This window comes from Macrobrachium rosenbergii, chromosome 55, assembly GCF_040412425.1.
Source record: "Macrobrachium rosenbergii isolate ZJJX-2024 chromosome 55, ASM4041242v1, whole genome shotgun sequence".
Taxonomy (NCBI): domain Eukaryota; kingdom Metazoa; phylum Arthropoda; class Malacostraca; order Decapoda; family Palaemonidae; genus Macrobrachium; species Macrobrachium rosenbergii.
This window is the reverse complement of record NC_089795.1, coordinates 12,894,762-12,966,850: the sequence shown is the minus strand read 5'-3', so window position 1 is coordinate 12,966,850 and position 72,089 is coordinate 12,894,762. Positions and strand designations below refer to the sequence as shown.

The following is a 72,089-nucleotide window of genomic DNA, read 5'->3' as shown; positions in this document are numbered from 1 at the left end:
TATAAAAAAAAAATCAGTATAAATATATAATATATATATATATATATTTTAATAAAATACAACAGTAGTTATTAAATTTTATGTAATATATAATAATAATTATTTTATTATTATATTAATTTATCTATGTGTATGATCGTTCACCATATCCAAATCCAAATACGTATTGTTCACCTAAAATATCAAAATATTCTTTTAATTTTACTAAACAATTTTCAACAGCTTTTCTTTCTTCATCATCATTATCATTAGTTGCTTCTATTATAGAATTTAATAAAGATTTCAATTCATTCAATGTATCAAGTTCAAAAAAGTTATTGAAGTTTATTTTATTATTTAAAAGTTTGTTTCTCATATTATTATATGATGTTTGTAAACAATCAAACTTTTCATCATTTGTAAAATTCAAATACGGAAAAGCTAAATTAATTTGAGAATAAGTTGATAATGCTTGTTTTAACCATAAAAAACATTTCTTTTCTTCATGAAATGTTGGAATTTCATCTTCATTATTATTATTTTCAACATAATTTTTATTTTCAGAAATAGTAGCATATAATATTTCGTTAAACTCTTTAAATGACGATGATGGTGTCGTTTCCATTTTTTTAATAATGAAATTTGTATATTATTTACGTGATATTTATAATTTAATTTTTATTATTTTTTTATATAAAAATAAATTTTCCTTTCTCATTATTTTATTATTATATTTATATATATATATATATATATATATTTATATATATTATTTTTTAAATATATTTCTTGAGTTTATAATATTTTGTATTTTATTATATATATAACCACACATATGTGAGAATGATGATGATGATGATGATGAGGGGTATATAAAGGCATCAACATTGAGCAGTAGCAATTCAGTGTGTGCAGAGTATTCACTCTGTTGACACCACTAGTTAGTACCAACGTATAGTGATAGTGATAAATTAATTCGTGTTTAGTATATATATATATATACTACTAATGATGAATTGGAAAAAATATAGCAGCAGTGATGATGAATAATAATCACATCAAAACAATATGGGTGATAATATTGGGAACAATAACAACAATAATAATTTTTATCACTGCCTTTATCCAAAGTTAAACTTGAATTTAATAATAGTGATGAAGCAATTTCACAAGTAAATCGAACGTTGCTTGATATGTTTTCACTACCACCACCATCATCATCCCAGTCATTGATGGATTCTACTAAAGAAGAAGAAGAACGACTCCATCGCATGAAAGAAGATACATTTTCACCACACCAATCATTGATGGATTCTACTAAAGAAGAAGAAGAACGACTCCATCGCATGAAAGAAGATACATTTTCACTACCACCACCATCCCAGGATTCTACTAAAGAAGAATTACGACTAGAAGATACATTTTCAGTAGCATCACATCTAGTTGTTAATGAAGATTACGATGATGATGATGACGACAATAGCAACAACGATCAAAAAAAGAAAAGGTAAAAAAAAATATTACCAACTCTTGTACAGCACGATGAATCTACTAAAGAAAAAGAAGAATTGGTAGAAGATACAGCATTTATCGACGATCAAGAAGAAGAAGGTAAAAAAATATTACCAACTTTTGTACAGCATCCAACAATGGATGATGATGATGATGATAAATGGAGTCATCATCATTATCAAATAACAGACTCACCATTATCACCACCACCAGAAGAATTATTAAATCGAGAAATTTCTTCATATTGGAATAATAATAATAATCTAATAAACTATAATCAACCCATGTTGAATAATGTAGAAAAAATGAAAATTACTAATGGTGCTTTACAAACAGAAAAAGAATTGGTAGAAGATACAGTTTCATCATTCATCGACGATCAAGAAGTGAATAATACTATTGCTAATGATGATGATAGTGCATTACAAATAGTAGAAGAAGAAGAAGAATCTGGGGTAAATCAAGAAGAAGGATTTGTACCACCACCACCACCACCGGAAATTAATAATGATGATAATGACTTGACATTTGTGTTACAAATAGTAAAAGAACCCGAGTTGAATAATGATGAAAACCAACAACAAGAAGATTTTGTTCCACCACTACCAACTTATCCTCCACCACCATTACCTCCTTTACCACCATCATCTCCCCCCCTTGGAGGAGAAGAGAACAATAATAAAAAGAAGTTGTTGTTGCCTTTAACGCCAGTGTTGTTGCTACCACCAAAATGGAAATTGCAACGGTTGGCAGTATTTCCATCTTTATCCATTCCAGACAAAGACGAAGAAACTTCTACTAGAAAAAGAAAAAGGGAAGAAGAAGAAGAAAAAAGGAAGAAGAAGAAAAAACAAAATGTAGAACAAAATGTTATCTTGGAATTAGGTATTCAAAAAGCAGAATGTCAGACCATAAATGATATAATAGATAAACTCAAAGAGTATGATGATGATTTTTTAAATTTTAGAATTACGGTGGATAATATTAATGCTTTCTTTGAGAAAAGAATAGATATTAAAAAGAGTCAAAATTCACATCGTGAAGAATGTTCATCAAGAATAAGAAGTATGAATGTTCATCATTATCATAATGGAGTAGATATTAACGTGTTGATAATGCATAATGTTTTATTTTATAATTCTCAACATAACTTTTATATTTATATACATCCATTATTATATTACAACAACATTATGAAAATTGGATTATGTAGCAGAAATAATATCGTAGTAGATGGTTACTTGTCTAAAAATGGGTTAAATCTCCTTATGCTTTCCATATCAAATCTTGTAAAAGAAAAAACAAAAGAATATCATGTTATACATAATAATAGTTTTTATAATGTTTTAAGGAATAAAAATGAAGGATATATTAAATTATAAAAATTAAGATTAATTTTATATAATAAATATATATATATTTTTTATTAATTATTAGGTTAACATCCTTGTTTAGGAATTAATAAATATATATATATATATATATACATATATATAACATGAATATATATATATATAGGAATTATAAAATATTATAGAGACATATATAAAGGAATTATAATAAATATAACAAGAAAAAATATATGTAATAATAAATATATATAATAAAATGTAAAAAATCTTTTTTTAAAATAAAAAATATAATAAAAAAAATATGAAAATTTGTTTAATTTATATTTTACCTTTAATATTTTCCATGTTATATTTTATATATATAAATTTATGTTATATATATAAAAGATATAAATTATTAAAATATATAAAATTATTAAATATCGATAATGCTTGGGAAAAGGATTATAAAGAATTAAATAGTTGGTTGTACAATATTAAAAAAAATTTAACGATTCAGGAGATTAATAATAATAATAATCCGTGTAAAACTACCAACACGGCTTTTTACGTTTCACCCAAAGATAGAGATTCTCCTTTAATATGTAGAAAAATAAGTCGTCAATACTGCGGTGAAGATGATGATAATAATAATATGGTTCTAGTACATATTCCTAATGAATCATCATCAAATTTTTTCGCTAGTAATGGTATGCAATTATTACCGAGAATCTTATTGCATTTATAAACCTCTATCTACGCAACAATATAAAAATGTAATGAAACGTGGGGTTTTGGAAATATTCTTCTAAAAATCAAAAATGGATATGTCATTCAAAGGTACCGGTGTATATAACGCTGAATTGGATGTGTTTGATCCTTGTCAACGCGAAGATCCTAATGGTAAATTTTTAATAGATGGTAAAATTATATCACCGGATGATATACCTATAAAATTTAATCCTGAAGATTTCTATTTTACCAATTTTCAATTAAAATGTGAATGTCAATGCGACAAGAATCGTGGATACATATTTAATCCCATCCTAAGCCGTACGAGTTGTTACAAGGATCCTTGTTTATTAGATTTACCCCCCTTCGCTGCTGCCGGGGGTTTAGATTTAAAATTAGGAACTTGCGATTGCGGTGATGATGATTATTTTACAAATTTGTTAAACAATCCTAAAAATCCTTGTACCGCTTGTCCATTTGATACTCCTTTATTCGATTCAAAAAATAATGAATTGGTAATTTACGTAAAATGTTATAATGATGATAATTTATCATTAGAAAATAATAATAATAAAAAAAGATTCGGTATCGTACCTTGTTTAAACGATGATGATAAACTACGGGGGTGCACTAAAGCTATAATTAAAGTTAAACATCTCGATAAAGAAGAAGACATGATAACGTTTGAAGAAAGAGTAGGATGGTAAAAAAAATATTATTATATATTATAAAATGTCTTTAACATTCGAAGCTATTAAAATACCATCCGTAGTATATACTCTATCATCATCATCGTACGCGATATAAACAGATTTAGTACAATGCGTCAATTTAATAGTCGCGTATCCGTATAAAGAAACTTCGTTAATTAAATTATTACGAGAAATTATAGCCGTATTGATAAACGCGTTTCTATCCATTCCTTCTAAAAACACGTTTTGGCTTCGTGAGATATTTCTCCCACAATTTGCCATAAATGATCTAAAGAAAATCTGGACGCGTTTGAATCTATAATTTCTTTAATTCCATTGTGAATAGAAATTTTGTTGTATACATTACGAATAAAATGTAAATAATTCTTCCTTTCCGTTGTTGTTGAATAATAATGTTTTAAAAATCTGCAAAATCTCCAAATGTAACGGTTGACACCGTTTTTAAATACGCCCAGGTATAATGACAAATATCTCTCAGTTTACAAAAAAATCATAAGCTGTTATTGATCCTTTTTTCATAGCCAATTTAAAAATGGCTCGGTGTATTTGGTCCGCTTTTAAACCGTATAACGAATAAAGCGTTTGACGTTCGTCGTGATCAAAACATACCCTAAGTTTATTTTGCGTAATTATATTATATTTGGGATGTACTAAATAAAACAATTCAGCTTGAGTAATTAAAGTAGTTGCTGGAATTATATGTAGACAATCCCGTCAAAAATCAGCGTTATTACCAGAAATGATTGAAGTTGATATAGCCATACAAGGATATTGCCAAGTGTTTTTAACGATATGAAAACTCATACTTCTTAAATCGAGCGTGGGATATCGATGACAAAGAACGTATTTGGGGGCTCCTAATTGAACGTATATAGCGTAAGGTAAAATACATTCGTGCGGTTTTAAATGAGATCTAGGTACTATAACTACTCTGGCTGATAAAACGTGTCTACGATTACAACAAATGGTTCTAAAAATACTAGCTTTACCACCCCTTTCTCGAGAAATGATTGAGCCGTGTTTAGTTTTGACGGAAGCGATATCAATGGTAGATGAAAGTAATTTTTTGAAAAAAGATAAAGGTTTATTTATTCCTACAAAAAAGGCAAAGGGGGGGATTATTTTCTCTTCTTTATTATTAATAACAACTTTTATTGAATAATATAAAGCTTTATAATCTCCAACTTGTTTTTTTGATGTCGGTTGTAAAGAATTAAAAAGATATTGAATTTTTTTAGAGGAAGAATTATTATTATTATTATTATTTAAAAAAAATTGGAATGTCGTAAATTTATATATTTTAAATATTCTAAAAATAAATTTTCGTGAAGATTTTGACATTTTTTATTTTCAAATCCTTTTATTTCTTTAATTGTAATTTTATTTTTATGCTAGTTTGAAAAACGTTTTGGCATTGAAAACACGTTACGTGTGAGGGACGACAATTTTTATTTTTTTTTTCGCAACAGACTACGCAATTTGAAAAATAACACTTGGAACATATTCCCATCATAAATTTTTGAACATTTTTAAAACAAGTTTTTGTTAAAGTGCCTAGTCTAGTTAACTTTAAATATTTAAAATTTTTATTGATATTTTTTTTATTTATTATTCCTTTTTGTATCATTATTATATTTTCAACTATATCATAATATGTCGTGGATGAAATTATTTTAATTTTTTTTTTATAATAATTATTATTACCTCTACCACCACCACCGTCGTCATTTGGTATTGATGATGTTGTTATAGATTTTCCTAAATAAATACTATTAATAGCTGATGTAACATTTTTTTGGTTTTCAGAAGGAAAAATCCATTTTTTTTTAATAATTGGCGTTGCTACCGTTACTTTTTCTTTTCCTTGAAATGAATTACAGCAAGGTGATAATGGTGGTGGTGGTGATGATGATGGTACGTGATAAGAAGGTGATATCGGTGGTAAACAATCATCATCATTATTCTTTTTCTTGAAAGAAGAAGAAGGAGGAGGAGGAGGAGACAAGGGGGGACAACCCGATGTTAATAATAATAATTTATCATTTTTCATTTCTTTTTTTATTTATATATATATATATATATTTATATCTTATATATATATTATATATATATATATATATATATATATATATTTATTATATTATAATATAAAATATTAAAATAAAAAAATTAAAATTTTATTATAATATAAATATATAAAAATTTATTTAAAATATTTATAAAAATAAATAAATTAAATTTTTATTTATATATATATATATATATATATAATAAATATATATAAATTTTATTTGATAAAAACAAATGATGGATTCAATAAGAACTCTAATAAAAATACATTAAAATGTAGAAATTTTATCTACATTACTATAGAAGGCAATATAGGTGTAGGAAAAACAACTTTATTAAATAAAATAAGGGATAAAATAAACATTTTGAATAAAAACAAAACTTGCTTTATAATATCAGAACCAGTAGAAATATGGGAAAAAACAGACATGTTAAATTTATATTATTCCGAACCATACAAATACGCTTTGCCATTTCAAATAATAGCCTATTGTACTACATTATTGCCCATTAAAAATCTTTTAAAATTGTCTTTAAGTTCTTCTTCTTCTCCTTCTCCTCCCCCCCCAATAATCATTTTTGGTGAACGATCACCTCTTTCCTGTATAGAATGTTTTACCCCCTTATTGATAGAACAAGGTAAAATTAATGTTCAAAATGAAAATTATATAAAATTTAAAGAAATTTGTAATCAAACATTACCTTATCTTTATCCAGACATTATATTTTATTTAGACGGGCTAGATGTTACAACGCTTTTAGAAAGAATAAAAATCGAAATCGACCGAGGAACAATATATTACTCGAGAATATTTAGAAAAATTGGGAGAAAAATATAATCAAATGATTAAAAATTCTCCACCCACACTTGTTATAGAAAGAGGAAAACATTTTAATAATAATAATGATAACGATGATATAGAAAATATTTTAAATGAATTACTCAATATTTTCTAAAAAAAAAATTTAAAAAAAAAATTTAAAATAAAAATTATTTTAATTATAAATAAATACTTTGTTTATATATATATATATATATATATGTATATTTTATAAAAAATAAATATATAATAATATATATATTATTATTATATATATATATATAAATAAATATATATATATACAAAATGAATACAAACAAAAAAATGTAAACAAATTTCAATTGGTAAAAAGACGATATTATAATAATAAAGAAAGAGAAGGAATTAATTAAAAAGAACGAAAAAACTGATAATAATAATAATAAAGATGATGAGAAACCAAAAAAATATTTTAAACAAAACACCAATAATAATAATAACCAAGAAGAATTATTATTATTAAAAAAGAAAGGAGAAGGGGGTAATAGGGTTGTATCTTGTTTTAAAAGTTGTGGGAGAGAGTGTCTATCATGTATTTTGTTTTGTTTTATTAATATTTTTAATTAATAAAGGTGGTATTTATATATATATATATATATACAGAAAAATTAATTTTCTTTAGACTTTTTATTTTAAAAAAATTTATATATATAAATTTATTTTTGTTAAACATATTTTAATAATAAATAAATGGTAAATATATTTTTTTATTATATATATATATATATATATATATTTTCTTCCGTAAAAAATACAGGATGATAAAATGAAATAATAGAATAAAAAATTATTTAATAATTATGAATATGAAAAAAATTAAATTTTTCAAATGTAATCTGTTAAATGTTATTATATTTTTAGAAATAAAAATAACTACAATTCTATCTAACAAACATTTCATTTACATTTGAAACTGAATTGTTAACATACATAATATTTATCATATGTATATATATATATATATCAACGTATAAAGTATTATACTTTTTTTGGAATTTTAATTACAATTCCATCCTCCTTTAACATTTTATTTACAAGATCCCAGTTTTTGCTGAAATGACCATTCTTTACACAATGGTTTAGAAATGAATTAACATCTTTAGTGATAAAGATATCAACACTACAATCAAGACCATACTCTACACCACTTTTTTCTGCAGCAAATTCAATATAATAAAAATCATCATAACCTTTATTATTATCCTTTAAATTTATTCGGATAACTAACCACAAATTAAAAATTTTATCTTCCATAGCATCTTTATCATCTTCTATGTATTTATCCATGTCAAATAATCTATCAATCATCTCTATGGTGATTTTAAACTTTTCGGGCAATTTTTCTTGTGATGTTGTTTGCCAAAAGTATTTTACATCAAGACATTCTAGTAATTCATCGCATGAATATAAATCATCATTGTTTTTTATAGTTGGGACAGCGCTTTTAAACCAAGAGTTTTTTGACTGGGGCATTACAATTCCATCTTCCTTTAACATTTCATTTACATGATCCCGGTTTTCGATGAAGTGACCATTCTTTACACAATAGTTTATAAATGAATTAACATCTTTAGTGATAAAGATATCAACATTCCAAACAAAACCATATTTTACACCACCCTTTTCTGCAGCAAATTTAATATAATAAAAATCATCATTACCTTTATTATTATCCTTTAAATTTATTCGGATAACCAACCTCAAAATTAAAAGTTTATCTTCCATAACATCTTTATCATTTTCTATGTATTTATCCATGTCAAATAATCTATCAATCATCTCTATGGTGATTTTAAACTTTTCAGGCAATTTTTCTTGTGATGTTGTTTTCCAAAAGTATTTCACATTATTAGAACTGAGACATTCTTGTAATTCATTGCATGAATATAAATCATTATTGTTTTTTATAGCTGGGACGGCACTTTTAAACCAGGAATTTTTTGACTGATTCATCTTTGAAGGTTCCGTTTGAAATAGAACCATAATCAAAAAAGTATATCTTTTAAAGGTTTATTTTTATTTTTTTTATATATATATATATAACCTTTCAGTCATGAAAGTTTTATAAATTTATCTAAATATGGGAATGTGTATATATATATATATATAATAAAATTTAAAAAATATATCTATATAAAAATCTATTAATAAATTTATCATATATATATATATAAATCCAATGGATTATTATATATTGAATGATATAAATTTTTAAAATGGATTATTAGAATAATAAAAATATCCATCATTAAAATAAAATAAAATGTATAAAAACCAAAATCATTGGATATAACATTTTTATACATACTTAATTTTAAATTGTATTGATGAGTTAATTTATAACCCGCTATTGTTAAGGAAGATATTACGGAATGTTTTGTACCAACAAATCTTGCATTATAAAATAAAAAAAAATAACAAAAAAATATAAATTTTTATGATTGTTTTCTATATTCACATTTATTATTATATAAAAAAATTTTGAATAAATTTTCATAGACATGTTTCATGAAAAAAAATGGATTTATATATAAAGTAATAAGATACTGTGAAAAAATAACAGAAGACTTTATTACATGATATTTATTTTTTATAAATAATTCATTATAAAAATATAGCCTATCTATATTTTCAATGCTTAACTTAAAAAATTATCGATGGATATATATATAGTAAAAATATATTTTTTTATCTAATCATCATCATCATCATCATAAATGACATCATCATCAAATGTGATATTGACTAAAAAACCATCCTCTTTTAGAGATTTTTGTATCAAGTTCCATTTATCACGTTTTTTTTTACTCGTTATACAAAGTTTCATAAATTCAACAACGTTTTTACTGACAAAAATATTGCCATTCCAGTTTTTTCCGTCCCAATAGTCACCCCATGCACATAATTCAAAGTAGATGCGAGATTCTCGATGATTTACGCGAGCAATCATACAAATTTTATTTTGAAATCGCTTGGTGGTAGTATAGTCAATATAATAAATTCTATCTATTTCATTCAAATCAATTTTGAAATATTCTAATGTACATATATCCCTTCTTCGTCCCATCATTAATATTCTTTTTAACCAATCTATTTTTTCTTCTGGAAATGTATTTAAAACTAATCTTGTTTGATCACTATAGAAAAGGTTATTTAGTATTCTTCCTATAGAGTTATACATATACAAATATGTATGTAAATCTGTATTCACTTCTGGAACGATACTTTTAAAGTCTCGATTCTGTAAAAATGACATTTTTTCTTATGTATTATTTTTCACAACTACTGGTTCGATTAATATTATTAATATTATTTTAAAATATATATATATATATAAATATTAAATAAAAAATATATATATATTCATAAAAAAAATTATTGTTATTGTTTTTAATTATTTTTTTAAATCACCAAATCAAGACAATTTTTTTAAATGTCCCTTTCCAGTATATATATATATATCACATGTTCTTCAGCTTTAACCAAATCAACAACCCTTTAAATAATGTTCTATTTAAAATAGAAAAGAAAAATATAAAATCCTCCAAAAAAAATATATTTATAAAAGTAATTTTTTAATATATAATCATCATTATAAGTAAATTGTTCTTTTTTACACGATTTAATAGTGCTCTTTAGTTTTAATCAAATCAATCAACAATGTCACATTTAATGAAAAATGAATACAAAAATTTAAAACACCTTTTTGATAATGAAGATGTAATATTTAATGCTATTAGACCAATTTTATCAAAAACAAGAGAAATTGATAATATATATTTAATAAAAAATAGAATTGAATTGTGTAATGGATTTATAATAAATGAAAATAATAATAAAAAGATACAAGAAGAACCTTTCCATGTTATTTGTAAGTGTTGTGGAAAAGAGTATTATTTTAAATTAATAATTATTCAACAAAAACTAGAAACAAATGGAAATTTAAAGATGAAATTTTTTATCATTCTTTATGATAATAAAGATGTAAAGAAAACTGTAGTAGTGAAGCGTAAACAAAGAACAAAATATAAATCTCAAATTATTATTAACTATAATAATAAAAGTTGTGGTAAAACAGACGAAAAGAATTCTTTTTTTTATAAAGGCTACTATATAAAATGTAATCATTATGCTTATAAAAATTACATAAAAACGAGGGCAATGAAAAAAATTCCGACTACAATAAGATATACATAAAAAAAAGATGATGATGAACAAAAATGTACCAACTCATTTAAATTATATATTTATAATTAAAAATATTAATGAAATTAAAAATATATTTCATCTGGTTTACAGAAGTTCAGAAAAAATGTGCGTTGATTCATTTTATTTTATTATATATATGTATATTTTAACAATTTATACTAATTTTAAAACTTAATGATATATCATTGTTAATCTGGTAACCACTTTTAAATAATAATATATAACAATCAATTTCAAACCAATCTTTTAAATTTAAAATTTCAATTCCAATTAAAGCGGGAAATGTTGAGTTTTTAGAAAAATGGTCATAAGGATAAAATCTTACATTATCATCATTATTATTACACTTTAATTTTAAGTTATTAAATATTTGTTTGTGGGGGTTATCTTGAAGAACAGATTGGGACATATCATTATCAAGTTTTAAAAGTATACAAGGACTATTAGAGAATAATCCCCATTTTTTTATAGCAATATTGAGGCCATGTATTGTTAAATTTTTCATCACAATTAGTTTTATTTTTATTACAATAGTCAATAAATGGTTGTATTTCTTTATTTTGTGCTTTTATATATTCTTCAATTTTAGCGGGATGATGTACATCTAAACATAATTTATTCTTCTTATCTAATGGTATAACCGTTTTTAGATATTTTTTTTCATCATCATTAAAAGAAGAAGTAGTAGTAGTAGTAGTATCGTCATATTCTTCTTTTTTAAAAGTAGTAATAATAATAGTATCATTATTATTATTGTAATTTTCTTCTTCTGAAATATTATTATATTCTTTTGATGAAATTATAGTAATAGTTTTATTTTCATCATCATCATGATTAATAGTAGTAGTTTCATTTTCTGTAAAATTCTTTAAAAATTCAGTTGTGGTAATAATTTCTTTTTTTTCTGTCTTTTCAAATACAAAAGGATAAAAAATAGTTGTAATGACGACGACAATAATAATAATAATAATACCTAGCAAAACAGTGCATATTCGTATTCTAGAAAATTTTTGTTGGTGTTGTTGTTGTTCTTCTTTTTTTACTCTGCAATCGCAATAATATAACCATTTGTCGTTATTTATTATTATTTTAATATATATATATGTTAAAATAATATATAATAAAATATTAAATAAAAAAATTATTATTTTATTTTATATATTACATTAAATACCTTTTCCCCGAGTTAACATATATATATATAGGTTCAAAAAAGAAGAAAAATAATGATAAAACGTTAATAGTTTTTTCTATGTTGCATCACATGGTGGTTATTTATTCTCGTCTTGTTACAACAAGGGTTACAGTTGTTTCAAAGCCTCGTTGGAGGTAAGAGCAATTGACTGACTCTCTATAGATATAATGGTAGTCCCTCATCAAATAGGTGACCCGGTGAGATCATTCGTTCGTATTCCTGGAAGTGGTCATGTTATAACCATGCCTTCTTCATGTCTAGATCTCGGCAAGATATCCCCCATAGTAGCAGCATTTGTTCCTAATTCTGCAACACTGCCTCCAGTCTTGGCTCTGCGACAGCAGAGGAAAATAATAATACTAATAAAAAATAGAAATGATGATGATGATGTCATCAAGAAGAAGAAGAATAATAGGCAAGAACACTTCTCAGAAGCTTTGATTCAAAAAACTAAAAAACGAGGCAATGAAGAAGAAGAAGAACAACAACACAAAGAAAAAAAGTTGCGTCAAGGTGAATCATTAAATGTTGAAACACCTACAATAACACAGCTTCTTCGGGAATTGTCTACTCTACGGGCAGAGAATGCCCTCCTTGAGAAAAGGTTGTCCCTCTTCCATCAGCTTTTTCGGGACAAGAAAAAATTAGCGTCAGTTATCCAACGTCTTGATTTAAAATGATTTTTTATTAAAATTTTTTTATAATAATAAACATTTTTTTAATTGTCAACTTTAAACCAAACCTGTATGTAATACGAATTTGATTATGTATATATATATTTTTATTGAAACAATAAATAAACAATTATATTATATCAGTCAGATTTTTAATGATAATTTACCCTTTATAAATAAATGGTGTGTGTATTTATTAATTATATATTATTATTAATATAAAAAATATATAATAATAATATAATAAAAAAATATAATATATATATAATTAATAAAAATAATAAATAAATTATTTTTAATTGATTCAAGTTTATATAAAAAATAAAATCAAAAAGATGAATAAAATTTCCTCATAAATATAAATGTTATTTTATTTTTTTTTTAATTACAACAAATGATAAAAAATATATATTTTTTCAAATTTTTAAAACGAAGAAGAAACCCTCTTAATTCTATCTTTTAAAGTTTCGTTGGAATTATCATCATCGTCATCATCATTATTATTTTTACTAAACCAAGACCACATTTTTTGTGCCGTTGAATTATTTGTAACAATTTTGATTATTTTCTCGTGTCTTTTATTTATCATGTTTTTAAACTCTTCTCTCTCATCATCATTAGCATTTACATTCAAGTTATCAAAATGACCACTATTAGAATGATACATATATATAAACAATACGTTGGAATATTTCTTTACATCATCACTACTTATTTGACGGCCACGGCCAAGTTTTAATAAATTTTTATAACCAATGTATATACAAATAAAATCATTTATTGTTTGGCACAATGAAAGAGCTTTAATCGGACTTGGTAAATGTCCATACTTATAAAAAGGATTATGGAAATTAAAAAACACTTTAAACAAATTGGCCCTACTTTGTTTCAATTTTATCAATACTTCTTCATCATCATCATCATTGAGATTTTTTAAAATGATTTTATCATTTATTTCTCTCAATATTGGCTCAATAAATATTTTTAATATTGCACCCCTTTTAATAAAATTATCGTAAGCAATAGATTGAACAAATGTCCATGTTTTTTGCATATCAACATTATTAAATGTTGTTGTTGATGATGATGATGATGTTAAAAATGTTTTAAGTCTTTTAATACCTTTTATTAGTGAATTATTATCATCATTATTATTATTATTATTTTTATTATCAAAAAAAATTTAACATGCGTTGTATAAACGATATATTATTTTCATTAATAAATGAAAAGTATGTTTTATTTTTACATCTTTTACTCTTTTCCTTTGACAAATATTCTTGACGGTTTTTATATAATTGGACATTTTATTTTCAATAAAAAATATTTCATCATTTGTCAGTTTATTAAAAGAAGAAATTTGTCGTTCTTGTGGACAAATTAGCAAAGAAATGATATTTCCTTCTTTTTCTTCTTTCACTAGTTCATTATTGTCAACATTAAAATTCTTAATATTTGGTTTACTATATGTTGTCAATTCTTCATCAGCTTTTGTCATAAATTGAATGAATTCTTCATTATTAGTATTACCACAGCTTATGGTGAGCGTAACTAAAGGACGTACTACTTCAAAATTATATTTTTCTTTTCTCCAACCTTGAAAAGTTGAATTTTTTTTCTAATATTATCATCATCCGCTGATACTTGAGGTAATGTAGCTGTAATAATGTTATTAATTTTAGAACTTACAAATTTGATAACGTTAGATTTTACTTTTAATTCGTCTAGTTTTACCCAAGGCCAAAAATCCAAAATTTGTTCGACAAAGTATACATCTTCAATAAAATTAAATTTAGGAATTCTATTAAAATTTTTATATAGAAAAGTTTGATAAAGGGGTTAGGGGTTTATCTACTCCACTCGCCATTATAGAAAAAATTAAGCCCATCAATCCTCGTACTTTTTAACTATTCCGTCATTTTCATTCGATTTTAAATGGTTAATATTACCAGTTAAACGTTGTATAGCGTTACACAAGAGTCGTAAACCATCCTTCCAACGATGGGTGAACTGGCTTCGATAATAATACCTCGTTCTTTCATCAAATGAGAAACGGTATTTCTCAACATTATTCTCGCGTAATCTATATCTCCGTTGGGTATCACCGTAGTCCAATTATGTTTAGTAACCGATTCAACGCTACTCATTATTTTTATCATATTGTCTAAAATGGGAATAATAATCATCGGTGAATTATTATATTTAAACGCGAGTGTATAACCCTCCTTTCCTCCTTCATTATAAGAAGATTCCAAATATGTGGCCGCCAAGTCTCCCGGAGTTTCAAAAAATCTATCATCTCTAGATAAAAAATTGATATCATCTCTTTCTTCATCCTTTAACGCTAGTTGAAGTTGATTAAAATTAATTTTATATATTAACGCTCCTTCTTGTTCGCATCCCTTCGTTAAAACCGAATCCAATTCTTTAGAACTTAACCATTTTACGTTTAATACATTACTTTGAACTTTAACCATTTTACTAACATCTCTTTTACGCGTTCCGTCATTTATGATTTAGTAGATACGCATCGTTGTAAAACGTCCAAAATGATCTCATTGTATTTTTATGATGATTAGATCTGTCAAGTTCTTTTTAACATTTAAAATATATGTATTAAAGGCAATAAAATCATTCGTAATTTCTTTGGGTAAACATTTTTTCAATTCATTTTGCAACCACTGTTTATTAAAAGCACTGTTATCAATCACATTATTATTTATATAATTTTCATCATTTACACGTATCAATTCTTTTTCTAATAAAAATTTAAAAACACTTCCTTTTGTGTGTATATTTTTAATTTATTGGCCAACATTTTTATCATTTCATTAAAAACTGCTCCGGTTATTACTACTTCTAGTTGAGCAAAAATCACATTTAAAGCTAATATTAACCTTTTCTCATCTTGTTCTTTTTTTATATATTTTTCAGTTTGCATATTTTTCTACCGCCGTTAAAATAAAATTAAAATTTTCACTATTTTCTTTGGTTAAGGTAAAAACTTCTTTTCCATTTATATCATAAATAGATTGTTTATCCGTATTTTGGGGAAATGCCGGGACAGTTAATGATGATGATGATGACCAACCATATTTATTAATAATATCTTCGAGTTTAACTTCGTCTCCATATTTCAAATTATCGTCACCGCATAATCCACGGATATAAAAATATTTATTTGTAGAAGGCATATACATAAAAATGGTAGATAGGGGTCCTTGATGTATTAAAGCCAAAGAAATGTTTAAATCATTAAGATTCACATCATTATTATTTACAACAATAAAACAAGCATTTATTTTACTATATATAATAGGAGCATTGGCAATATTATAATCATTAGAAACTATCATTATGGCCTTTTTGGAATATTTTATATCGTTGGAATATTCCATAGATATTTCAGAGTTTTTCATGGGTTTAGAAAGTTTTATTAATGCATGTTCAGAAATGACTGATCCTCCTCCTATTGGAAGTGATAACGCAAAAATGTTTATCTTCATCATCATCATCATCTTCATCATCGACATTATATTTTTTTATATTATGATGAAATGTATATATGTTGTTACGGGTGGTTAAATTTGATATCTTTTCCACCATATTTTTGTTATTAAACTTTCCTTTTCTCTCTTTAAAAGAGGTTCTTGAATGATTAATACAACATTATCATCATTATTCTTCTTATGATGATAATAATGATGATGTAATTTTAGTCTTTTAAAGTTTTGTAAATATTCTCCTTGATTATTATTATTATTTATTATCTTCATAGTAGAAGAATGTTTTTCTTTTATTTGATCATTAAATTTTTAAAATCTTTTTTTGGTAACGCTTCATCATCAAACCCACGTCAAATCTTTCTTCCGAAAAGAAAAAGTTGTTTTAAAAATGACCATTTTACTGTATTGCTTTCGGGGCTATATTCAAATTTAGCCATGAATGCAATACTAGAATTGCCCACAAAATCTTTAATTAATGGGAAATGGTAAATCCATACATTAAAACTACCGTCATTATTTTTATCCGTAATACAAATATTCGGTTCACAATCCCTCAAACTGATAAAAGATTGCTTGCGGTATCCTTGAAAAACAACGCATCCAGCGTAACACTTTTTTTTTTTTTATTATTATTAGTAAAGGTTAAATGTTGTAATAACATATTACCCGATCTCTCATCACCAGAATGTTTATACGGAACATCCTTGATTGATAATTTACTATAGTATAATGGTGCATGATCATCTGGTAAATTTTCCGGTATGACTACTGTGTCAAAATACTTGGAATTAATAATGTTAGATAAAGTAAAAATAAATGGCATTTTTGTATCAACATTACACGTTAAAGACATTTGTCCTTCGGGTATCATATAGAATTTACTATTATTATTCTGCAAAATGTTGAATTTTGATAATTTTTTTTCAATGTTAATTTCACGTTCTTCCCACGAAGTTGTTTCCATTATACTTTCCACATTCGTTGGCCGTTCAAACATTTTCCACGTTTGCGTATTTTTATTTTTATCAAGTACAAACATTTCATTTTTAAATATTTGTCCAAACTGTGCACTAGTGTTGTTTGAATATAGTTGTAAGACATTTTTCTTTAAACTTTCCTCCGCTGATTTTTTATCAAAGATTATTGGGTCATGAATTAATATTACTGATGACCCATCATCACCACCACCACTATTGTTATTGTTCATCTTCTTTGTCACAACGAGAATGAATATGAAAACCACAAACCTCGCGCTATATATATATATTACTTTTATAAATGAGAATTATTATTATTATTATATTATTTATTATATTTATTTATTATAATAAAAAAATAAAACATGAATAATAAAAATGAAAAAATTATAGCAATATACAATGAAATACAATTTTTATATAGTAAATTGAAAATTCGAATGTTTATGTTTAGTCTTTATTATAAACAACTAATTATATATTACAAAAAATATAATGAAAATATAACAAAAAATATTTTAAATAATAAAAATTGATAATGATGTTGAATAGACCTATACCAGTATATCGTATAAAAAGTAATAAAAATAATAACAACAATAATACTAATTTATCACCACATATAATTAAATTAACTGAAAAAGAATATTATAAATTAAGAGCATTTAAATTAATTTTAGAATACTTGTTAATCTATGACAAAACAATTCAAATGCATTTAAAGAAATGGCGAGAATATTTTTATAATAACGTTGAAATGCAAAAAATATATATCAAACTTTTATTTATTCTTTAGATTTAATTTATACAAACGGAAGAATGAAAAATCAATATTTTACAGATAATTTACAAGAAATTTTAAATGATTTATATTTTTAGAAAAATATATATATAATAACAACGCCAAAATGCTAAAAAAATATATACAAAAATTTTTATTTATTTTTCTTTAGATTTTTAGTTTATACAAACGAAAGAATGAAAAATTAATATTTTACTGATAATTATTTACAAGAAATTTTAAACGATTCATATTTTAAAAAATTAATTAAAATAATAAAAATATAAAAAATGAAAAAAAATTTATTTTCTAGGCCGAAAAATTTTTTTTTGAAAATTTTTTGGGAAAAATTTTTTTTTTAGTAAAAAAAAATATTGATTTTGGTACACTTTTTGGTCAATTTTAGGTGTAATTTTATGTAATTTTACAGTAATTTTATGTAATTTTTATTAACTTTTTAAAAATATTCAAAATATTACGGTTAAGAAAATAGATTTTAACGAAAATATTATGAATTTTCCAAAAATATTATGAATTTCCGAAAAATATTATGAATTTTTCAAAAATGTTATGAATTTTTTTTTAAAATATGATGTAAAATATTATAATATTATAGCATTTTCCATATTATAACCCATATAAAAACCGAACTCGGGTACTTAATATTGCCATAATACGGGTTTTTTTCTAGTTTTTCAACCAAAAACATTAAAAACTAAAATTTTTGTTTTTGTATCAATTTTACTGCGATAAAATGTAATATTTTACACCTTTTTATATTTTGTGAAAATTTTTGAGTTTTTAATAAAAAAACTAATTTTTATTAATTTTTAACAATAAAAACTAATAAAAAAATAATAAATAATAGTTTTTTTAATAAAAAAACAAATTTTTATTAATTTTTAACAATAAAAACTAATAAAAAACAATAAATAATAGTTTTTAATAAAAAACTAATTTTATTAATTTTTAACAATAAAAACTAATAAAAAAATAAATAATAGTTTTTTAATAAAAAAAACTAATTTTTATTAATTTTTAACAATAAAAACTAATAAAAAACAATAAATAATAAAAAAAAAAAAAAATTAATTTTTATTAAAAACAATAAAAAAAATAAAAAAAGTTTTTGTTTTTACAAAAAAAAAAGTTTTTTGTCATTTTTATTAATATTTTGATAAAAAAAATTTCATTTTACAACTTTTCATCTAAAAAAATATAAAATAATACATTTTTTCTAAAAAAATGCAAAAATTTACAATTTTCATTAGTTTTTTTTACTTTTTTTCATTAAAAATATAATTTACAGCATTTTTTTTACATGTTTATTCATATTTTGATAAAAAATTTTCATTTTACAACTTTTTTATTTAAAAAATGGTTATTTAAAATTTTTATTCATATTTTAATAGAAAAAATTTTCATTTTTTACCATTTTTATATAAAAAAATGTAAATTTATAAATTTTTTCTTGTTTTTAGAGTAAAAGTTGAAAATTTTTCATAAAAAGATTTTTTATTGACATTTTTATTTATATTTTGATGAATATTTACAAGTTTTTATCTATAAAAATTGTAAATTTATAATTTTTTTCTTGTTTTTAGAATTAAAAATAAAAAAAATATATAAAGATTGACAATTTTTTATAAAAAATATTTTTTTGACATTTTTTTTTTGTATTTCAATGAATTTTACAACTTTTACAATAAAATTTATACAAAAAAATTGTCATTTTAAAAATATTATTTAAAAAAAAGTAAATTTATAATTTTTTTTTTTTTAAAAATGTAAAAATTTAAAAACTATATTCATATTACTTTGATGAAAAAAATAATATAATTTTTTCTTGTTTTTAAATATAAAAAAATCTACAAAAGATGTATAATAAAATAAAATAAATATTTTTTATATATATATATATATTGTTTTTCTGAAAGGATTATATAAATATATAATGTCTATATAATGAATTTACATATATATAAAATAAAAGACGTAAACAAATGTGTTAATAAATAAAATTTATATTAAAACCTGAATTTATAGTTAATGATGTATTATTAAGAAATAAAGTTGGTGGTGGTTATATTATAATAATTAACGCCAAATTAAATTTTTAAATAAAGACATGAATGAAGAAAAATTATTAAAAGAATATTTGTTTTAATTTTAGTAATGGAAAAAAAATTATTGTATTAAATTAATTATTCAAAAAAACTGAAACAAAAGGAAAAATTATAAAATGTTTTTTTGTTATGATAATAACAGACTTAAAAAAAATAAAACAAAAATTAAAACTTTAAATTGAAAAAAATTTTTAATTTTAATTTGATTAAAATTAATTTTATATTTTATTGATTAAATTTAAAAACTTTTATTTCGTTTTTGGCGTCGGTGTTGTTTATTTTCGAGAATGATTAAAAGTCGTCTAAACATACCAATAAAATCAAAAAATAAATTCATACTATGCGCAATGTAATCTTTATCACCGCCCTTTACTCTTTCTATAATGTCATGCGTGTCATAAACTATAAAACCACACATTATAATCAATCCAACATAAATTCCTACATTATAAATTAATTCTGAATTGAAAAAAATTCATAAAGGTGAGTGTAATTAAGATGATCATTGCTGAAAACAAAATTCCTAAAAATAAGTAATTAATATTACTTTTAGGAGCGAATAATGCAGATAATGAAAAGCAAGTAAAGACGACACCCGTGCATCGAGAAAAGCCTGTAAGATCAAAGCTGGATTTTCTATAGTCATCGCGAAAAGAGGACCTAAATTAATTCCAGTTATAAAAAGCGCAGAGACCAAACAAAGACAAACGCGTCAGTTGATTTTGTGCATTACGTGGAATAATAATTAAAAGAAAAATGCAATACTTAAATTAGCGAGGGCAGTTGATAAACTAGCTTTAATAATGTCAAATGAATGTGTACATCCTCCAATTGTAGCAGCCAAAACGGCTAATGTTAAAGTTGCATATACATTTTTTAAATGTTTTAAAATTAATAAATTATTATTATTGTTTTCCAAAATAAAATACTTGTCATATACATTTTTGATTGAATATTTTAAATCAAAAACAAAATTTTTTAGATTAATCAAAGTCATTATTAGTATTATATTACCACGTTTATTATATCTTTATTTATATATATATATATATATATATATTTATATATATTATATATATATATAATATATAAAATAAATATAAAAATTAATTATTTTTTTTATTTTTATAAAATACAAAAAAAAATATTATGTATATAATAATAAGAATATATATATAATAATAATAAAAAGTTTATTATTGTTTTTATAAAAGATATATATTATAAAAACTACAAAAATAATTTATTAAAAAATAATATTTGAAAGTTTAATAATATGATTTTTTAAAATAAGATGTGTATAACCCTAGTTTTTTTATAATGAAAAATAAAATTTTAAGATGAATCAATATTAAAAATGTGGATAAAGATGTGTACCACCCGTAGAGTTTTTAATAATGAAAATTTTCAAATGAATTAAAATTTATTTTTAAAATAAAATGTTGCTAGAGTGTATATATATATAATATTTTTTAAAACTACAATAATAATTTATTAAAAAAATAATATTTGAAATTTTAATAATATGAGTTTTTAAAATAAGATGTGTACAACCCTAGTTTTTTTATAATGAAAAATAAAAATTTTTAAGATGAATCAATATTAAAAATGTGGATAAAGATATATACCACCCGTAGAGTTTTTAATAATGAAATTTTTAAGATGAATTAAAATTTATTTTTAAAATAAAATGTGTTGCTAGAGTGTATATATATATATATATTATTATTAAGTGGATAAAGGTGTGTATCACCCCAGATTTTTATTTTTAAATAAAGTGTATATATATATATTTTTAAATATAATTATTTAACCAACGAAATTTTTGATAATTTGTAACGTCAAATTCAACGTCTATATTAGATTGAATAAATTCATCGTGTATTCGTTTAAAAGTATTTGAACAAGCTATAAATTCATTATCGTTTTTTCTTTTTTATTATTTTTACAAATGGGTAAAATACAAGTTTCGGATCTAATTTGACTAATATCGCTATTAAACCGCGCCAAACCCATTCCACTAAAAGCCATTTGTTCTTGAAGTCCCGTAGCAAATCCTCCTTTTTACCTCGAGTGGGGGCCCTGAAAATTCCATTCTTACAATTTCATCAGGATGCGAACATTGCATCATGGAAGTCGCCTTGTGGTTGTTTACAATAAAATACCTAGTGGTATATAGACTTCCTTTGACAATTTCGTGAGGTATAAAGGGGATCATTGGGATTTTCTCTCATTACGTAAATAAATCCATCATTTTCATTTAATTGTTCCTTTCTTTTATAATCTACCGCTGATTTATTATTATTATTAGACAAAATAATAGGTTTTATATAGGTAAACCCGACGTGGGATTTATCAAATCACCAGTAACTAATTCATTACCCAGTTCTATATAATGAATAGCATCATTAATGTTAAAAAGAAAAGAATTGTTTAAATATGGATTCTTTTTTTATTCGTTAAATTAAATCCCGTAATTAAAATATTATCCAACGTTTGCCTTTTTAAATAAAATGGGTTAATTATTAAATCTGGTATAATATTCTTTTTGTTTGAGGATGAATGACAAAGGGCATGTTTTCATCCGAGATTATATCCACAATGACGCCTTTATTCGTAGTAGTAGTTTGTAATTTATCACCGACAGAAAGGTATAAACTGAGTTGCGTAACATAAATACATTTTAAAATAAGAAGCATTTTCAATGTTATCACATTTAATATTTTCACATCTATAGTTACCGAGTTTTCTTTGAGAGGAAAGGGAAAGATGCTCTTTCCTTTTTTTAAAAAATATTTGTTGTTCTTCTTGCATTTGTTGTTGTTTAGTACCTATCCAAAAAACAAATATAGTCCAGTTATTTGGAACATCGTGAAAAAAGGTAATAGTTTCTTTCGTTTTTATAATAATTTCCTTTTCATTACCATTTTTTGTCGTTTGTAAAATTTTTACAATCAATTCGGGAGAAAATATTTCTATCGTAATTTCGAATGATTCTTGAAGATATAAAAAACTATTTTCATTATTATTATTATTTGTGACTTCAAATAATCCTATGGGCATTCCTATACGTAAAATGTCAGATTTTTTTATCAAAGGTTTAAAAGATATACACGACGAAGCAAAATTATTATTATTATTATATACGAGTTTTATGGAAGCTGTTTCGTACGAAACGGCTGAAAATTTACCATTATCAATCGCCCCCCTTCTAACTGTAATACCATCCTCTTGATTATTAAAACCCCCAGCGATTAAAATTTTTGGAAACCATCCTGGTTGATTAATCAATTCTGTAGGATAAGATTTAGATGAATAAAAGGCCACCGTTTGAGATTTTTGATGTAATTCTCCTATTGATAAAGAATTTGTGGGCGTTCCGATAAAATTTTTGGCGGTATAAGCTGCGTGACCGATCGTGGTAAATGACAATGTGTGGGAAATGGTGTCAAACGGAGAGAAGGACCGAATAAGTTTGGTATTTTATTTTTATTATTATTAATTAATAAACAATATTCCCTAGGTGAATAAAATAACCCATCTACGTGCAACTTGTAAAAATTCTTACTAAAACTCGTACAAACCCAAAATTTATTTTCTTTTTCTTCCGTTAATTCAATAAATGGAATGAGAATTTTTAAGGCATATTGAGTCATTCTATAATAATTTAAATCATGCAAAAATTGATCGTAAAGATATCGTAGTTGTCGCTCCGTTAATATAGCGGGAATTTGGGGAATAATTCGATATAAAACGTGATTGATACATATATAAATAAATTTTTCATCGTCTGGTAAATAATTTTTAATCTTTTCAGGATGGGAAATTTTACAACATCCATTAGGAAATAATTTATATAAAATTTTGTCCATGTTGTTGTTGTACTCATTAATCACCGCTCCCGGTCTTGAAATGAAGCAGTCGATTACGGATTCTAATACTAGTCCAGAATTTTTAGGCGTATCCGCCGTTACGATCAAATCTATAAAACCTAAATTATCTTTGTTTATGTATTTAGGTTTTGTAGTTTTTGAGTCTTTGGTCAACATTTTCTGTATGGAGCAAGCTATTCCGCAAATATTGTGATAAGAATTAGTAGGCGCATTTTTAGTAAATCGACCAATTCTATGAAAATCTAAATAATTGCCAGTTCCAATTATCGACGGTGCCTTGTTTTTTTGTCTGTCAAAATTAATGTAGTCTTTATCTAGTATACTCGTCTGAGAAATGGTAATATCAGTTTCACCCATTTTAATCATTTGAGATAGGTTATTAATAAGGGATATTTCAGTTATAGGTCCCCGAGGAAAATGAAACCATTTAATTATTTTTTTAGTCAAATCTACATTATTTAATAAATCTTTATTTTTGATAATATTAACTTAATTAATTCTCTTTCTGGATCATCATCATCATCATCATTATTATTATTATTATTTTTTTTTATTTGATGATGAATCTTCTGATTTAAGTTTTATATTTTCACCATTAATGATTTCATTTTTTTTTTTTTTTACAAATCTTGTACATGTTGATTAAATCTTGAAAATTTATGTCCAAAGATGAAAAACTTGTATTATTATTATTTTTCTTTTTATTGCTATAATAATAAAATGGTTTCAATTTATTTATAATTTCATTTTGTTTATTTATTTTTTGAATTTTTGCGATTAAAATATCAATAAAGGAAATAAACACGTCACCCATACTGTAACTAGCCGTATTGTTCAAAGCATTATTATCCATTACTGTTGTGTAATAATTTTCTAAAAAGGCCAATGAATAATGGTTGATTCATTATACATAATAAATTGTTTGTATCGTTGTTGTTGTTTTTCATTATTATTAACCTTTTTTCTTTTTATATTTCTAATGTGAATTTTACGTTTATCTACCCAGATAAACGATTTCATATACAATATATTTTGATTTATTACAAAATTACCAGGATATAAATCTCTTGGATAATCTTGACAAAATAGACATTTTAAAGGAAACCAAGTATACGAAAACCATTCGTCTCTATCAACGCAGGTTGCGTCCCTTTTTTAAGGATTTTTTGTGGATTAATAGTTGCCACATTTTCCCTTCTTTAAGAATAGGAATGATAAAAGATGTTTGTGAAAGATTTGGTTCAAATAATGATGTCAAGGTAAAACCTACACCTAAAATAAGTTTTTTCTTAGAAAATAATCCACTAAATCTGTTTCATTTTTAATATCTTTATTATTATTAATGATTTCCTTTTGATAAAGTAAATTAAATTTTATTTCTTTATACTTATTAAAAAGCCGAGAAAAATTATCATTTTCAATTTGTAATTTAAAAGTTATATGTAATCTCAACATTAATTCTAATATACTATCATTCACATCTTTTTATTACAATCCAAACAATAAAATGGATGACCGTCTCTTTCTCCATTGAATAGGTCCCATTGCCTGTGTTGATTATTAAATACTCCACGTGTATCTATTACTACCATTTTGTTTTTATATATAAAATAAAAAATAAACGTAAGACCTTATTAAAATGTGATAAAATAAAAATTTTTTTATAATTTTATTATTTTATTTATATTGTTTTACAGATATATTTTTACATTTATGTTTTTAAAAAAATATACAATTTTTATATATATATATATACATTATATTATTATTATATATATACATTACTATATATTATATATATATAAACTTATTTATCTTCTATTAGATTCAACAACAATGACAACTTCTTTTTCTTCTTCCATTTTTTCAATTACAACACTAGAATAATGTTTATTATAATACCTTTTCAAAAAGTAAATTAAATTATTTACAAATGGTACAATTATATATATTATATCATTATTTATTAATCTTATTTCATTATTAATTCTTTTTTGACCGATATTATTCTTAATTTCTTTATCATCATAATCATTATCATAATTGTCATCATCATTATTAATTGAGATGGCAACATGAAACTGATCCTCTGTTATTATCATTTCTTGATAATTTTTGAATAAATTATTCAAGACATCTTTACATAACAGATTTAAATTTGAGGAATTTTTAACATTAACCAATGCATCTTTTGAGAAAATAACAAAAGATTTTTCCTCAAAACAGACGCACATCATCTTTTTTTACATTTTATTGAGAGTTGATAACCATCATCATCATCATCATCATCATTTGTTGTTGTTATTGTTCTTATGTTTGCCTTCTGTGTAGTAATGAATAAATTTAAAAGTTTTCAAAAACAACACGATCTCCATTATGTTTGGGAGACAAAGGAAAGTTGTTGCCTAAACTCTGACAAATGAAATGATAATCTGCTTTTCCTATACCATTAGTTGTTAAAATATCTTTTAGTTTTAAACTACCAAAATATTTTTTAAAATTTGTTTCATATTCTCTTTTAACTTCATCAGTTGTTGTTCCTTTTTCAGCAGCACAAAAGTCTTTCCAATTTATATCACTTTGTTGTTTGTATTTGGAAACAAACTTGTTGGCATCGTATAATTTTTTTAAACCATGTTTCATTGCGAGTTTGGTATTCCAATGTATCTATATTGTATTTACACCAAAGATCTTGCACCAATCGTATACAATTGCGTAAATCTTTGGTTTTTATACGATTATGCATTTCAACACGTATTGGTATAGACTGGTCTTTCATTACTGCTTCAATTATATTATCTTGTCCATAAAAGGATAGATTGAAACTATCGTATTCATCAGAATAAATATAGTCTGAATTATACTCTATTATAATGCGTTTATGACATACTGGGAATTTTCATAAACTACTAGACATCGAGTTATCGGTGAAGAACAAGAAACATTTTTGTTTTTTCAATGATTAGAAGAGTGTCATTCACTTTAATATCATGATCATTTTTATATTAATGTTAAACTTTATACCATTACTGCTGCTACTGTTGTTATTTTTCTCTTCATTATGAAACTTTTCACCATCTCTAGATTTTTCTTTTCTTTTTCAAACTTTGATCTGAATGAGTACTACTGTTGTTACACAAGTGTAAATCATCATCATCATCATCAGTAGAAGATAATTTTCTCTTCTTTTTATCATAAACTGATAATTTTTTCTTTTTTTCAACAACACCGATGTCATCATCTGTTGATGATAATTTTCTCTTTTTTTCAACAACACCGATGTCATCATCTGTTGATGATAATTTTCTCTTCTTTTCAACAACACCGATGTCATCATCACTATCATAAACTATTGATGATAATTTTCTCTTTTCAACAACACTACCACCATCATCAGCACTATAAACTCTTGAAATTTTTTCTTTTCTTTTCAACACGTTTTTGTCATCATCATAAGATGAATCATCATCACTATCACTACTATCACTACTATCACTACTACTACTATCACTACTACTGCTGCTATCACTATTACTGCTGCTATCATCATTTTTTCCTTCTCACTATATGATGATACTTGTGTATAAATGTTTTGTAAATTTTTATTGATTCTTCATTATTAATGCTGCAGTTTGTCTCAGAGAATTGTTTCTTTGTGATTGCGATTACTAAATCTTCATCAGACATTTGTTGCATTACAATCCTTGACTCTTCCTCTTTTTCTGATGATAATTGTTGTTGTTGTATTATCGCTTCTTTTTCTACCAATTCTGGTGATAACAGATCTTCCTTTTTTTCTGGTGATAACTGTTGTTGTAACAGATCTTCTTCTTTCTCTACTAGTTGTAATTCTGGTGATAACTGTTGTTGTAATAGATCTTTCTCTTTTTCTGCCAATTCTGGTGATAACTGTTGTTGTAACAGATCTTCCTCCCTTTCTGTTAGTTGTAATTTTGGTGATAATTGTTGTTGTTGTATTACCGCTTCTTTTTCTGCCGATAACTGTTGTTGTAACAGATCTTCATCTTTTTCTGCCAATTTTACTAGTTGTAATTCTGGTGATAACTGTTGTTGTTGTTGTATTATCGCTCCTTTTTTTGCCAATTCTGTTAGTTGTTGTTGTATTATCGCTCCTTTTTCTGCCAATTCTGCCAATAACTGTCGTTGTTGTTGTTGTATTATCGCTCCTTTTTTTGCCAATTCTGCTATTTGTAACAGGTCTTCCTCTTCTGGTGATAACTGTCGTTGTTGTTGTTGTATTATCGCTCCTTTTTTTGCCAATTCTGCTATTTGTAACAGGTCTTCCTCTTCTGGTGATAACTGTCGTTGTTGTTGTTGTTGTTGTATTGTTGTAATAGAAGAGGAAGATATTTGTGATTGTGGTAATAAAGAATCATCAAATTCTGTTGGATTCCAGGAACCTTCATCGTTTTCTTTATCCATCCTAATATTATTGATGGCAGTAAACAATTCTTCAGCCATTTTTTGTTCGTTAAAATTATCATCTTCTTTCATCTCATCATCATCATCATCATCATCGTCGTCTGTTAAAAATAAATCATTTTCTATTGGGGTTGGCATTTTTTAAATAAATTTTTTTACAACAGAAATTATACCACGACAAAGTTTAAACTAGACTAATGCAAGATTGACAACTATCAACCCTTTTAAGCTAAACAAAAATGACATTACCATTTTATTATATTTTATTTATATATATATATAAATAAAATTTAATAATAATAAAAGTATATATACAATCCTCTAAAAACAATAATTTTTAAAATGAAATTTAATAATAATTTAAATACAATTTAAAATTTTTTTCATTATTAAAAGTTTTTATTAATAAAAAATTTTCTAAAATAAAATAAAAATAAAAACTAATCTAAAAATTTATATATATATATATATATATATATATATATATATATATATAAAATATATATATATATATATACAAAATGGAATATACAAAATTAAATTTCTCTGCAATTTCTCCACAAAAAAATTATGAAAATTTTTATTATGAAATATTTAGTCCTATTAATGTAAATATACCACCCCTAGAAAAAAGATTAATATTTACGAATATTAATTTAAATTATAATAATAATAATAATTTTTACATCAAACTAGAAAGTAAACCGGACGAAGATCAAGATGTAGACGTATTGGGAGGAATTATTGATAGAGATTATTCGGGTAATATAGGAATAATAATGTATAATTTTTCAAAAACAAAAGAAAAAATGTTAAAGTGGGTGATATTATAGCTATAGCTAGATTGTTAAAATATTTAATAAATGATAATAATAATGAACAAAATAATAATAATAAAGATAATAACAACGATGGTACTGAATATTGGCCGAAAAAAATGACGAGGGGGTCTGTTGCTTGGGACGTTTTTTCACCTCAAAACATGACGATAAATGGAAATGATGTTATTACTATTTCTACAGGTATAAAATTTCCTCATCTCTCTTTTTCTTCGCATTATTATATATTAGATACGCTAGCCGATCTGGCTTAGCTTCAAAATCATCAATTATCGTAATTGGCGGAGATAAAAATGGTGATATTGTATTAAATAATTTATCTAATAATAAATATGATATTAATAAAAAGGACCGTATAGGACAAATTATTTATGAAGGATAAAAATTAAAATTGCTAAATTATATTTATTTTTTTTTTAAATAAGAAGGAAATTTTAAAATATTTTTATTTTCACCTAAAGAGAGGTAATAAGTTATAGCACAAAGGGCTTCTATAAAAAAATAAACATTTTTTCATCATTATCATTAAAAGTATCATTACATAATTTAGCAATTTGTAAGACGTCATTAAAATTCATTTTAGTTGATGATTCAGTAACAGCTTTATATATCACATTTTTGGTTTCATCATTATAATTTAATAATAACCCAGAATTGTAATCACTTCCAAAAAATATAAAATGTAAAATAACATAATTTATAAGTTGATAATAATTTAATTTTAAGTCATTAGATAAATTATCCAAGTTGTATAAAAGTCCTATGCCTGTTTTGAAATTAGGAGTAACGAGAATAATTTCTGAATTTTTAAAAAATGTCATCATTGCTAAAACATCAGAATCAAGAGAAATAATAACACTTTTACCATCATCATCATTATTATTAGTAGATGATGATAAATTTCTAACAAATTTAAAAAGTTCAATTTCTCCTTCTCCACGCACTTGAATATCAGATTCAAGATTTGTTACAAAATTAAATTTTATGTTTTTTAAATCTCGTGTCATTTTTTTCCCTCCAATAGTTTAAAACTATTTTTAAATAATTTGCCTACATTAATTAATTTGTAAATATTTTTTTCATCATCTATAACGATCACTTTATGTTTTGAAACCGGAGGGTATCCATCAACGGCCAAAAAAAAAGTAATATTACTACCATCTTCAACTTGAAAAAAATTACATACTTGCGCAACGTAATGCAAAATGGCATCACTCAATATTTCAGCATTAAAATCTAAATAATCATTATTTTTTATTATTGCTGTTTGATGTAAAAAATGTGTACTGTCTACTCCAATAAAATTCAATTTATCATTTTTTAAAATTTTATTATTATTATTATTATCATTACAAAGAGAAATTGGAATAAAATAACTTTTTAAGTGATTTATCAAATAATGAACTCCCATTTTTTTTATTAAAGTAAAATATATATATATATATATATATATATATATAATAGAAAAGGACTTAATATAACCTCAATGGTTTATTATTTTTTTTAAATAATATAGGTGAAAAATATGATTGATAATATAAGCGCAAAAAGTTTTCAAATGTTAAAAATTTATAATTTTCATCTGGTAATATTACTTTTAATACATCAATAAAAGACACGTTATACAATTCTTTATTATTTTTATAAAAAACTTTTATTAACCCGGGCAATGAAAGTACTAGATTCTTTTTATCATAATTTACTTTGTATTGCTTATATTTTTCTAACCCTGTTTTATAAATTTTCAAACTACTTGTAGGTTCACTAATGAAATGAAATATAGTAGAAGAATTTACACAACTGTTCATTTTTTAAGTCGTATATATATATATATATATTTTATTAAACAAACATATATATATATATATAATATTTTTATTATATAAAAACATATATATATAAATTATATATATATATAGAATAAATGAAAAATATATATATTTCTTCATGACTAAATAAATATATATGAATTAAAAAATGACATATCATTATTCTTCTAATAATGACATGTCTGTTATAACCAATCAACAGGGTATTGAATTTTTAAAGTTAAAGTCTCATTTAAAGTTTTTTGATTTTAATATTCAACGAGAAAGGGATATCTTGAATTTAAGAGATATAAAAATTATAATTTTTCAGTCATTCATCCTATAAAAAGTACGACGATGATCAGCAGAGGATATCTAATACACCGTGTATTCTCGAATTGTTTGATGGGAAAATTGTTGTGTATATTCCATATTCAGAATTAATTCATATAAAATAATAAAAATAATTTTTTGTCTTTGTCATCTATTGATGATTTTTATTCATATAAAAACATATTAAAAATAAAAAATTATGATTCTTGACACGACAAAAAATTTACTAAAAACGGTTATTTAATATATATAATTATTTTATTTAATATATATAATTATTATTTTATATATATTGACAAAAGTTTATTAACATTATATATATCTACAAAATATAAAAAATATTTAATGTAATAATAATAATAAATAAAAATAGCTACATTTTTTATTAATAATAATAAAAAATTTTCAGCTATCAATTTGATACTGAATAACAAAAAATGAAAAAAATAAAATAAAAATATTTTATTAATATAAAAAGTAATAATTATTTATTATTATTTTTTTACTAGAAAAGGTTATTTAGTGTAATGAAAAAATAAAATAAAAATATTTTATTAATATAAAAGTAATAATTATTTATTATTATTTTTTTTATTATTTTTCATTTTACATTTATATATACATGTGTACGCATTTTGAATTCATATTGCAGAGAAAACAAATATGGTGGTATCATCTTGGGAAGTTGCTGGATCAAAATGTTTAGACTTTGGACGAACATCATCACCAACGATCGCTGTAAATACTTGTCCAAAAGTATGGTTACCTCCCACCCTAGCAAATAGAATAGAATTATCCAAACTTTTAAATGAATGTAATGATTTGTCCCAACTTTTAGAGGAATGTAAAGCTTTGAGAAAAGAGAATAATAAACTTTTAAAAACTGATTTGTTGGAGGGAAAAGAAGAGTTAATAGTACAAAGAAAAATCAAAGGAAAAAATTGTTGAAAAGATTATCTTGTATAATAAATAAAAAATATTAAATGTTTAAAATGAATTTTTTTCACCATTGTTAGAGAAAAATAAAAATATATATATATAATAACATACATATATATAATAAAAAAATCCTTTATGCAATGAATAATAATACTATTTTTTATTATTTTTTCTACATTGAATACATAATAAATTTTTGTTATTTTGATTAATAAATTTTTGACAATTTGTACATTGTAGTCGTACTTTTAAAACATTTAATTCTTTTCCCGTTTTTATAATAATCATATGATCACCTCGTAATAAAATTTGTTCAGTGTCCTTTCCAAGGATAGGATCAAATATCCGTAATAGAGGATTTTTAATTTGATTTAATAAATAATATTCATAATCTATTTGAAGACCATTTTTCAAAACAAAATCGGGGTTTTCAGCCTTTTGATATAAAGGTATTTTTTTTTTAGATGTTGTTGTTGTTGATATAATAACGTAAGGAACTCGATCTCCAAGTGTGGGCGCTGTTCCAGAATCTCGAATGGCCATTTTATTGGCCAATTCAGCGTGGGCTTGTTTTGCTTTATATTCGTTTTGAGTTTTTGTCAATTCTTTAGTTATTATCAGTTGACTTAACTCAATTCGGTCATTAAGTAAATCTGAAATGGTGGTTTGTTTGACGAGTGTAACGGCCTTTTTAAATATCTCGTTCAATGAGAATTATTTTTAAAATTTCTGCTATTAAGTTGGCGGTGAGATGACAATTATCTCTACGAATTGTTTCTATTCCTTTACAATCAATTTTATCAAAAGTATCTGGTCGAGTATAATACAGACCAGCGTAACGTTTTTATTGATAAGTAAATATGGACAATAAACCTTTTCAAAGTCTAATTTAATAGGATTAATAAAATGCTTCAGAACGTTATCCGCCGCTTCCTGACCCAACATTATGGCTTCTTGAACGGTTTTTACGCCAAAATTTATCATTACTGAATCCGTATCTCCATAAATAACTTTAGCATTTGGATATTGTTCTTCAATCATGTTTTTGGTAAACATAATCATTTCTCGTCCAAATGCCGTAACGCTTTGCGAAATTTCTACGCAAGGTAATTTACCAACTTGGGCACCCGTAAATCCATAAACGGAATTTGCAGATATTTTTAAAGCTAATTGACGACCGTCTAATACCTTTCTTTTTAACGGATCCGTTTCCCTTTTCAAATCATTTTTAGCTTTTTTCCGAGCTAAGAGTAAATTTTCCAATATCTGAGGAAGTAAGCCTTTACGTATATGAGGTTTGACGAAATAATTACCTGATGGTGTTTTAGTATAATTATCACTGATAAGGCTGTATGCTTATTATTATTAAGCAACGTTGAATAGCATAGATTATGAGCCATAATAATTGTAGGATATAAAGCGCAGAAATCTAGCGTGGTAATAGGATCGTTATAAAATCCTTTTATTGGATCTATCACAGTAGCTCCTTGATAATCGTTCCCCTTTTCTCGGTCCTCGCATGAAAGGAATTATAAAATCATCATCATTACCACCACCACCATATTTTGAACATTTTCTAAGAAGTTGAGAAATGATTTTAATTTGTTGACCCCGCGTAAGAATAAAAGAAAGAGGAACTCCCGTTACGCGAGCCATTTCGATAGAATTGATAAATAACATTAATTTATCTATTAATTTCAAAGGTAAAAACGCATCTTTTAAACAATACACGGCCAATTTTCGTCTCGTTTGAGCGTTCTTGTGATGTAAAACTGATATTTGTGTGTGATGAATATCATCCTTTTGTTCTTTTAAAAATGTTGAGAAACTGCATTTAAACTGTAAGAACGTAATTTATAATCTCTTTTAATAACATTTAATACATCCAATATACATCTACCTTCTATATTTATGACTTTGTTAATAGCTTTACCTATTTGCTTACTTTCAAAAGTCTTTGTAGTAACGGTTGATTTTAAACCCACTATTCGACTAAGATAAAATTGATTAGAATTTAAATGATTAGCTCTTTCCACCAAATATGTCAAATCAAAATTGTTTATATTGTATCCTGTAATAACATCGGGATCCACTACATTTTGAACAAAACGAGACCAAGTTTCCAACATTTCTTTCTCGGATTGAAAAGTATATATTTTAGCATTATCAATGGGTGAACATTCACCCAAGACAAAAATAACATGTGAATATTGATCATCATCATTATCATTTTTTTGTCCGTGTTTTATAATAACGTTACCTATTTGAATAATAGGATCAATATCTGGCGTGGAAAAATTCCTTTTCTACCAGCGCATTCAATGTCGAATGAAAGAGTAGTTAGAGGTCCGATACTACTAGCCCAATGCGTTTGAGTGGGATCGTGACCCAAGACATTACTTTGTAAAACGTCAATTTCAATTTGACATTTTGTTTCTTTTAATTTTTCATTTCTAACGATCCATTTTCTTCGTGGTAATTCTATCCAAGAACAACCAAATATGTTTGTATCAATCATAAATCTTAGTATAAAGTCAACATTGGCTTCATAAAATTGAACCTTTTCATAATCTTTAAAATAAAAAACACTTTTCTCTTCTATTAAAATGCGCTGTACATCACGAATTATCTTGGGTAATGATACATTTCAAAATAATTATTCTTTTCATTATTGAAATTATAAATTATATAAATTCTGTTTAGATACTATTTCACAGACGTGATAAATTTGGCAATTAATCCATTTAAATAGTAATTTATCGAAACTTTATCATTTAATGTCGTTTTAAATTGTTTACGTGATGAAGATCAAATTCTTTCGAACGTTAATACAGGGTAAATATGATAAAAACCGTGGAACGCGACAACATACTGAATTTCCAGATTATTTACTCCAAACATACGTATGACGCAGAACTATAACGCTCTTTCATTGTTAAAATGGCGAAAACTAGCATAATCATCGACTTCTAAATTAAAAATATAAAGGAATCTTCTAGTAGTTTTTAAAATAGAAACAGGATATTCCTTTATAAGCAACATTCATTTTGCTCTTTTTATTATTTTTAAAATAATGTTTTCAATTTTTCTTTCAATGTGTTTTTATGTAAAAGAGTAATATTACTTTTATATAAATATATATATATATATATATATATATATATATATATATATATATTTTTTTTTTTAAATAAAAAATTATTTAATAATAAAATACCCGAATTATGTGTCACCAAGTTTTAAAAATGACGAAGAAAGATGGACTGGATGAGAGTTTGTGTTAATATAATATATTATATATCAAATTTTAAATATTTTTTTTTAATATAGTTTTGTATTCCTTTTGATCTAAGCTTTTGAAAAGGGAAAGGAAATCTTTTACAAAGAGCCAAGCTTTATAAATATTAAAGAAATTTGTGTGAATTCACATTGTAAAAACACAGACTGATTTAATTCAATATTTTTTATTTATATTCACTAAAAATACTCGGTAATAGCCGAGACTAAAAGGAAGATTTTTATTATTATTTATTTTATTTACTTATTTATTTATTATTATTATTATTATTATTATTATTATTATTACTATTATTATTATTAATTATATATATATATATAATAATATATACTTAAAAACTAATAATAATAATAATAATAATAATAATAATAATAATAATAATAATAATAATAATAATTTTATTTTTACAGCCCATGCTCGCGTTGGCGATTTTCGTTTCGAATAATGAATGAATGAAATCAATGCCATAATTAAAAAGCTAAATAATTTCCTATAAACCGCAAGAAAAAAACATACGTTAATGTTGGAAAAAAAGATGAAAATTTGCCGTTTGTATCATCAGAAAAGATTTCCCAAACAATACAAAGAAAAACCGTAAAACTTTTTTAAAAATAAAATAATTCCATTTGATGGATTTGTTTTAGGTGGAATGGATTTATTTTAGGTGGAAGCTATAAAAATTTCCGTCACCAATTAAAAAAATGAAGATGAATGTTTTTTATGGAAATCCTTACTCACGTTGATGATTTTGCTCGTATCCCAGTAAGGAATAATGAAGAAATGAAATTAATACCATCATTAAAAACTAAATAAATTTCCTATAAACCGCATGAGAGAAACATATACATGTTGGAAAAAATGAAAATTTGCCATTTGTATCAGAAAAGATTTCCCAAACAATACAACGAAAAACTGTAGATATTTTTTAAATATAAATTTATATTCATCTTAAAATTTTTTCATTTTTCATTATTAAAAAATCTTTTAAAAATCTAGGGTGGTACTACACACCTTTATCCACTTTTAATTAAATAAATATATACTCTAGGAGTGGTACCAACATATTTTATTTTAAAAACTATATAAATTTGTATTCATCTTAAATTTTTTTCATTTTTCATTATTAAAAAATTATTAAGAAAATCTAGGGGTGGTACACACCTTTATCCACTTTTTTTAATATACCCTAGGAGTGGTACCAACACATAAAACTACATAAATTGATTCATCTTAAAAATTTTTTATTTTTCATTATAAAAAATTATAAAAAAACTAAGAGTGGTACACATCTTATTTTAAAAACACATTATTATTAAATTTTCATATATATATATATATATATATATATATATATATGTATATATATATATATTTATATATATATATATATATATATATATACATATATATATATATATACATATATATATATATATATATATATTTTTTTTTTTTTTTTTTTTAAGTAAAATAATAATAAATCATATTTTTTAATTTTTTATATCTTCTATAAAATAATAAACTTTTTTATTATTATTCTTATTATATAATACTTGTTTTGTATTTTATTAAAATAAAATAATTAATTTTTATTTATTATATATATAAAATATAAAATAGAAAGATACAAACGTAATAATAATAATAATGACTGATTAATCTACAAAAATTTGTTTTTGATTTAAAATATTCAATCAAAAATGTATATGACAGGTATTTTATTTTGGAAAACAATAATAATTTATTAATTTTAAAACATTTAAAAAATGTATATGCAACTTTAACATTAGCCATTTTGGTTGCTACAGTAGGAGGATATATATATTCATTTGACATTACATGCTAGTTTATCGACTGTCCTCGCTAATTTAAGTATTGCGTTTTCTCTTTTAGTTATTATTCCACGTAATGCACAAAATCAACTAACGCGTTTGTCTTTGTTTGGTCTTTGTGCTTTTATAACCGGAATTAATTTAGGTCCTCTTTTCGCGACGACTACAGAAAATTCAGCTTTGATCTTACAGGCTTTTCTCGGTACGAGTGTCGTCTTTACTTGCTTTTCATTATCTGCATTATTCGCTCCTAAAAGAAGCACTACTTATTTTTAGGAGGAATTTTGTTTTCAGCAATGGCGATCTTAATTACACTACCTTATGAACTTTTTTCAATTCCAATTAATTTATAATGTAGGAATTTATGTTGGATTGGTTATAATGTGTGGTTTTATAGTTTATATTACGCATGACATTATAGAAAGAGTAAAGTGTGATAAAGATTACATTATGCATAGTATGAATTTATTTTTTTATTTTATTGGCATGTTTAGACGACTTTTAATCATTCTCGAAAATAAACAACACCAACGCCAAAAACGAAATAAAAGTTTTCAAATTTATAAAACTCAAATATCAATAAAATATAAAATAAATTTTTATCAAATATCAAAACGTGAAAGAACGACATTAAAAATGGTAAAAATTTTTATTTAAATGCAAATTTTTAGTTTATGTATCTAACTAAAAATATTTACAAATGTTTTTATTATTATTTTATTATATATATATATATATATATATACATATATATATACATATATATTATTATATATATATATATATATATATATATATATTTATATATATATATATATATATATATATATACATATATATATATATATATATATATACATATATATACATATAAATTTATTTTCTATATATTTTTTGTATTAATATATATATATAATAATAATAATAAAAAAATTTATTATGTAATTATTTTATTATTATTATTATTATTATTATTATTAGTTATTTATTATTATTATTATTATTATTATTATTATTATTATTATTATTATTATTATTTTATATATATATATATATAAATAAAAGTAATAATAATAATATTTTAATATATTTATTCTATTTGTAAAATAAAATTTTCAAATTTAAAAGTTTGGTAATGGATGATAATATAAAATAAATATATTTTACTTTTTATTTATCATATGTTATTATTGCTACTAATGATGATTAACATCTTTTATAAACTTTCTAACATTCTTTTAGTCATTAATATTTCGGGACATTTTGCTATTTATCTCGTTTGTATTGTATTATTTTTATCATTAATGTAGTAAGAAAAATCACTCTCAAAATAGCCTTTATAAAAAAAAACAAAATTTTTTTCATCTTCTGATAAGAAATATTTTGTACCTTTGGTCTAGGTTTAGGTCTGTTATTATTATTATTATTATTATTATTATTATTATTATTATTATTATTATTTTTATTATTATTATTATTATTATTATTATTATTATTGCTGTGATGATAATAAAAAGGTTGGGATCTGTATTTCATTCATTTGTTTATGTTTTTCTACGTCGGTTTCCTGTACGTTTTTATCATCATAATCATCATTATTATTATTATATTATCATAAACAAAAAACATTTTATACGCTTATTTTTTTCCTTTATTTCAGTTTTTTTTAATAATTAATTTAATACAATACTAATTTCCATTATTAAAATTAAAACAGATAGGTTCTTCTCGTACTTCGTCTTTTAATAATTCTTCTTCATTCATGCCTTTATTGTAAAAATTTAATTTGGCGTTAATTATTATTCTATAACCACCACCAACTTTAAATTCATTTCTTAATAATACATCATTAGTTATAAATTCATTTTTTAATATAATCGGTACACTAGCGCTTATTAACACATCGGTAGTTACGCTTTGATTTTCATATCCCACCCTGTAAATTCATTACATAAGACATTATGATGAGGAATACGATTTCATTAACACTGAAGAGTTAACTGTTGTTGTTGTTAATCCTTCAGAAAAACAATTCATGGTTATATATATATATATATATATATATATATATATAGATAAAATATTTTATAAAAAATATTTATTTTACTTATGCATCTTTTGTATATTTTTTTTTTTTTTTGCATCTAAAAACAAGAAAAATTTATAAATTAATTTTTTTTCAATAAAAATTGAAATATGACATTTTTCTTCATCAAAATAATATGAATAGAAATAGAGGTTTTTTAGATTTTTACATCAAAAAATTTAAAAAAAATGTATAAATTTACTTTTTTTTTAAATAAAAGTTTTAAAATGACAATTTTTAGTATAAATTTTATTGTAAAAGTTGTAAATTTCATCAAAATACAAAAAAAAATGTCAAAAAAATATTTTTTATAAAAAATTTTCAATCTTGGTTTTTTTTAGATTTTTACATCTAAAAACTAGAACAAATTTATAAATTTACATTTTTTTTTAAATAAAGTGGTAAAATGACAATTTTTCCCATAAAATATGAATAAAAATGTCAAATAACCATTTTTTATTAAAAAAAAGTAAAAAAAACTGTCTTTTATGCATTTTTTAGGTAAAAACAAGAAAAAATGTATAAACTTACAACTTTTATGGATAAAAACTTATAAAGTTTATCAAAATATAAATAAAAATGTCAATAAATTATTTTTTATGAAAAAATTGTAAACTTTTACTCTAAAAACAAGAAAAAATTTATAAATTTACATTTTTTTTATATAAAAATGGTAAAAAATTACAATTTTTTCTATTAAAATATGAATAAAAATTTTAAATAACAATTTTTTTATGAAAAAAAGAAACTAAAATAACTACCCTTTGTGTAATTTTTTTTAGAGAAAAACAAGGAAAAAGGTATAAATTTACAATTTTTATACATAAAAACAAGTAAATTTCATCAAAATACTAATAAAAATGTCAAAAAATTATTTTTTTATGAAAAAATTTTCAACCTTTGCATTTTTTTACATTTAAAAACAAGAAAAAATTTACAAATTGACATTTTTTTAAATAAAAGTTGTAAAATGACAATTTTTTTTATCAAAATATGAATAAAAATGTTAAAAAATGCAGTAAAACATGTTTTTTATGAAAAAAAAGTAAAACAAAACAATAAAAATTGTAAATTTTTGCATTTTTTTTAAGTTAAAACAAGAAAAAATGTATTATTTTAAAATTTTTTTAGATAAAAAGTTGTAAAATGACAATTTTTTCATCAAAATATAAATAAAAATGTCAAAAAACTAATTTTTTGGTAAAAAAACTGTTATTTATTGTTTTTTTTGTTAGTTTTTATTTTTAAAAATTACTAAAATTTTGCGTTTTTATTAAAAACTGAAAAATTTTCACAAAATATAAAAAAGTGTAAAATATTACATTTTATCACGTAAAATTGGTACAAGAAACTAAATTTTTTTTTTTTTTTTTTGGTTGAAAAACTCGAAAAAAACCCATATTATAGCAATATTAAGTACCCGAGTTCGGTTTTTATATGGGTTATAATATGGAAAATGCCATAATATTATAATATTTTACATAATATTTAAAAAAAAACTCATAATATTTTTTGGAAATTCATAATATTTTTGGAAAATTCATAATATTTTCGTTAAAATCCATTTTCTTAACCGTAATATTTTGAATATTTTTAAAAAGTTAATAAAATCTACATAAAATTACATGTAAAATTACATAAAATTACACCTAAAATTTACCAAAAAGTGTACCAAAATTGACCAATATTTCTTTACATCAAAAAAAACTTTTGAAAAAAAAATTTTCTGCTTAGAAAAATTTTGTTTCATTTTTTTTTATATTTCTATTACTTTAATTATTTTTTTAAATATGAATCGTTTAAAATTTCTTGTAAATTAAAAATATAGTATTTAATTTTTCAATTTTTTTACAGAATATTAATTTTTCATTCTTTCGTTTGTATAAACAAAAATCTAAAGAATAAATAAAGTTTGGTATATATTTTTTTTCTTTGGCGTTTCAGCATTATTATATATTTAAAATATAAATTATTTAAAATTTCTGTAAATTATCAGTAAATATTGATTTTTCATTCTTTCATTTGTATAAATTAAATTCCAAAGAATAAATAAAAGTTTGATATATATTTTTTTTGCATTTCAACGTTATTAGTAAAATATTCTCACATTTCTTTAAATGTGCATTTGAAATTGTTTTGTCATAGATTAACAAGTATTGTAGAATTAATTTAAATGCTCTTAATTTATAATATTATTTTTCAGTTAATTTAATTATATGTGGTGATAAAATAATATTGTTATTGTTTTTATTATTACTTTTTATACGATATACGGGTATAGATCTATTCAACATCATTATCAATTTTTTATTATTTAAAATATTTTTTGTTATATTTTCATTATATTTTTTGTAATATACAATTAGTTGTTTATAATAAAGACTAAACATAAACATTCGAATTTTCAATTTACTTATATAAAAATTGTATTTCATTGTATATTGCCATATTTTTTCATTTTTATTGTTCATGCTTTTATTTCTTTTTTATTATAAATAATAATATTCCTCTACGGTGCAATAATTTATATATATGGTTATATATATATATATATATATAGCACGTGGTTTGCAGTCTCATATTCATTCATATATTCTCGTTGTGACAAAGAAGATGAACAATAACAACAGCGACAGTGGTGATGATGATAGTGTGGGGTCAATAATCTTTGATAAAATATCAGCGGAGAAAAGTTTAAAGAAAAATGTCTTACAACTGTATTCAAAACAACACTAGTGCATAGTTTGGACAAATATTTAAAAATGAAATGTCGAACTTGATGAAAATAAAAATACGCAAACGCGGAAAAGGTTTGAACGCCAACGAATATGGAAAGTATAATGAAACAACTTCGTGGGAAGAACGTGAAATTAACACATTGAAAAAGAATTATTAAATTTTAAACAGGCCTGAATTAAAATTTTGCAGAATAGTAATTTATATGATACCCGAAGGACAAATGTTCTAACGTGTACAATGCTGATACAAAACGCCATTTATTTACTTTATCTAGTTATTAATACTAAATATTTTGACACGGTAGTCATACCGGACAATTTAGAGAGTGATCATGCACCATTATACTTTTATAAATTGTCAATCAATGATGTTCCGTATAAACATTCTGGTGATATAAGATCGGGTAATATGTTATTAGAACATTTAACCTTTACTAATAATAATAATACTAAAGAAACAAAAAAGTGTTACGCTGATGCGTTGTTTTTCAAGGATTCCGCAAGCAATCTTTTATCAATTTGTGTGATTGTGAACCGAATGTTTGTATTGCGGATAAAAACAACGACAGTAGTTTTAATGTATGGATTTATTTATTTCATTAATTAAAGATTTCAGGGTAATTCTAGTATTGCATTTATGGCTAAATTTGAATATACCTGAAAGCAATACAGTAAAATGGTCATTTTTAAAACAACCTTCTTTTCGAAAAAAGATTTCATAAAAGTAGGATGATGATTTACCAAAAAGATTTTGACAATTTAAACAGATCAATAAAGAAAAATATTCTCCTTCTACTCTTCACTATAATAAAATAATCAAGGAGAATATATACAAACTTTTAAAGACTAAAATTACATCATTATCATAATAATAATAATAATGTTGCATTAATCATCTGGCAACCTCTTTGTAGAGAAAAGGAAAGTTTAATAACAAAAGTCTCATGGGAAAAGATATCAAATTTAACCACCTGTAAATAACATATACATTTCAATTGCAGTAATATAAAATATGTATATTATGATGATGATGATGAAGAAGAAAATGATGATGAAGATAATGATGATGATGATAAACATTCTCATGCCATCACTTCCAATAGAGGAGGGATCAGTCATTTCTGAACAACACGTTATGATGAAACTTTCTAAAACCCATGAAAAACTCTAAAATATCTATGGAATATTCCAACGATATAAAATATTCCAAAAAAGCCATAATGATAGTTTCTAATGATTATAACATTCCCAATGCCCCTAATATATATAGTAAAATAAATGCTTGTTTTATTGTTGTAGTAAATAATGATCATGATGTGAATCTTAATGATGCAAACATTTCTTTGGCTTTAATACATCAAGGACCCCTATCTACCATTTTTTTGTATATGCCTTCTACAAAAAAATATTTTTATATCCGTGGATGATGCGGTGATGATAATTTGAAATATGGCGACGGGTTAAACTCAAGACATTATTAATAAATATGGTTGGTTATCATCATCATTAACTGTCCCGCATTTCCTAAAGCACGATAAACAATCCATTTATGATATAAATGGGCAGTTACCCAACCAAGTGAAAATAGTGAAAACTTAATTTTATTTTAACGGCTGTAGAAAAATATGCGAACGAAATATATATAAAAGAAGAAGACGGTGAGGAAACGTTAATATAGGTTTTAAATGTGATTTTTGCTCAACTAGATGTAGTAATAACCGGGGCAGTTTTTAATGAAATGACAAAAATGTTGGCCAATAAATTAGAAACCAACACTATGCGAAAGTCTTTAAATTTTTATTAGAAAAAGAAATATATGTAAATGATGAAAATTATATAAATAATAATGTGATTGATAACAGTGCTTTTAATATGCAGTGGTTGCAAAAGTGAATTGAAAAAATGTTTACCCGAGGAAATTACGAATGATTTTATTACCTTTAATAAATATTTTTTAAATGTTAAAAAAGAACTTAACAAATTGTTGTTGACTAATCATCATAAATACAATGAGATCATTTTAGACATTTTACAACGATGTGTATCTACTAAATCATCGTACGGAATGCGTAAGAGAGATGTTAGTAAAATTATTAAAGTTCAAAGTAATGTATTGAATGTAAAATGGTTAAGTTCTAAAGAATTGGATACGGTTTTAACGAACGGATGCAAGGAAGAAGGAGCGTTAATATATAAAATTAATTTTGATCAATTCCCAAATAGCGCAAAGGATGAATATATATCAATTTTATCTAGAGATGATAGATTTTTTGAAACTGAAGACTTGGCGGTGTCACATATTTGGCATCTTCTTTATAATGAAGGAAAGGGGATAGTGGTTATACACTGCTAAATATAATAATTCACCATGATTATTATCTCTATTTTAGACAATATGATAGAAATAATGAGTAACGTTGAACTGCATTAAATATAATTGACCGCGGTGATCAATGGAGATATAGATTACGATAATAATGCTGAGAAATACCGCTTCTCATTTGATGAAAGAACGAGGTATTATTACTAAATATCACAGTTCACTCAACGTTGGAAGGATGGTTTTACTTACTCTTTGTGTAACGTTATACAACGTTTAACTGGTAATATTAACCATTTGAAATAGAATGAAAATGACGGAATAGTTAAAAAAAGTACGAGGATTGATGGGATTAATTTTTTCCATAATGGCGAGTGGGGTAGATAAGCCCCTAACTCCCCTTTATCAAACTTTTCTGTATAAAGATTTTAATAAAATTCCCAAATTTAATTTATGAAGATGTATACTTTGTCAAAACAAAATTTTAAATTTTTGGCCTGCAAAATTCATAGACGAATTAACTTTAAAAACTAACGTTATGAAATTTGTAAATTCTAAAATTAATAACATTACTACAGCTACATTACCTCAAGTATCATCGGATGATGATAATATTAGAAAAAAAATTCAACTTTTCAAAGTTGGAGAAAAGAAAAAATATCATTTTGAAGTAGTACGTCCTATAGTTACGCTCACTATAAGCTGTGGTATTAATGATAAAGAACTCATTCAATTTATCACAAAAACTGATGAAGAATTGACGACATATAGTAAACCAAATATTGAGAATTTTAATGTTGACAATAATAAACTTAGAAAGGAGGAGGTAAAAATATCATTCCTTTGTTATTTCCGTTTACAAGAACGATACAAATTTTTCTTCTTTTAAACTGAAAAATTATGAAATATTTGTTATTGAAAATAAAAATGATAGTTATATAAAAGACCGTCAAGAATATTTGTCAAAGGAAAAGAGTAAAAGATGTAAAAATTAAACATACTTTTCGTTTATTAATAATGATAATATATCGTTTATACAACGCATGTTAAAATTTTTTTATAATAGAAATAATAATAATGATGTTTATAATAATAATAATTCACCGAGACTAATAGAAGGTATTAAAAGACTTAAAATTTTTAGCATCATCATCATCATCACCAACAACATTTAATAACATGATGATATGCAAAAGCATGTGACATTGGTTCAATCTATTTCTTACGATAATTTTATAAAAAGGTGCAATATTAAAAATATTTATTGAACCAATATTGAGAGAATTAAATGATAAAATCATTTTAAAAAATCTCGTTAATAATGATGATGATGATGATGATGAAGTACTGATAAAATTGAAACAAAGCAGGGCCAATTTGTTTAAAGTGTTTTTCAATTTCCATAATCCTTTTTATAAGTATGGACATTTACCAAGCCCGATTGAAGCTCTTTCATTGTGCCAAACAATAGATGATTTTATTTGTATATATATTGGTTATAAAAATTTTTTAAAACTTGGCCGTGGCCGCCAAATTAGTAGTGATGGTGTAAAGAAATATTCCAAAGTATTGTTTATGTATATGTACTATTCTAATAGTGGACATTTTGATAACTTGAATGTTGATGAAAATACTGATGATGATAAGAAAGAAGAGTTTGAAAACATGATAATTAAAAGACACGAGAAAATAATAAAAATCATTACAAATAATACAACGGTACAACAAAATGTACTCTTGGTTTAGTGAAAATAATGATGATGATGATGATGATCCCAATGAAACGTTAATAGAAAGAATTGTGAAAGTTTCTTTTTAAAAATTTGAAAAATAAAATAAATATATATTTTATCATTTGTTGTAATTTTTAAAAAAATAAAATAACATTTATTTATGAGGGAATTTATTTATCCTTTGATTTTATTTTATAATGAAATCAATTGAAAATAATTTATCTGTTTATTTATTTATTTATTATTTTTATTATTATTATTATTATTATTATTATTATTATTATTATTATTATTATTACATATTATATTTTTATAATAATAATAATAATAATAATAATAATAATAATAATAATAATAATAATAATAATAATATATAATATATAATTAATAAATACACCATTTATTTTATATGAGGTAAATTATCATTAAAAAATCTGATATAATTGTTTATTGTTTCACTTTACATGAAGATAATTTTACATTTATAGTAAAACAACTATTCTACAAGAAAATACACAAAATCAAATTTGTATTACAGGTTTGGCTGTAAAGTCAATAATTAAAAAAATGTTTATTATTAAATTAATAAAAAATCATTTTAAACCAAGACGCTGGATAACTGACGCCAGTTTTTTCTTGTCCTGAAAAAGCTGATGGAAAAGAGAAGACCGTTCCCGAAGAAGCTGTGGTATTGTAGGTGTTTCTTTGTTAACATTTAATAATGATCCTGGAGAAGCAGCATCGACTTGTGATGATGGTTGTTGGGGTTGAATTTGCGGTTCTGAATTAATAAACCTTATTACCACGGCTGCTGGTGGTGTGTCAATTATTAATTGTGGCTGACGTCCAATCACCACATGACGCAACTTCTTTCTTTGGTGTTCTACATTTTCTTCTTCTTTTTCTTCTTCTTCATTGCCTCGTTTTTTAGTTTTGAATCAAAGCTTCTGAGCTCTGCCTATTCTTTTTCTTGACATCATCATTCCCGCTTATTGCTCTCTCTCTTTTGCAGCGCGCGGTGATGTCGCGAGCCAAGACTGGAGGAAGCATTGTGGAATTAGGAACAGATGCTGCTACTATGGAGGTGATATCTGCCTAGATCTAGACATGAAGAAGGCATGGTCACAGATATGACTAATTCAGGAATACTAACAAATGATCTCACCAGATCAATGGTCATGAGGGACGATCAGTATTCAGAGTCAGAACTGGATCTTTAAACTGCTCTTATCTCCAACGAGGCTTTGAAACAACTGTAAACTTTGTTGTAACAAGACGAGAATAAATAACCAGCACTGGCCCACACCGCCACCACGTGATGCAACACAGAAAACGTTCGACTACACCATGAACAAACACACTATTTTTTTCATTTTAATATCTTTTCAAAAAATAGATCTACAACTAGAAAAATCTCGAAAATGAAACTAACTAAAAAGTATCGTTTCACCAATATTTTTCTTCTTTTTTGAACGTACATTTTGATGTATATATCGAGGGTAAAGTTCACCACGACGACTTGAGGGGAAAAAACCTTAAAAAGTTATTTAATGTAATGAATAAAAATAAAATAATAATTTTTTTTATTATATTATTATTAATAATAATAATATACAGAATATATTAAAATAATAAATACATTTCATTTATTTATTTATTAAAATATTAAAATAAGTTTTTATTTAGTTTTTTCTGTAAATAACTACAAATGGCTATATTACGCGCATATCACAATGATTGAGAGGAAAAGGAAGAACAATGCTCATTCCTTCAGAAGAAGAAGAAGAACAACAACAACAACACTAACAAAGATTTTCTAGAATACGAATATGCGCTGTTTTGCTAGGTATTATTATTATCACTATAATAATAATTATTATTAGAATTGTCGTCATTACAACTATTTATCCTCTTGTATTTGAAAAGACAGAAAAAATGATATTATCACAACAACTGAATTTCAAAGAATTTATAGAAAATGAAACTACTATTATTCTAATGAATGATGAAATTACTACTACTACTACTACAATTTCAAAAGAAACGGAAAAAGAATATAATGAGGATGATGATGATGATACTACAATTTCATCATCAAAAGAATATATTTTAAAAGAAGAATATGATACAACAGAAGAAATTACTACCATTACAATTTCAAAAGAAATGGAAAAAGAATATAATGATGATGATGAAAATAAAACTATTACTAGAATTTCATCAAAAGAATATATTTCAGAAGAAAATTACAATAATGATACTATTACTACTTTAAAAAAAAGAATATGACAATACTACGTTAATAATAATAAAAGAAGAATTTTATACTGATGATGATGATGAAAAAAACTTGGCATATTTAAAATAGTTATACTAATTAGATAAGAATAAATTAATATGTAGATGTACATCATCATGCTAAAATTAAAGAATATATAAAAGCAATAAAATAAAGAATACAACCATTTATTGACTATTGTAATAAAAATAAAACTAATTGTGATGAAAAATTTAACAATACATGGCCTCAATATTGCTATAAAGAAAAAGCAAAGTGGGGATTATTGTCTACTAGTCCTTGTATACTTTTAAAACTTGATGATATGCCCCAATCTGTTCGAGATGAGATGAATAAACCCCACAAACAAATATTTAATAACTTAAAATTAAAGTGTAATAATAATGATGATGTAAAATTTTATCCTTTTGACCATCTTCCTAAAAACTCAACATTTCCCGCTTTAATTGGAATTGAAGTTAATTTAAATTTTAAAAATTGGTTGGAAATTGAGTGTTATATATTATTATTTAAAATTAATTATCAGATTAACAATAATATATCATTAAATTTTAAAATAAGTACAAATTGTTAATATATATATATATATATATATATATATATATATAATGAATCATATACACATTTAAAAAAATATTCACAACAAATCCATTTTTTCTGAATTTCTGTAAACCAGGTGAAATATATTTTTAATTTAATAAAAATATACCATGAAAAGAAATATGAAATTATTTAGTCTTTAAACCCATATGATCTAAATGGTAAATATATATATAAATAAAAATAAAAAATAGTTTATATAAGCTAATAAAATATATACAAAAGGACCCCTCCCCATTTTTTAAAAAGATTGGTACATAAATCAAATCTCATATAATTTTAAAAAAGGATTTTATTTACACCCAACAGAGATAATTTTATAAAAATTAATACATAAATCAAAAAAATAATATTGTTGCCATTGATACAACAACTATTAAAACTGTATCATTAATATTTTTAATATAATTTAAATCTGAGTTGGTACATTTTTTTTCAATATCATCATCATTATTTTTTTTATACTTATCTTTTTTATAGTTATCATCCACTTATTGTCAACTCATAAGATAAAATTACTGCCTATATATATTTTATTTATATATTATTATATTCTGGAAGTTTTTTCATTCCCCTCGTTTGTATGTAATTTTTTCTAGCATAATGATTACACTTTATATAGTAGCCTTTATGAAAAAACAATTTCTTTTCATCTTTTTTACCACAAGTTTTATTATTATTATTATTATTATTATTATTATTATTATTATTATTATTATTATTATTATTATTATTATTATTATTATTATAGTTAATTTGAGATTTATATTTTGTTCTTTGTTTATGCTTCACTACAGTTTTCTTTACATCTTTATTATCATAAATGAAAAAACATTTCATCCTTAAATTTCCATTTGTTTTCAGTTTTTCTTGAATAATTATTATTAATTTAAAATAATACTCTTTTCCACACTTACAAATAAAATGGAGAGGTTCTTCTTGTATCTCTTTATTAAATAGTTTTTCATTTATAATTCCATCCCAGAATTCAAATCTATTTCTTATTAAATATGTATTTTCATCATTAATTTCCTTTTTTTAAATAAAATTGGTCTAATAGCATTAAACATTACATCTTTACATAAAGGACTATCAAAAAGATGTTTTAAATGTTCGTATTCATTTTTCGTTGAAAGTGACATTGTTGATTGATTTGGTTAAAGCTGAAGAGCACTAAAACAATTTGCTTTTATAGACATGACATTAATAATGGTTATATATTAAAAAAATTACTTTTATAAATATTTTTTTTTTTTTTGCAAAAAAATTTAAGTCTTTTTTTGGGGGCTTTTATATTTTTCTTTTCTATTATTAAATATAACATTATGTGAAAAGGTTGGTTTGGTTAAAGCTGAAGAGTATGATATTTTTTTATATATATATTTATACATATATACTGTATGATATCCAAAAAATTGTTTTGATTTGCGGTTTAAAAAAATAATTAAAAACAATAAATTTTATGAATTATTTATATATATATTTTAATAATAATAATAATAATTTATATAAAAATATAGAAAATATATATAAATATATATATATATATATAATAAAATCACAATCGTCGAACCAGTAGTTGTGAAAAATAATACATAAGAAAAATGTCATTTTTACAGAATCGATACTTTAAAAGATCGATCCAGCAGTGAATACAGATTTACATACATATTTGATATATAACCCTATAGGAAGAATACTAAATAACCTCCTTCTCTATAGTGATCAAACAAGATTGGTTTCAAGTACATTACCAGAAGAAGAAATATATTGGTTAGAAAAAATATCAATGATGGGATGAAGAAGGAATATATGTACATTAGAATATTTCAAAATTGATTTGAATGAAATAGATAGAATTTATTATATTGACTATACTACCACCAAGCGATTTCAAAATATAATTTGTATGATTGCTCGCGTAAATCATCGAGAATCTCGCATATACTTTGATTTTACGTGCATGGGGCAGTGACTGGGAAAGAAATTGGTGTGGCAATATTTTTGTCAGTAGAAACGTTGTTGAATTTATGAAACTTTGCATAACGAGTAAAAAAAAACGTGATAAATGAATCAGATACAAAAATCTCTAGAGGAGGATGGGTTTTTGGTCAGTATCACATCTGATGATGTCATTTATGATGATGATGATGATGATGATGAAAGCCAAAGAAATGTTTAAATCATTAAGATTCACATCATTATTATTTACAACAATAAAACAAGCATTTATTTTACTATATATAATAGGAGCATTGGCAATATTATAATCATTAGAAACTATCATTATGGCCTTTTTGGAATATTTTATATCGTTGGAATATTCCATAGATATTTCAGAGTTTTTCATGGGTTTAGAAAGTTTTATTAATGCATGTTCAGAAATGACTGATCCTCCTCCTATTGGAAGTGATAACGCAAAATGTTTATCTTCATCATCATCATCATCTTCATCATCGACATTATATTTTTTTATATTATGATGAAATGTATATATGTTGTTACGGGTGGTTAAATTTGATATCTTTTCCACCATATTTTTTGTTATTAAACTTTCCTTTTCTCTCTTTAAAAGAGGTTCTTGAATGATTAATACAACATTATCATCATTATTCTTCTTATGATGATAATAATGATGATGTAATTTTAGTCTTTTAAAGTTTTGTAAATATTCTCCTTGATTATTATTATTTATTATCTTCATAGTAGAAGAATGTTTTTCTTTTATTTGATCATTAAATTTTTTAAAATCTTTTTGGTAACGCTTCATCATCAAACCCACGTCAAATCTTTCTTCCGAAAAGAAAGGTTGTTTTAAAAATGACCATTTTACTGTATTGCTTTCGGGGCTATATTCAAATTTAGCCATGAATGCAATACTAGAATTGCCCACAAAATCTTTAATTAATGGGAAATGGTAAATCCATACATTAAAACTACCGTCATTATTTTTATCCGTAATACAAATATTCGGTTCACAATCCCTCAAACTGATAAAAGATTGCTTGCGGTATCCTTGAAAAACAACGCATCCAGCGTAACACTTTTTGTTTCTTTATTATTATTAGTAAAGGTTAAATGTTGTAATAACATATTACCCGATCTCTCATCACCAGAATGTTTATACGGAACATCCTTGATTGATAATTTACTATAGTATAATGGTGCATGATCATCTGGTAAATTTTCCGGTATGACTACTGTGTCAAAATACTTGGAATTAATAATGTTAGATAAAGTAAAAATAAATGGCGTTTTTGTATCAACATTACACGTTAAAGACATTTGTCCTTCGGGTATCATATAGAATTTACTATTATTATTCTGCAAAATGTTGAATTTTGATAATTTTTTTTCAATGTTAATTTCACGTTCTTCCCACGAAGTTGTTTCCATTATACTTTCCACATTCGTTGGCCGTTCAAACATTTTCCACGTTTGTGTATTTTTATTTTTATCAAGTACAAACATTTCATTTTTAAATATTTGTCCAAACTGTGCACTAGTGTTGTTTGAATATAGTTGTAAGACATTTTTCTTTAAACTTTCCTCCGCTGATTTTTTATCAAAGATTATTGGGTCATGAATTAATATTACTGATGACCCATCATCACCACCACCACTATTGTTATTGTTCATCTTCTTTGTCACAACGAGAATGAATATGAAACCACAAACTTCAACCATAACCATATATATATATATTACTTTTATAAATGAGAATTATTATTATTATATTATTTATTATATTTATTTATTTATTATAATAAAAAAATAAAACATGAATAATAAAAATGAAAAAATTATAGCAATATACAATGAAATACAATTTTTATATAGTAAATTGAAAATTCGAATGTTTATGTTTAGTCTTTATTATAAACAACTAATTATATATTACAAAAAATATAATGAAAATATAACAAAAAATATTTTAAATAATAAAAAATTGATAATGATGTTGAATAGACCTATACCAGTATATCGTATAAAAAGTAATAAAAATAATAACAACAATAATACTAATTTATCACCACATATAATTAAATTAACTGAAAAAGAATATTATAAATTAAGAGCATTTAAATTAATTTTAGAATACTTGTTAATCTATGACAAAACAATTCAAATGCATTTAAAGAAATGGCGAGAATATTTTTATAATAACGTTGAAATGCAAAAAATATATATCAAACTTTTATTTATTCTTTAGATTTAATTTATACAAACGGAAGAATGAAAAATCAATATTTTACAGATAATTTACAAGAAATTTTAAATGATTTATATTTTTAGAAAAATATATATAGAATAACTTTCTTGAAAATGCTAAAAAAAATATATACCAAAAATTTTTATTTATTTTTCTTTAGATTTTTAGTTTATACAAACGAAAGAATGAAAAATTAATATTTTACTGATAATTATTTACAAGAAATTTTAAACGATTCATATTTTAAAAAATTAATTAAAATAATAAAAATATAAAAATGAAAAAATTTATTTTCTAGGCGAAAAATTTTTTTTTGAAAATTTTTTTGAAAAATTTTTTTGAGTAAAAAAATATTGATTTTGGTACACTTTTGGTCAATTTTAGGTGTAATTTTATGTAATTTTACAGTAATTTTATGTAATTTTTATTAACTTTTTAAAAATATTTAAAATATTACGGTTAAGAAAATAGATTTTAACGAAAATATTATGAATTTTCCAAAAATATTATGAATTTCCGAAAAATATTATGAATTTTTCAAAAATGTTATGAATTTTTTTTTAAAATATGATGTAAAATATTATAATATTATAGCATTTTCCATATTATAACCCATATAAAAACCGAACTCGGGTGCTTAATATTGCCATAATACGGGTTTTTTCTAGTTTTTCAACCAAAAACATTAAAAACTAAAATTTTTGTTTTTGTATCAATTTTACGCGATAAAATGTAATATTTTACACCTTTTTATATTTTGTGAAAATTTTTGAGTTTTTTTAATAAAAAAAACTAATTTTTATTAATTTTTAACAATAAAAACTAATAAAAAATTAATAAATAATAGTTTTTTAATAAAAAAAACTAATTTTTATTAATTTTTAACAATAAAAACTAATAAAAAAACAATAAATAATAGTTTTTTAATAAAAAACTAATTTTTATTAATTTTTAACAATAAAAACTAATAAAAAACAATAAATAATAGTTTTTTACAAAAAACTAATTTTTATTATTTTTTTAACAATAAAAACTAATAAAAACAATAAATATTTTTATAATTTTTTTTTACCAAAAAAAAAAGTTTTTTTGTCATTTTTATTAATATTTTGATAAAAAAATTTTCATTTTACAACTTTTCATCTAAAAAAATATAAAATAATACATTTTTTCTAAAAAAATGCACAAATTTACAATTTTCATTAGTTTTTTTTACTTTTTTTCATTAAAAATATAATTTACAGCATTTTTTTTACATGTTTATTCATATTTTGATAAAAAATTGTCATTTTACAACTTTTTTTATTAAAAAATGATTATTTAAAATTTTTATTCATATTTTAATAGAAAAAATTGTCATTTTTTACCATTTTTATATAAAAAAATGTAAATTTATAAATTTTTTCTTGTTTTTAGAGTAAAAGTTGACAATTTTTCATAAAAAGATTTTTTATTGACATTTTTATTTATATTTTGATGAATATTTACAAGTTTTTATCTATAAAAATTGTAAATTTATAATTTTTTTTCTTGTTTTTAGAATTAAAAATAAAAAAATATATAAAGATTGACAATTTTTATAAAAATTTTTTTGACATTTTTATTTGTATTTTGATGAAATTTACATCTTTTACAATAAAATTTATTAAAAAAATTGTCATTTTAAAAATGTTATTTTAAAAAAGTAAATTTATAATTTTTTTATTTTTTAATGTAAAAATTTAAAAAAACTTTTATTTCTATTCATATTACTTTGATGAAAAAAACAATTAATTTATAAATTTTTCTTATTTTTAGATGTAAAAAAAGGTAAAATAAATATTTTTTATCTATATATATATATATAACCACAGATTGTTTTTCTGAAAGGATTAAGTGTTAATGAAATCAACATAATGTCTTATGTAATGAATTTACAGGGTGGGATATATGAAAATCCAAAAGACGTAACTACAAATGTGTTAATAAACGCTAGTGTACCGATTATATTAAAACCTGAATTTATAGTTAATGATGTATTATTAAGAAATGAATTTAAAGTTGGTGGTGGTTATAGTATAATAATTAACGCCAAATTAAATTTTTACAATAAAGACATGAATGAAGAAAAATTATTAAAAGATTAAATTAAGTACAAGAAGAACCTATTTGTTTTTTTTTTTTAGTAATGGAAAAAGTATTGTATTAAATTAATTATTCAAAAAAAACTGAAAAAAAGGAAAAAATAAACATATAAAATGTTTTTTTGTTTATGATAATAACAGACTTTAGACCAAAAACAATTACCTGTGGTGTATTTTCAAAAATATTTTTATCAGAAGATGAAAAAATATTTTAATTTGATTAAAATTAATTTTATATTTTATTGATTAAATTTAAAAACTTTTATTTCGCTTTTTGGCGTCGGTGTTGTTTATTTTCGAGAATGATTAAAATATAATCTAAACATACCAATAAAATCAAAAAAAATTCATACTATAATAATTAATGTAATCTTTATCAAACGCCCTTTACTCTTTCTATAATGTCATGCGTGTCATAAACTATAAAAAAACTTTTACATTATAATCAATCCAACATAAATTCTACATTATAAATTAATTCTGAATTGAAAAAAAATTATAAAAAGGAGTGTAATTAAGATGATCATTGCTGAAAACAAAATTCCCCTAAAAATAAGTAATTAATATTACTTTAGGAGCGAATAATGCAGATAATGAAAAGCAAGTAAAGACGACACCCGTGCATCGAGAAAAGCCTGTAAGATCAAAGCTGGATTTTCTATAGTCATATGAAAAGAGGACCTAAATTAATTCCAGTTATAAAAGCGCAGAGACCAAACAAAGACAAACGCGTTAGTTGATTTTGTGCATTACGTGGAATAATAATTAAAAGAAAAAATGCAATACTTAAATTAGCGAGGGCAGTTGATAAACTAGCTTTAATAATGTCAAATGAATGTGTACATCCTCCAATTGTAGCAGCCAAAACGGCTAATGTTAAAGTTGCATATACATTTTTAAATGTTTTAAAATTAATAAATTATTATTATTGTTTTCCAAAATAAAATACTTGTCATATACATTTTTGATTGAATATTTTAAATCAAAAACAAAATTTTTTAGATTAATCAAAGTCATTATTAGTATTATATTACCACGTTTATTATATCTTTATTTATATATATATATATATATTTTTATATTTTTATATATATAAATAATAAATATATTTTTATTTTATAAAATATTATTAATATATATTTATATATATATAATATAAATAAAAATTAATTATTATTTTTTTTTAAAAATATAATAAAAAAATATATTTTTTAAATATATAAAAAATAATATATATATATTTAATAAAGTTTTATTATTGTTTTTTAAAAAATATATATTATAAAAACTACAAAAAATTTATTAAAAAAATAATATTTGAAAGTTTAATAATATGATTTTTAAAATAAGAATTATAACCCTTATTTTTTTATAATGAAAAATAAAATTTTTTAGATGAATCAATATTAAAAATTTTATTTTATAATGAAAGTTTTAATAAAAATTTTTTAAGATGAATAAAATTTTTTTTTTTAAAAAAAAATGTTTTATAAATATATATATATAATATATTTTTAGAAAACCACAATAATAATTTTTAAATAATGAAATTTTTAAGATGAATTTTAATAATATTATTTTTTAAAATAAAATGTGTTGCTAGTTTTTGTATATATAAATAAAAATTTTAAGATGAATCAATATTAAAAACCCCAGATTTTTATTTTTAAATAAAGTTTTTAATAATGAAATTTATATATTTTTTAAATATAATTATTTAAATAAAACAATGTTGCTAAATTTTTTGATAATTTGTGGATAAAATATCAACCCAGATTTTTATTTTTAGATTGAATAAATTATATATTTTTATATAATTATTTAACCAAGAAATTTTGAACATAATTATAAATTTTTTTGATAATTTTTTTATATTAGATTGAATAAATTTTTTATTATTTTTAAAAATGGGTAAAATTCAAGTTTTTCGATTTAATTGGGTAAAATAAGTTCGATCTAATTTAAACCGCCGCCAAACCCATTCCACTAAAAGCCATTTGTTCTTGAAGTCCCGTGAGCAAATCCTCCTTTTTACCTCGAGTGGGGCCCTGAAAATTCCATTCTTACAATTTCATCAGGATGAACATTGCATCATGGAAGTCGCCTTGTGGTTGTTTACAATAAAATACCTAGTGGTATATAGACTTCCTTTGACAATTTCGTGAGGTATAAAAGGATCATTGGGATTTTCTCTCATTACGTAAATAAATCCATCATTTTCATTTAATTGTTCCTTTCTTTTATAATCTACCGCTGATTTATTATTATTATTAGACAAAATAATAGGTTTTATATAGGGTAAACCCGACGTGGGATTTATCAAATCACCAGTAACTAATTCATTACCCAGTTCTATATAATGAATAGCATCATTAATGTTAAAAAGAAAAGAATTGTTTAAATATGGATTCTTTTTTATTCGTTAAATTAAATCCGTAATTAAAATATTATCCAACGTTTGCCTTTTTAAATAAAATGGGTTAATTATTAAATCTGGTATAATATTCTTTTTTGTTTGAGGATGAATGACAAAGGGCATGTTTTCATCCGAGATTATATCCACAATGACGCCTTTATTCGTAGTAGTAGTTTGTAATTTATCACCGACGGAAGGTATAAACTGAGTTGCGTAACATAAATACATTTTAAAATAAGAAGCATTTTCAATGTTATCACATTTAATATTTTCACATCTATAGTTACCGAGTTTTCTTTGAGAGGAAAGGAAAGATGCTCTTTCCTTTTTTAAAAATATTTGTTGTTCTTCTTGCATTTGTTGTTGTTTAGTACCTATCCAAAAACAAATATAGTCCAGTTATTTGGAACATCGTGAAAAAAAGGTAATAGTTTCTTTCGTTTTTATAATAATTTCCTTTTCATTACCATTTTTTGTCGTTTGTAAATTTTTACAATCAATTCGGGAGAAAATATTTCTATCGTAATTTCGAATGATTCTTGAAGATATAAAAAACTATTTTCATTATTATTATTATTTGTGACTTCAAATAATCCTATGGGCATTCCTATACGTAAAATGTCAGATTTTTTTATCAAAGGTTTAAAAGATATACACGACGAAGCAAAATTATTATTATTATTATATACGAGTTTTATGGAAGCTGTTTCGTACGAAACGGCTGAAAATTTACCATTATCAATCGCCCCCCTTCTAACTGTAATACCATCCTCTTGATTATTAAAACCCCCAGCGATTAAAATTTTTGGAAACCATCCTGGTTGATTAATCAATTCTGTAGGATAAGATTTAGATGAATAAAAGGCCACCGTTTGAGATTTTTGATGTAATTCTCCTATTGATAAAGAATTTGTGGGCGTTCCGATAAAATTTTTGGCGGTATAAGCTGCGTGACCGATCGTGGTAAATGACAATGTGTGGGAAATGGTGTCAAACGGAGAGAAGGACCGAATAAGTTTGGTATTTTATTTTTATTATTATTAATTAATAAACAATATTCCCTAGGTGAATAAAATAACCCATCTACGTGCAACTTGTAAAAATTCTTACTAAAACTCGTACAAACCCAAAATTTATTTTCTTTTTCTTCCGTTAATTCAATAAATGGAATGAGAATTTTTAAGGCATATTGAGTCATTCTATAATAATTTAAATCATGCAAAAATTGATCGTAAAGATATCGTAGTTGTCGCTCCGTTAATATAGCGGGAATTTGGGGAATAATTCGATATAAAACGTGATTGATACATATATAAATAAATTTTTCATCGTCTGGTAAATAATTTTTAATCTTTTCAGGATGGGAAATTTTACAACATCCATTAGGAAATAATTTATATAAAATTTTGTCCATGTTGTTGTTGTACTCATTAATCACCGCTCCCGGTCTTGAAATGAAGCAGTCGATTACGGATTCTAATACTAGTCCAGAATTTTTAGGCGTATATCCGCCCGTTACGATCAAATCTATAAAACCTAAATTATCTTTGTTTATGTATTTAGGTTTTGTAGTTTTTGAGTCTTTGGTCAACATTTTCTGTATGGAGCAAGCTATTCCGCAAATATTGTGATAAGAATTAGTAGGCGCATTTTTAGTAAATCGACCAATTCTATGAAAATCTAAATAATTGCCAGTTCCAATTATCGACGATGCGTCTTGTTTTTGTCTGTCAAAATTAATGTAGTCTTTATCTAGTATACTCGTCTGAGAAATGGTAATATCAGTTTCACCCATTTTAATCATTTGAGATAGGTTATTAATAAGGGATATTTCAGTTATAGGTCCCCGAGGAAAATGAAACCATTTAATTATTTTTTTAGTCAAATCTACATTATTTAATAAATCTTTATTTTTTGATAATATTAACTTAATTAATTCTCTTTCTGGATCATCATCATCATCATCATTATTATTATTATTATTTTTATTTGATGATGAATCTTCTGATTTAAGTTTTATATTTTCACCATTAATGATTTCATATTTTTTTTTCGTTTACAAATCTTGTACATGTTGATTAAATCTTGAAAATTTATGTCCAAAGATGAAAAACTTGTATTATTATTATTTTTCTTTTTATTGCTATAATAATAAAATGGTTTCAATTTATTTATAATTTCATTTTGTTTATTTATTTTTTGAATTTTTGCGATTAAAATATCAATAAAGGAAATAAACACGTCACCCATACTGTAACTAGCCGTATTGTTCAAAGCATTATTATCCATTACTGTTGTGTAATAATTTTCTAAAAAAGGCCAATGAATAATGGTTGATTCATTATACATAATAAATTGTTTGTATCGTTGTTGTTGTTTTCATTATTATTAACCTTTTTTCTTTTTATATTTCTAATGTGAATTTTACGTTTATCTACCCAGATAAACGATTTCATATACAATATATTTTGATTTATTACAAAATTACCAGGATATAAATCTCTTGGATAATCTTGACAAAATAGACATTTTAAAGGAAACCAAGTATACGAAAACCATTCGTCTCTATCAACGCAGGTTGCGTCCCTTTTTTAAGGATTTTTTGTGGATTAATAGTTGCCACATTTTCCCTTCTTTAAGAATAGGAATGATAAAAGATGTTTGTGAAAGATTTGGTTCAAATAATGATGTCAAGGTAAAACCTACACCTAAAATAAGTTTTTTCTTAGAAAATAATCCACTAAATCTGTTTCATTTTTAATATCTTTATTATTATTAATGATTTCCTTTTGATAAAGTAAATTAAATTTTATTTCTTTATACTTATTAAAAAGCCGAGAAAAATTATCATTTTCAATTTGTAATTTAAAAGTTATATGTAATCTCAACATTAATTCTAATATACTATCATTCACATCTTTTTATTACAATCCAAACAATAAAATGGATGACCGTCTCTCTTTCTCCATTGAATAGGTCCCATTGCCTGTGTTGATTATTAAATACTCCACGTGTATCTATTACTACCATTTTGTTTTTATATATAAAATAAAAAATAAACGTAAGACCTTATTAAAATGTGATAAAATAAAAATTTTTTTATAATTTTATTATTTTATTTATATTGTTTTACAGATATATTTTTACATTTATGTTTTTAAAAAAAATATACAATTTTTTATATATATATATATATATATACATTATATTATTATTATATATATACATTACTATATATTATTTATATATATATATAAACTTATTTATCTTCTATTAGATTCAACAACAATGACAACTTCTTTTTCTTCTTCCATTTTTTTTCAATTACAACACTAGAATAATGTTTATTATAATACCTTTTCAAAAAGTAAATTAAATTATTTACAAATGGTACAATTATATATATTATATCATTATTTATTAATCTTATTTCATTATTAATTCTTTTTGACCGATATTATTATTAATTTCTTTATCATCATAATCATTATCATAATTGTCATCATCATTATTAATTGAGATGGCAACATGAAACTGATCCTCTGTTATTATCATTTCTTGATAATTTTTGAATAAATTATTCAAGACATCTTTACATAACAGATTTAAATTTGAGGAATTTTTAACATTAACCAATGCATCTTTTGAGAAAATAACAAAAAGATTTTTCCTCAAAAACAGACGCACATCATCTTTTTTACATTTTATTGAGAGTTGATAACCATCATCATCATCATCATCATTTGTTGTTGTTATTGTTCTTATGTTTGCCTTCTGTGTAGTAATGAATAAATTTAAAAAGTTTTCAAAAACAACACGATCTCCATTATGTTTGGGAGACAAAGGAAAGTTGTTGCCTAAACTCTGACAAATGAAATGATAATCTGCTTTTCCTATACCATTAGTTGTTAAAATATCTTTTAGTTTTAAACTACCAAAATATTTTTTAAAATTTGTTTCATATTCTCTTTTAACTTCATCAGTTGTTGTTCCTTTTTCAGCAGCACAAAAGTCTTTCCAATTTATATCACTTTGTTGTTTGTATTTGGAAACAAACTTGTTGGCATCGTATAATTTTTTAAACCATGTTTCATTGCGAGTTTGGTATTCCAATGTATCTATATTGTATTTACACCAAAGATCTTGCACCAATCGTATACAATTGCGTAAATCTTTGGTTTTTATACGATTATGCATTTCAACACGTATTGGTATAGACTGGTCTTTCATTACTGCTTCAATTATATTATCTTGTCCATAAAAGGATAGATTGAAACTATCGTATTCATCAGAATAAATATAGTCTGAATTATACTCTATTATAATGCGTTTATGACATACTGGGGAATTTTCATAAACTACTAGACATCGAGTTATCGGTGAAGAACAAGAAACATTTTTTGTTTTTTCAATGATTAGAAGAGTGTCATTCACTTTAATATCATGATCATTTTTTATATTAATGTTAAACTTTATACCATTACTGCTGCTACTGTTGTTATTTTTCTCTTCATTATGAAACTTTTCACCATCTCTAGATTTTTTCTTTTCTTTTTTCAAACTTTGATCTGAATGAGTACTACTGTTGTTACACAAGTGTAAATCATCATCATCATCATCAGTAGAAGATAATTTTCTCTTCTTTTTATCATAAACTGATAATTTTTCTTTTTTCAACACCGATGTCATCATCTGTTGATGATAATTTTTTTTTTTTCAACAACACCGATGTCATCATCTGTTGATGATAATTTTCTCTTCTTTTCAACAACACCGATGTCATCATCACTATCATAAACTATTGATGATAATTTTCTCTTTTCAACAACACTACCACCATCATCAGCACTATAAACTCTTGAAATTTTTTTCTTTTCTTTTTCAACACGTTTTTTGTCATCATCATAAGATGAATCATCATCACTATCACTACTATCACTACTATCACTACTACTACTATCACTATTACTGCTGCTATCACTATTACTGCTGCTATCATCATTTCTTTCCTTCTCACTATATGATGATACTTGTGTATAAATGTTTTGTAAATTTTTTATTGATTCTTCATTATTAATGCTGCAGTTTGTCTCAGAGAATTGTTTCTTTGTGATTGCGATTACTAAATCTTCATCAGACATTTGTTGCATTACAATCCTTGACTCTTCCTCTTTTTCTGATGATAATTGTTGTTGTTGTATTATCGCTTCTTTTTCTACCAATTCTGGTGATAACAGATCTTCCTTTTTTTCTGGTGATAACTGTTGTTGTAACAGATCTTCTTCTTTCTCTACTAGTTGTAATTCTGGTGATAACTGTTGTTGTAACAGATCTTCCTCCCTTTCTGTTAGTTGTAATTTTGGTGATAATTGTTGTTGTTGTATTACCGCTTCTTTTTCTGCCGATAACTGTTGTTGTAACAGATCTTCATCTTTTTCTGCCAATTTTACTAGTTGTAATTCTGGTGATAACTGTTGTTGTTGTTGTATTATCGCTCCTTTTTGCCAATTCTGTTAGTTGTTGTTGTATTATCGCTCCTTTTTTGCCAATTCTGCCAATAACTGTCGTTGTTGTTGTTGTATTATCGCTCCTTTTTTTTTGCCAATTCTGTTGTTTTGTATTATCAGGTCTTCCTCTTCTGGTGATAACTGTCGTTGTTGTTGTTGTATTATCGCTCCTTTTTTTGCCAATTCTGCTATTTGTAACAGGTCTTCCTCTTCTGGTGATAACTGTCGTTGTTGTTGTTGTTGTATTGTTGTAATAGAAGAGGAAGATATTTGTGATTGTGGTAATAAAGAATCATCAAATTCTGTTGGATTCCAGGAACCTTCATCGTTTTCTTTATCCATCCTAATATTATTGATGGCAGTAAACAATTCTTCAGCCATTTTTTGTTCGTTAAAATTATCATCTTCTTTCATCTCATCATCATCATCATCATCGTCGTCGTCTGTTAAAAATAAATCATTTTCTATTGGGGTTGGCATTTTTTAAATAAATTTTTTTACAACAGAAATTATACCACGACAAAGTTTAAACTAGACTAATGCAAGATTGACAACTATCAACCCTTTTAAGCTAAACAAAAATGACATTACCATTTTATTATATTTTATTTATATATATATATATATAAATAAAATTTAATAATAATAAAGTATATATATACAATCCTCTAAAAACAATAATTTTTAAAATGAAATTTAATAATAATTTAAATACAATTTAAAATTTTTTCATTATTAAAAGTTTTTATTAATAAAAAATTTTCTAAAATAAAATAAAAATAAAAAAAAAACTAAAAATTTATATAATATATATATATATATATATATATATATATATATATATATATATATATATATATATACAAAATGGAATACAAAATGGAATACAAAATTAAATTTCTCTGCAATTTCTCCACAAAAAAATTATGAAAATTTTTATTATGAAATATTTAGTCCTATTAATGTAAATATACCACCCTAGAAAAAGATTAATATTTACGAATATTAATTTAAATTATAATAATAATAATAATTTTTACATCAAACTAGAAAGTAAACCGGACGAAGATCAAGATGTAGACGTATTGGGAGGAATTATTGATAGAGATTATTCGGGTAATATAGGAATAATAATGTATAATTTTTCAAAAACAAAAAGAAAAAATGTTAAAGTGGGTGATATTATAGCTATAGCTAGATTGTTAAAATATTTAATAAATGATAATAATAATGAACAAAATAATAATAATAAAGATAATAACAACGGTGGTACTGAATATTGGAAAAAAAATGATGAGGGGTCTGTTGCTTGGGACGTTTTTTCACCTCAAAACATGACGATAAATGGAAATGATGTTATTACTATTTCTACAGGTATAAAATTTCCTCATCTCTCTTTTTCTTCGCATTATTATATTAGATACGCTAGCCGATCTGGCTTAGCTTCAAAATCATCAATTATCGTAATTGGCGGAGATAAAAATGGTGATATTGTATTAAATAATTTATCTAATAATAAATATGATATTAATAAAAAGGACCGTATAGGACAAATTATTTATGAAGGATAAAAATTAAAATTGCTAAATTATATTTATTTTTTTAAATAAGAAGGAAATTTTAAAATATTTTTATTTTCACCTAAAGAGAGGTAATAAGTTATAGCACAAAGGGCTTCTATAAAAAAATAAACATTTTTTTTTTCATCATTATCATTAAAAGTATCATTACATAATTTAGCAATTTGTAAGACGTCATTAAAATTCATTTTAGTTGATGATTCAGTAACAGCTTTATATATCACATTTTTGGTTTCATCATTATAATTTAATAATAACCCAGAATTGTAATCACTTCCAAAAAATATAAAATGTAAAATAACATAATTTATAAGTTGATAATAATTTAATTTTAAGTCATTAGATAAATTATCCAAGTTGTATAAAAGTCCTATGCCTGTTTTGAAATTAGGAGTAACGAGAATAATTTCTGAATTTTTAAAAAATGTCATCATTGCTAAAACATCAGAATCAAGAGAAATAATAACACTTTTACCATCATCATCATTATTATTAGTAGATGATGATAAATTTCTAGCAAATTTAAAAGTTCAATTTCTCCTTCTCCACGTACTTGAATATCAGATTCAAGATTTGTTACAAAATTAAATTTATATGTTTTTAAATCTCGTGTCATTTTTTCCTCCAATAGTTTAAAACTATTTTTAAATAATTTGCCTACATTAATTAATTTGTAAATATTTTTTCATCATCTATAACGATCACTTTATGTTTTGAAACCGGAGGGTATCCATCAACGCCACAAAAAAAAAGTAATATTACTACCATCTTCAACTTGAAAAAATTACATACTATAACGTAATGCAAAATGGCATCACTCAATATTTCAGCATTAAAATCTAAATAATCATTATTTTTTATTATTGCTGTTTGATGTAAAAAATGTGTACTGTCTACTCCAATAAAATTCAATTTATCATTTTTTAAAATTTTATTATTATTATTATTATCATTACAATAAAGAAATTGGAATAAAATAACTTTTTAAGTGATTTATCAAATAATGAACTCCCATTTTTTATTATAATATAAAAATATATATATATATATATATAATAGAAAAGGACTTAATATAACCTCAATGGTTTATTATTTTTTTTAAATAATATAGGTGAAAAATATGATTGATAATATAAGCGCAAAAAGTTTTCAAATGTTAAAAATTTATAATTTTCATCTGGTAATATTACTTTTAATACATCAATAAAAGACACGTTATACAATTCTTTATTATTTTTATAAAAACTTTTATTAACCTGGGCAATGAAAGTACTAGATTCTTTTTATCATAATTTACTTTGTATTGCTTATATTTTTCTAACCCTGTTTTATAAATTTTCAAACTACTTGTAGGTTCACTAATGAAATGAAATATAGTAGAAGAATTTACACAACTGTTCATTTTTTAAAGTATATATATATATATATTTTATTAAACAAACATATATATATATATATTTTTATTATATAAAACATATATATATAAATTATATATATATATAGAATAAATGAAAAATATATATATTTCTTCATGACTAAATAAATATATATGAATTAAAAATGACATATCATTATTCTTCTAATAATGACATGTCTGTTATAACCAATCAACAGGGTATTGAATTTTTAAAGTTAAAGTCTCATTTAAAGTTTTTTGATTTTAATATTCAACGAGAAAGGGATATCTTGAATTTAAGAGATATAAAAAATTATAATTTTTCAGTCATTCATCCTATAAAAAAGTACGACGATGATCAGCAGAGGATATCTAATACACCGTGTATTCTCGAATTGTTTGATGGGAAAATTGTTGTGTATATTCCATATTCAGAATTAATTCATATAAAATAATAAAAATAATTTTTTTGTCTTTGTCATCTATTGATGATTTTTATTCATATAAAAACATATTAAAAATAAAAATTATGATTCTTGACACAACAAAAAATTTACTAAAAACGGTTATTTAATATATATAATTATTTTATTTAATATATATAATTATTATTTTATATATATTGACAAAAGTTTATTAACATTATATATATCTACAAAATATAAAAAATATTTAATGTAATAATAATAATAAATAAAAATAGCTACATTTTTTATTAATAATAATAAAAAAATTTTCAGCTATCAATTTGATACTGAATAACAAAAAATGAAAAAATAAAATAAAAATATTTTATTAATATAAAAAGTAATAATTATTTATTATTATTTTTTTTACTAGAAAAGGTTATTTAGTGTAATGAAAAAATAAAATAAAAATATTTTATTAATATAAAAAGTAATAATTATTTATTATTATTTTTTTATTATTTTTCATTTTACATTTATATATACATGTGTACGCATTTTGAATTCATATTGCAGAGAAAAACAAATATGGTGGTATCATCTTGGGAAGTTGCTGGATCAAAATGTTTAGACTTTGGACGAACATCATCACCAACGATCGCTGTAAATACTTGTCCAAAAGTATGGTTACCTCCCACCCTAGCAAATAGAATAGAATTATCCAAACTTTTAAATGAATGTAATGATTTGTCCCAACTTTTAGAGGAATGTAAAGCTTTGAGAAAAGAGAATAATAAACTTTTAAAACTGATTTGTTGGAGGAAAAGAAGAGTTAATAGTAAAAAGAAAAATCAAAGGAAAAAATTGTTGAAAAGATTATCTTGTATAATAAATAAAAAATATTAAATGTTTAAAATGAATTTTTTCACCATTGTTAGAGAAAATAAAAATATATATATATAATAACATACATATATATAATAAAAAATCCTTTATGCAATGAATAATAATACTATTTTTTATTATTTTTTCTACATTGAATACATAATAAATTTTTGTTATTTTGATTAATAAATTTTTGACAATTTGTACATTGTAGTCGTACTTTTAAAACATTTAATTCTTTTCCCGTTTTTATAATAATCATATGATCACCTCGTAATAAAATTTGTTCAGTGTCCTTTCCAAGGATAGGATCAAATATCCGTAATAGAGGATTTTTAATTTGATTTAATAAATAATATTCATAATCTATTTGAAGACCATTTTTCAAAACAAAATCGGGGTTTTCAGCCTTTTGATATAAAGGTATTTTTTTAGATGTTGTTGTTGTTGATATAATAACGTAAGGAACTCGATCTCCAAGTGTGGGCGCTGTTCCAGAATCTCGAATGGCCATTTTATTGGCCAATTCAGCGTGGGGCTTGTTTTGCTTTATATTCGTTTTGAGTTTTTGTCAATTCTTTAGTTATTATCAGTTGACTTAACTCAATTCGGTCATTAAGTAAATCTGAAATGGTTTGTTTGACGAGTGTAACGGCCTTTTTAAATATCTCGTTCAATGAGAATTATTTTTAAAATTTCTGCTATTAAGTTGGCGGTGAGATGACAATTATCTCTACGAATTGTTTCTATTCCTTTACAATCAATTTTATCAAAAGTATCTGGTCGAGTATAATACAGACCAGCGTAACGTTTTTTATTGATAAGTAAATATGGACAATAAACCTTTTCAAAGTCTAATTTAATAGGATTAATAAAATGCTTCATAACGTTATCCGCCGCTTCCTGACCCAACATTATGGCTTCTTGAACGGTTTTTACGCCAAAATTTATCATTACTGAATCCGTATCTCCATAAATAACTTTAGCATTTGGATATTGTTCTTCAATCATGTTTTTGGTAAACATAATCATTTCTCGTCCAAATGCCGTAACGCTTTGTAAATTTCTACGCAAGGTAATTTACCAACTTGGGCACCCGTAAATCCATAAACGGAATTTGCAGATATTTTTAAAGCTAATTGACGACCGTCTAATACCTTTCTTTTTAACGGATCCGTTTCCCTTTTCAAATCATTTTTAGCTTTTTTCCGAGCTAAGAGTAAATTTTCCAATATCTGAGGAAGTAAGCCTTTACGTATATGAGGTTTGACGAAATAATTACCTGATGGTGTTTTAGTATAATTATCACTCGATAAGGCTGTATGCTTATTATTATTAAGCAACGTTGAATAGCATAGATTATGAGCCATAATAATTGTAGGATATAAAGCGCAGAAATCTAGCGTGGTAATAGGATCGTTATAAAATCCTTTTATTGGATCTATCACAGTAGCTCCTTGATAATCGTTCCCCTTTTCTCGGTCCTCGCACGAAGGAATTATAAAATCATCATCATTACCACCACCACCATATTTTGAACATTTTCTAAGAAGTTGAGAAATGATTTTAATTTGTTGACCCCGCGTAAGAATAAAAGAAAGAGGAACTCCCGTTACGCGAGCCATTTCGATAGAATTGATAAATAACATTAATTTATCTATTAATTTCAAAGGTAAAAACGCATCTTTTAAACAATACACGGCCAATTTTCGTCTCGTTTGAGCGTTCTTGTGATGTAAAACTGATATTTGTGTGTGATGAATATCATCCTTTTGTTCTTTTAAAAATGTTGAGAAACTGCATTTAAACTGTAAGAACGTAATTTATAATCTCTTTTAATAACATTTAATACATCCAATATACATCTACCTTCTATATTTATGACTTTGTTAATAGCTTTACCTATTTGCTTACTTTCAAAAGTCTTTGTAGTAACGGTTGATTTTAAACCCACTATTCGACTAAGATAAAATTGATTAGAATTTAAATGATTAGCTCTTTCCACCAAATATGTCAAATCAAAATTGTTTATATTGTATCCTGTAATAACATCGGGATCCACTACATTTTGAACAAAACGAGACCAAGTTTCCAACATTTCTTTCTCGGATTGAAAAGTATATATTTTAGCATTATCAATGGGTGAACATTCACCCAAGACAAAAATGACATGTGAATATTGATCATCATCATTATCATTTTTTTGTCCGTGTTTTATAATAACGTTACCTATTTGAATAATAGGATCAATATCTGGCGAGGAAAAATTCCTTTTCTACCAGCGCATTCAATGTCGAATGAAAGAGTAGTTAGAGGTCCGATGCTACTAGCCCAATGCGTTTGAGTGGGATCGTGACCCAAGACATTACTTTGTAAAACGTCAATTTCAATTTGACATTTTGTTTCTTTTAATTTTTCATTTCTAACGATCCATTTTCTTCGTGGTAATTCTATCCAAGAACAACCAAATATGTTTGTATCAATCATAAATCTTAGTATAAAGTCAACATTGGCTTCATAAAATTGAACCTTTTCATAATCTTTAAAATAAAAACACTTTTCTCTTCTATTAAAATGCGCTGTACATCACGAATTATCTTGGTAATGATACAGTTATTTTAAAATAATTGGTCTTTTCATTATTGAAATTATAACCATATAAATTCTGTTTAGATACTATTTCCACAGACGTGATAAATTTGGCAATTAATCCATTTAAACAGCGTAATTTATTAGAAACTTTATCATTTAATGTCATTTTAAAATTATTTACTTGATGAAGATCAAACTTTTTCGGAACGTTAACGTAAAAATATGGATAAAAACCATGAACGTGACAACATACTGAATTTCCTAAACTATTTACTCCAAACATACGTATGACGGGTGTACGATAACGTTCTTTCGTTGTTAAAAATGGCGAAAATCCAGTACAATCATCAACTTCTAAATTGAAAAATATAAAAGAATCTCTAGTAGTTTTTAAAATAGGAACAGAAGGTCGTTTTATAAGAAAATCTTTTTTTTTATTATTTTTAACATCATTATTATTTTCATTTTTTCTTTTCATCGTGTTTTTATGTATATATATATATAAAAGGAATATTTCCTTTATATAAGTAAATATATATATATATAAATATTTATATTTAAAACAAAAAATTTATTTAATAATGTCACTAAGTTTTAAAAATAAGAATGGATGAATGAGTTTGTGTTAAGGATATTTTTATTACTCAAATAGTAAAAAAAATAAAAATTAAATAAATTTGATAACTTTATTATAAAAAAATATTAGTCCATCAAATTTTCCTGATTCTTTTAAGTCCTTATTTTTTGGCCATTTTCATAGACTAAGAAATATAATTTCAGTTCATCATCATCCACTTTTTATATATATTTATATATATATATATATTAATCTCTTGTATCTAGATATGTTAGTATAATTGATTTCCAAAAATATCAAAAAACTAACGTAGATATTTTTTAAAAATAGTAGATTTTTATTTGATGGATTTATTTTACACGTAAATTGTACGTTAATGTTTATTCTTATTATTTATACTTTATATATATAAATATAATAATAAGAATAAGAATATATATAATATATAATAAAAATAAAAAGAATAAAGAAATAATTATAGAAAAATAATTATAAATAATAAATAAATAAAAAAAATTTCTACGGTTAGATTTTTTTTGGGTAATATTTTTTCATTTTTTTTTCAAC

General features: G+C 23.5%; 2 pseudogenes; both read right to left on the bottom strand.

Annotated features, from left to right (window-relative positions):
* Window positions 1-32,560: 32,560 nt before the first annotated feature.
* Window positions 32,561-64,565, bottom strand: LOC136835455 (DNA polymerase delta catalytic subunit-like; annotated as a pseudogene).
* Window positions 64,566-68,480: 3,915 nt separating this feature from the next.
* Window positions 68,481-71,732, bottom strand: LOC136835454 (DNA polymerase delta catalytic subunit-like; annotated as a pseudogene).
* Between the last annotated feature and the right edge of the window lie 357 nt (window positions 71,733-72,089).